The sequence below is a fragment of the Capsicum annuum genome, chromosome 1 (genome assembly GCF_002878395.1).
Source record: "Capsicum annuum cultivar UCD-10X-F1 chromosome 1, UCD10Xv1.1, whole genome shotgun sequence".
Classification (NCBI taxonomy): domain Eukaryota; kingdom Viridiplantae; phylum Streptophyta; class Magnoliopsida; order Solanales; family Solanaceae; genus Capsicum; species Capsicum annuum.
The window spans coordinates 5524084-5596172 of NC_061111.1; the positions used below are offsets into that span (position 1 = coordinate 5524084).

Sequence of the window (72089 nt, forward strand, 5' to 3'; positions counted from 1 at the left end):
TTTTATTTTTTTAAACTTCGTATCAAGTCAAATTACGTCATTCTTTTTAAAATGGAGAGGGTAATATGATGCACTATTATGAAATAAAAAAAATTAAAAAAGAGTAGCAATCCTCCGAGTAAAGGATTGTTAAATGAGTATGGTTCGATATTCTAATGTTCTTGGCATAAAGGAGCAACGCCAATCCATCTAACGTTCGTGGTTATAGCTAGTATTAATAAAATAAATAAAATCGTGGAAATCAGAGTTCAAAATTGAATACTAAGAAGAAAAAGAGATTTACTAACAAAATAACTGAGGACATGCAAACAGATGACCGTACAGGATTATATATTAAAACAAAAAAATTCAAACAAATTGTTCATGATTTGTTTCATAACTCTTTCGAGCGGTCAAACAATCTTTTTTGGAAGTATTTGGAGGCTATTACTGTGATGACAAAATTTTTTGAATCTACTATAAATATATAATATAATAATTGAGATACATACAAATTGATTCAAACATTATATATGATTAAAGAAAATTAGTAAAGAAGAACGTTATTAGTGCATGTACATAAGTTGTTAATTTTCATATATATAAATTCCTCTTGGGTAGTCAAACAGACAACTCTTTTTGGAAGCATATGGAGTCGACTTCAATAATATGACAATTAATTAATTGTGATGTGAAGTGATTTATAGTTTAATGTGTATTTTCAAGAAACAATAAGTTACTTCAATGAGAACTTAGTTGCCATGAGAGACACACAAATAATATAATATGATCATCATGTGTATGCAAAAGGACTTCTAAGAGCCTCTAAAATTAAAAGTCATATATATAGACATTGTTTACACAATTAATTTCGGAGATAATGCTTTCAAATATACCTAAATTTTCACCAAATTTATTGTAATATGTCTGAATTTTGCGAGAATCCTATGACCCCTCTAAAACTTTTCGGGAGTTTTATAACCCTCCTAAACTATTTATTAGTCTGTTTTATTGACATTTATTTGCACTAAATTCTTTTAAAAGAATTTCTTTTTAGCATTTTAAATTTTTTTTATAACTTATAAATGTCACTAAAATATATTGATAAATAGTTTGAGGGATATAGGACCCCCACAAAGTTCAAGTGTGTTACAACAAATTTCACTTAAGTTTAGGTATATATTGAGCATTTTCCCCTTCATTTAGTATTAATGGGTTATAATTAACAAATTATACGGCCTATAGTATAAAAAGTTATCTACCGATGCAAATCAATTTCACCCTATAGTATAAAAATTAAAATTATATTTTGTCACCGCACAAATCTTAAACTCCATAATAAACATCATACTAGTTTACTACAAGTAGATTTTTTTGGTCTGAAGTCTTATAGGTTAAGACTGTCTATATTACATAATTCTGAATTCGATTTTTTCTGAACTCTATTAATGGGAGTTATTTTATAAATCAAGCTGCCTTTTATTCCCGTATGAAGTCTTAGTCCTATTATAATTTTGATACAAATCAGCCTACCAAGATGCCAAAACAGTCCACAAAACGTGAGAAGAACAAGCAACACAAAGGAATACAAGATGACAAACACAAAAACACACGAATTTGCAAAATAATAATAGGATAAATAGTGAGACCAAGATTATTACAAGATTAAGAACTAAGTATATTTCAACATTAACCCCTAATGAATGTAATAATCAAAACCACACTCTTACGGTGACCATCAAGGTAATTGACTCACCTCAAGATCCACCGTTTCCAAGCAAAGAACAATATTGGTTTTTCTAAGCCCTATACTAAGGATGATTTTTCCAAGTCCTAACTAAGACTATACTAAGATGGTCTACTCTCAAGAGAGAGGATTTCAAGTGTTTCAATTTTTCATCTTTCATAAACTAACTAGCAAATGAACTAATAGAACCTATTTATAGTCTAACTTATTACATAACAAAATGACCATAATACGCTTAATGAAAAGGGGTGGTCATGGATTGTTACTTGGACAAGGCTAAGTGAACAAAATGCCCTTAATGAAGGCCCAAAACCGTGAGTCCTCAATTTTCAATTCTCCAAGCAATCTTCCACACGTGGGATTGCTCTTTGGTGTACTCAAATCAGCCCCTCCATGTAGGATCCTGTGTCCTCAATGCGACCAAAGTTTGATGCCCCACGTACTGACTTCGAATGATGCCATCGAAAGCTAAGATGGTCATTTGACTTGTATCATCCTCCCCTTCTTGAAAAGGATTCGACCTCGAATCCAAACCTTGCAAAACCAAAGAAAGGGCACACAAATACAAACTCCTCATAGCATGAGGGTTAGGGTTAGCACGACAAATCACCTTAACATGCCAAGGTTACACATATTTAGAATATAACCAAGGATCCTTTGAACTAAATATTAAATAATTAATGAAAAATGCACAAAGGATTTGGCTATGGAATTCACCAAAAGTGATACTTTGCTTGTAATGTAAACCAAGCAATAAGTTGGGTGCACCATCATCATCAAATCTATATTTGGCACCGGGCTCAAACGGGAAGAGTGGTCATAGACGCGGGTCTAGACAATACTCCCCTTTCCCATGGTTTCCACCCAAACTAAACTACATACTCTCTACAATAGCATACATATTATCCAAAGCAAGTAGAGAGTATAGAAATATATCACTCAAGTCGACTTCTACTAAGGTGCCCTCATGTGTGTACTCACTATTAGTTTCACAATCATCACCATGAGTACTCTCAAGAATAAAGTCACACAAAGTAAAAGGAGAATTAGTTTCCAAGACCACACATCCCTTATCCTTAAGAGTACTCTCATCTTCCAAGAAAAGATTTCCATCTTTAGGAGGAATGTTGTCATACCATAGTGGGTTAGCTTCTAAGGCAAGCTATACCATCATTTTCACCACTAGGTTCATTAGGAGTGGTTATATTATTTTCAAACAAGACATTATACCTAAAGAGAGCATGATCTATTTCACGGACAAATTCGGAATAAACACATTCATCACTCTCCAAAAGATCAATATCAAGTTTCAAAGAGATTTCAAGTGCAAGATTATCCCAAGAATATCTCTCGGGTTCACTCCTATTCCTTTGATCAACATTTTCAACATCATCACACACTTGAGGTTAATTAATCACATCATACACATCCTCAAGTGGTGGGTAATTTTTACACATAAGTTGAACAACACCAATTTCAGAAGATAATGTACTTTCATTCAACACCATGGTTTTAACTATGTAGACATAAATCGATCTTACAAAAAGAGTCGATTCGGTCATCAATAGGATCAACTAGTATATCCACACTCACAACACGTACATAATCATCAAGTGGCAAAGAAATAATAGACTCATATATAGGCAAGCTACAACTCACACTCAATGGGCTACTAGCCACACAATTATCATTCACAGGCATGAAAGTGTAAGAGTTAGCTATTTTAACTTGAAGTCCTTGAGTAGATTCTTCTTTGTCATGGTGTGAAGGTCCACCACAAGCTTGGGCAGCAACTACCTTTCGGCATTTTTTGCCTTCGTTGTCATGTTGGTACCTACACAAATGTCCTTAGAAATAAAAGAACAAACAAAGTTATTATGGTTTGGTGGTAATCCCCTCACTAACCTCTCCTTTTTCCACTCTCGGATTACTATCTTGCACTCCCTTACTCCTCTCAATATTTTGTCTCTCATAATAATTCGGATTGAAGTAGGTAGGCATTTCTCTTCGTGGCTTGGGCAACAAGTAAGTCATGAGGTGATTCCCCCATTGGTCTCTTACAATATTTGGCCAATTTTGCACGTTTGGAACTATATGTTGTGCAAACCAATCGGCACCTAAGCATACATGACCGTATGTCAATGGAAGAATATCGCACTACACCTCCTCATGGTATTCAAATTGGGAGAAGACAACCTTGACCCTCTCGGTAACCTTAAACCCGTCTAAGAAGTATGGAACAAGTAAAGGCTCACGAAACAACCCCAAGTAGTCAACCATGGATGGAACGATGTAGTTATTATAGTACCTATCATTTAATACAACGAGACAACCTGGTATCCCACAAATGGTTACCCTTCCAGAGTGTACACTCCTCGAATCAACATTATAAAGCACATGAGTACCCCTCGGTTTTGGAGATGCATACCTTCTTCTTCTCGTTGGACAACCTTCACTAGAGCTAGTATAACCATTTACACTCTATCGATCTTGATAAGAAGTACTAAGAGGTGGAGAATATGAATCTTCACACTCCTCACGTATACTCTCATCATAGCTCTCATAAGCTTTGCGAACGAAAGAGTTATACCTAACACTAAATCTAGGTTCGGAGTGAGAATTGTAAGACTCCTCATATGCCCCAACGTCATCATAAGATCCATCATGTGGTCCTACATCATCTCCAAGTTCCCCATAAGTACTAGGCACTTCATTCACCTCATTTTCTTCCTCAAAATCGTAACTCTCAAATCTGCCCAAGTTTTGATCATGGCTATTTTCATAGCCTCCGTAATCTCCCCCAACTTCATAGCTATAAAACCCTTCACTACAATCATAGTCTCCCATGTTGTAGTCATAATAATCCCCGTCTATCAAAGACATGTTTCCATTATATCACCTTTGTACCTACATAATGAACAAACAAGATTAGTAGTAAAAGCTCCTCACCAACACTCGTATACACCCACTTTTGTGATTCTCACAATTGGAGCGACGAATATTGAAAGTTGTTTGATCGACTCAAGAAACAGTGTTCGAACTTGGACCAAAGAAAATACTACGGCTTATAAAAGAGAAAGGCACACAATACAACGCTTAACACAAAAGAAAACGTACTAAAAAACTAATCTACAATCTAGTAGGTATTTACTAGTTTGCTAATTAGTATGAGAACCAACAAAATGGAAACCAATTGAATCAAAAAAAGTGAAACTAGGAATTCCAACGTTCTTGAGCTATTGATGATGTGGCACTCGACTATTAGGCGATGGACAAAAATATTGTTGAAGTTGAAAATTTTTGTTCCATAATTTTGGTTGTTCAAATTTCACAAAGATAGGGAGAATTTTGGTTTTGGCAGGTTAACAAACAAGATTTTAAATCCTTTTTTTTTTTTTAAAGAATTCAAACCTTGGCCAACTTTCACCTTTTTGACAAGACAACCTTTTAGAGGTCTTGTCCCTCTTTCCTCTTTGGCTTGTCTAGAAAAATGAACTTACTCCCTTTTGGTATGAAGACTTTTGGGAGGTCTTTTTGTTCTTTTTCCTCTTTGGTAATGTCTTGAAAGTTGTTTCAAAACTAACAAGAACCCACACTCTCTTCCCTTTGAATTTGGATCAAGCAACAACCTTTTACAAGACTTCTTCAACACAACACAAGAACTTCAACAACAACAACAACAAAACCATCCACTCTTCCCATAACAACTTGCAATTTTTTTTTAGCTCAAGAATTTGGGTTAGACTCAAGTAGTGTTAGAGAGAAAGAAAACCAACACAAGAAACAACAAAGACAATCAAAATAACACCTAAATCTAGACACAAATTTGGCCAAACAACAACAACACTTCGGCCAAGACACCAAACCCGTAGAATAACTTCTTTTTGTGAGATTTTCGACCTTGGGCACCTCTTCTAATGTTAGTAAACAAAGATCTAACACTAGAACACACAAAACACACAAAAATCACAAGAAAAATAGGCTTCAAATTTCGGCCTAAACACAAAAACGTGGACAGATTACTATTTTTGAATTTTTTTTCAGCTTTTCAACACTTTTTTTGTTGAGTGACCAAACCCAAGATTGATCTCGTGGGAACGAAATCAATAATGGCTCTGATACCAAATGATACAAATCAGTCCACCAAGATGCCAAAACAGTCCACAAAACGTGAGAAGGACAAGAAACACAAAGGAATACAAAATGACAAACACCAAAACACACGGACTTGCAAAATAATAAAAGGATAGATAGTGAGACCAAGATTATTACAAGATTAAGAACCAAGTATATTTCAACATTAACCCCTAATGAATGTAATAATCAAAACCACACTCTTACGGTGACCGTCAAGGTAATCGACTCACCTCAAGATCCACCGTTTCCAAGCAAAGAACAATATTGGCTTTTTCAAGTCCTATACTAAGGATGATTTTTCCAAGTCCTAACTAAGATTATACTAAGGTGGTCTACTCTCAAAAGAGAGGATTTCAAGTGTTTCAATTTTTCATCTTGCATAAACTAACTAGAAAATGAACTAATAGAACCTATTTATAGTCTAACTTATTACATAACAAAATGACCATAATACCCTTAATGAAAAGGGGTGGTCGTGGAGTGTTACTTGGACAAGGCTAAGTGAACAAAATGCCCTTAATGAAGGCCTAAAACCGTGAGTCCTCAATTTTCAATGCTCCAAGCAATCTTCCACACGTGGGATTGCTCGTTGGTGTACTAAAATCGGCCCTCCATGTAGGATCTTGTGTCCCCAATGCGACCAAAGCTTGATGCCCCACGTACTGACTTCGAATGATGTCATCGAAAGCTAAGGTGGCCATTTGACTCGTATTAAATTTGATAAAGAAGATTAGGTAGAATATGAGTATAGCATCAAGCAAGAAATTGAAGTTTGAAGTATAGAATTAAAGCTGAAAGTGTTATTGTTGACCAACATAAGTTGTGGTGCAGTAGATGGGGTTGCTTCACCCTTAACCAGGGGTCATTGTTGACCAACATGAGTTGTGGTGCAGTAAAGGGGGTCGTTCCACCTTTAACCAGAGGTCGAGGACTCTATTGGGAGCGCTGCCACCTTAATGGGCCCTGCAACGCGCGATCCGAATTAGTTGGAGCTCCAATGCAGACACCGGACACCAGATGAAAAAATCAAAAAAAAAAATATTATTGTTGACTTTATTCAACATACAGTGTCTTCAAAGATAGACCTAACACGTATTCAACTAAAAGTCATGTTTGCTGATCACTCAAGGTTGATGAAAAAACATGAAAGTACTGGAGATTAGATATGACTTTTATCGTGTCCGGTGTTTATATGAAGCGAAATAATTTAAATGTTAATCGCTGAAAATATTAAAAATGAGAATCACATCACAAACACTGAATGATAAACACTAATAAATTATATATGCTTTACGAAAGAAATATGTTTTGCATTCATTCATATAGTATAAACATTGAATGCAACACCTAACAATCCGCTGTAAGAAAGCCACTATCTGAACACCATTTTGAACGGTAAACAACATAAATCTCGATAGTTTGAAACTTAATAACAGAAAATTTTGATATTTTGTATAATTACTGAAAAATTTTGATTTTGGGATGCCGAGATACATAATTAGCTTTGGATACATCCAACTACGATTTTAGGTTTGTCGAGATACATAATACATCCAACAAAAATACATTTTTTTTCCTTGTAAGGATCTATAATAACTCTCGATTCATTTTTCTGGTTTTGGATCTGTCGAAATACATAATTAGCTTCCCGATACATCTAACGAAGATACCTAAATAGTTGGAATTTTTTGTAATTACTTTGTAAGGATGAGAATTTATGTAATTATGATAAGTTAAGGCATTTATTTGTGTTGTTTTTTCAAAAAAAAATTAACTCATAAAAATATAACTAAAAATTACATAAATACACAACTTATGTTTTCAATATTATAAAAAATCCCAACTCCCTAAACATATTACAAAAATCCCACATATACACAGAATGTTATGTATATGTTGGCTATGTTATGTATATTAAAAGGAAGAGAGAGTAAAATAATTAAAAGAGTGGAAGAGGGTGTAATTATTTTTACAAGGTTGATATTTATGTTATTTTTCCAAAATATAATCGGATTAACTAGTTTAGGTTTTGGATGGATTGGGCTAGACATATTTTTGCAACGGGTTAGTTTGAGCACATCCCAAGACAGGCTATCCAAATATTGTGCTTATTTGGGCTAAACATGCATGTAGCCCACAATTGGCCCATTAAAGTAAAAGAATGAGTTGTTTTGATTTCGAGTAAAAAATCAGTGTAGAACCAAAGAAACTTTCTGCTACATACAAGCTCTGGGAGCCCACTGCATCAACATAAATATGAACAGAGAGATCTTTTAAGACAACATAGTATTCTTGAGCTAAGCTGTTCGGACTCTTCAAAAATATCTACGGGTGCGTGTCGAATCCTTCAAAAATAGTGTATTTTTGAAGGATCCGACGCGGGTGCGACAACATTTTTAGAGAGTCCGAGGAACTTAGTTCTTGAGGATGCATGTGATATCTCTTGGTAATTTGGGCAGCCATACTAGTAACATGCATACTAAGAAAGATGACAAAACAATTACAGAACATTATGTTCTTTACATGTTAGTGCACACATGGCAATAAGGCATCAACTTCACCTTAGAGAAGTTGATTTTTATAGTTTAGTCCATATCTAGTGCTTCATAATCAAATATTTATGATATTTAGTGAATTTTTAATAATCATATGGGTTTTGTGCAAAAGTTACTGAATTCATGTGAACCTGCAATGACTTTCAGTTTGGATTGGCCACTTCCTGCACCGAACTTGGCCAATGTCATAGTAGAAATTGAAGTCATAAATTAGCATTATCTCCGCTACAATTTTGTTTTTTCATGATAACGATAATAACAATTACGCCTCAATTCCAAAAGAATAACTAGGTGATCGATTGTGCTGCTATGTCTTTAAATTATCGACATATTTTCTTCTGCTGAATTCTGTAAAAACATATAGAGGACTTGTAAGATAACTTTAAGTACATTAGATTATAAAATCATTATACATTTAGATAAAGAAGTATTCTCTTCTTTAAATTCATAATATTATATATTATATATAGTAGTAACATTTAATATAAAATCAAGAAATTAAAATGTATCATCTCTATTGCTTTATTTTGGCTAGAAACAATGGCTCTTGATATGGTTATCATTGAGGAAGCAAATAGCAAAAAGGGAAAACGATGAATTGAATGTGAATAATCTTCAATGCTTAACTTTGGGATCATTAGCTTTGTAGGAAGTTTGGTGATTTTTTTCTTATTTCAAATAATAAAGTTGGTGGATGGTACTTTAAAAGGACTTTGTATTTTAGTATTGTTATTGTATATGTTGTCATGCATAAAGTAATATAACTTAAAATCATGGACATTTTTAAAATTAAAAAGCAAGTTTTAGGCTTTTCTGAAAGATTTAACACGAATAGTTACTCACTCAACCATATATATACTTACATAATTCATGTATAATATGTGTATAATCATATATAGTTAGTACAATATGTATATCGACTAAAAAAAAATAAACAGTAAATTTACCGGACCATTTTGTGAAAAGTCTCAAATTGTTAATTCAACAAACATAAATCTACTAACAGAAAAACAGGAAGAAGAAAAAATAACATAAACATACACCTTGACTTACCATATTTACACAAATTTCTATTCTTACAAAGCAATTGCAAAACTTTTACTAAATATGTATTTCATTGGATATATCGAGAAGCTAATAATGCATATCGACATACCCAAAACTGAAAAAAATATATCAAAAGCTGATTATGTATCTTTACAAGGAAAAATATATCTTCATTAGATGTATTTAAAAATAAAAAAAAATGTATCTTCATTAGATATATTTAAAGCTACTCCCTCCGTCGCATTTTACTCGTCCCAATTGACACTACACATTGATTAATAAAAAAAATTAATAACATGCCTACTTTACCAGAGTACCTCTATTAAATGATGTTTACATTTTAATTTAGAGATAAAACTATGGAGTAATACTAATGGTAAATAGGGAAAAAAAAACTGTGTCTTGATTAATGAAAAATGACAAGTAAAATGAGAAATCAAATTAAAAAATTTGAGACAATTAAAATAAGATGAAGGGAGTAATTATGTATCTCGATAAACTTAAAATCAAAATTTCAATAATTATACAAAATATATTTAAAGTCATTTGTTATAAGCATATTTTTTCAAACAGAGCATATTAAATAAATTTTACTAAGAAAATAAATATATTGACACGTGTTTTTGCACTGAGAAATAGTGTGTCTAGTTGCCAAACATAACCTTTCCATATTATACTACACACTGTGTATTGACCCCGTCACTCCACAAATTCCGTTTACTCTCTCTCTCTCAACTACTTTTTCAGCTGAAATCGTCAGATTCCGGCGATATGCCCGTCGGAGATTCGTCGGATTGGCCTCCTCCGGGATGGACTGAGGATGTTAAAGTCACCAACGGAAGGAAAATCAAGGTAGAAAATCCACTTATTCACCTCAATTTTACTCATCATTTTACCTAATCACTCGATTTTGTGGTGGGTTTATTCAGTTATTCATCGTATTGTTGAGGTTATTCTGTGTTTTTTTGGGATATTGTGTGTAAATCCAAATGGGTTTAAGGTAATATTACTCATCATTTCTTCTAATTTGAATCTTTGCAGTAGGTAATTGTTCGAATTTTTGGTTAATTACATATGGGTTTATTGATATTTTCCATCATATTGTTGATGTTATTGTGTGTTTATTTGGGATATTGTGTGTAAATCCAAATGGGTTTAAGGTAATTTTACTCTTCATTTTACCTAATCAGTCGATTTTATGGTTAATTACTAATGGTTTTATTCAGTTATTCATCATATTGTTGATGTTACTGTCTTTTTTTGGGATATTGTGAGTAAATCCAAATGGGTTAAGGTAGTATTACTTATCATTTCTTCTAATTTGAATCTTTGTAGTAGGTGATTGTTCGAATTTTTGGTTAATTACAAATGGGTTTATTGAGATTTTCATGGGTTGATTGTAAAAATTAGCATTTTGTTGCTGTTATTGTGTTCAAATTGCGGGAATTTTACTCATCATTTTACCTAATAAGTCGATATTGTGGTGAGTTTATTCAGTTATTCATCATATTGTTGAGGTTATTGTGTGTTTATTTGGGATATTGTGTGTAAATCCTAATGGGTTTAAGGTAATATTACTCATCATTTCTTCTAATTTGAATCTTTGTAGTAGGTGATTGTTCGATTTTTTGGTTAATTACAAATGGGTTTATTGAGATTTTTATGGGTTGATTGTAAAAATTAGCATATTGTCGCTGTTATTGTTTTCAAATTGTGGGAATTTTACTCATCATTTTACATAATCAGTTGATTATGTGGGTTTATTCAGTTTTCCATCATATTGTTGATGTTATTGTGTGTTTATTTGGGATATTGTGTGTAAATCCAAATGGGTTTATGGTAAATTTACTCATCATTTCTTCTAATTTGAATCTTTGTAGTAGGTTATTAGTTGATTTTGTGGTTAATTACAAATGGGTTTTATTCAGTTATTCATCATATTGTTGATGTTATCGTGTTTTTTTTTTGGGGTATTGTGTGTAAATCCAAATGGGTTTAAGGTAATTTCTTCTAATTTGAATCTTTTAAGTAGGTAATTAGTCGAATTTTTGGTTAATCACAAATGGGTTTATTGAGATTTTCGTGGGATGATTGAAAATCAGGATATTGTTGCTGTTATTGTGTCTTTTTGGGGGATATTGTGTGTAAATCCAAATGGCTTTGCGGTAATTTTTATGGGTTTATCACAAAATTTGGATATTATTGTTTTTGGGCATCGACCGATATGCTGGGCCAGATTTTTAGCTCAATTTCACCGTCAATTCTTCAAATTCGATTTGAAGTTTCGATCTTTTCTAGGGAAATGTTAAGGAATCTCGATTTGAAGTTGATAGTAAGGCAATTTTGTAGTCGCACCCAAGGGTGTGGCCTAGTGGTTCAATGAAATGGGATGAGCACCATGAGGTCTCAAGCTCAATTCCCAACAGTGACAAACACTAGGTGATTTCTTCCCATCTATACTAGCCTTGATGGACAGAGTTGCTTGGTACCTTGCACCTGTTGCTGGTGGGAGGTGGCAGGCATCTCTCGGATTTAGTCGAGGTGCTTGCAAGCTGGACCGAACACCACGGTTATAGAAAAAATATAAGGCAATTCTGTAGTTAACTTTAGATGGGCCGATGATATTTTTTGATGGGTTATTCAAATTTGGGATATCAGTTTTGTAATTGTCGTTTTTGGGTGGGATCAATTTGGCAAACCACTTGCATGGAGATTGTAGAGTCTTGGTATTATCCTTTTTTATTGAATGGTTTATCAGTTGTGTAACTTGAGTATCGTTCCGCTTTGTATTGCAAATAATGTTTAAGTCATTTAATCAGCTGATTTTGCGGTTAACTACTAACGGGTCTATTGAGTTTTTCATGGGATGATTTAAAAGATTAGGGAATTATTGCTGTTATTGTGTTTCTTTTTTGGATGTTGTGTTCAAATCCACAAGGGTTTGGTGTGATTTTTCATGGGGTATCCAAACTTCGGATATTATTGGTTTTGTTTTGCACTTGTTTTGGGGGCATTGACCTATATGCTGGGACAGGCTCTGTAGCTCAATTTCCATGTCATTTCTTCAAATTCGATTTAAAAGTTCAATCTTTTTTGAGTCAATGTTAAGGAAGTTCGATTTAAAGTTGATAATAAGACAATTCCGTAGTTAAATCCTGATGGGTCGATGGTACTTCTTGATAGAGTTATTCAAATTTGGGATATCAGCTTTGTAATTGTTGTTTTTGGGTGGATCAATTGGCAAACCCACTTGCATGTAGATTGTAGAGTCTTGATATTACTCTTTTTTATGGAATGGTTTATCAGTTGTGTCACTTGAGTATCATTCTGCTTTGTGTTGCAAATACAGTGCTTAAGTCGATTTCCCCCTTTCTAGCTTTTCTTGTTGCTGTTTAGGCGGTGAAGTGGGATTGGAGTTTTTTTTTTCTTTTGTAAAATTAAGTTTATAAGGTGAGTACAACAATGGTATCTCAGAACCCGTGTGGAGCTAAAACGTGGAAGAAAAGGTTTCGTATATGAGTACCAACTAGTTGGTATTAAGGCAAGAATCTTTTTAGTTTGGTTAGAAATTTATACGTCAGAGTAGAGGTGTAGCAATAAGTGCAAGAGTTAGAGAACCTCTAGTTGTATAAAACCCCTACATTGCCTTAAAATACAAGAAAATAGTATTGGAATGTAGCAAACATGAATAGACGGGAATGGTTATAGATGAATCATATGTTTGACCCCAACTAATATGGGATGGGAATATAGTTGATTGACTGATTTAATTTGTCATTTTCCACGTGTTATAAGTTCTCATCTTTGATTTATTTGATAATTATCCGCGTAACATATATCTTATCAGCCCAACACGTGTATCTGGCTAAATGCTAAAAACAGGCATCAACTTGTTGACTCAATTTGTAAGAATGATTGATCTAACATAATGTTATTTCCTTTAGGAATTAAAACTTTCCTCGGTCTTTGAACTCTTTCAAGATGTGTTTCATAAGGAACTTCTCTTTGAAAGTGCTTCATGTAATTGTGTTCTTGTCTTGTCTAGGCTAATCTTGATTTATGCTGTGATTTTGCACCATTAGAATCTGCACTATAAAAGGTTGTTGCACGTGGAATGAGAATTGACCATTGTTAAATGATTCCATGTAAGAAAGCGCATAGTCTTCTGCTTATATGGCTTGGGTTACGTAATGTTGTCATTTCTCTTTTCAGTACTATACGAATGTGGAGACTGGGAAAAATTTCTATTCCAAGAAGGAAGTCACTAGGTACATGAACACAAAAGAGACTTGCCATGATGTTACTCAAGCAATGAATGATCAAGATAAGAGCTGCTCTGAGAACAATGTTAGTCAAATGAATAATCAAGATAAGAGTTGCTCTGAGAAAAATGCCAGACAAATGAATAATCAAGATAAGAGTTGTTCTGGGAAAAATATTGGCCAAATGAATAATCAAGATAAGAGTTGCTCCGAGAACAATGTTAGTCAGGTGAGTTTTGAAGGTGAAGTAACTCTTACGTTCTACTTCTTTGCTACGTGATTCTTATCTTCTAAGGTCTGTCTCGTGTTATTGTCAGACTGTTGGGGAACCAAATAATGCTCATGAATGGTTACCTCTAGGGTGGATAGTTGAGCTGAAGACTCGTAAGTCTGGCTCACATGCTGGTACAACTTACAAGGTATGAAAATGGAAATATACTGACCTTTGAAATGCTTGTGGTGATTATTTGTTGTAATATGCACCTCTTATTTTGACCTTTAGTGTGACTGTTGGAAATATCAGCATTGTCTCTAATTTGGTGATGTATCAGCATGTCTTTTTGCAAGATTTCATTCTTAGAGCAAACAGATAACCTGTTCACACGAATTCCATGTCGATGACAAAGTCTGTGGCATACAAATGATCATGTTGCTTTTGCTTCTGCTGGTAGTTTATCTGAAACCCAAAATGAGGGAGAGTAGTCACTATTCCGGCCAAGTAATTCCTACCCGTTCCTTAGCTGACATTACAACCTTTATTGATACTATTTGTTAGTTGAGGTAATGATGAGCATGAAGATTCTAGCCAACATCTACTGCTGCTGAATATTTTTTAAGGTCAAAAGTCTTCCATTAAGGGGTTGCGTGGTGCACGGACTAGCTAACGGACTAGCTAGCTATACAAGGTTTATATCATAGAGAAGAAGTCCAAATTTAGCCCTCTACTACACAAAATATCTTAATTTTACTCCCGGTTATACTTGTGGAATACACTGGGTATGTTGTTGTTGTTGTTGTACTCTCGGTTATACTTGGGGCAATTCATACCTTTACTGGTAACAAAATGTCTTGTTTTTATCCTTGATTTTAAGAACACTCCAGCATGGGCCGGGTGAAGTCCACATGTCAAAATACTATTGGAAAATGGTTAAATTTACTCTCTGCTTTAGACTAAGGGTTAAAATTACCCGTCTTTATACTTTAGATTGGAGCTCAATTAGGGTCAAGGGAAAGCATGAGGATTTGCTAAGGATGGGGGTAAGTGGCCCTAAAGTGTGATGATCTCAATTCTCAAAAGTTAAAAAGAAGTAATCGCAATATTTTTGGGACAATTTTCTGATATTATATTGACTGATATTGAATGATGATTACAACTAATGGAAACTAAAGGATAACTGAAATATGAAAAACTATCTACTCGACTCCATGGACAAGCTTGTAATCTGGAGAATAGAAGAGAAGAGAGCTAGGTTAGAGGATAGAAAGAGAGACGAGAGGATTCAGAAGAGGAGGGAATTTGGATTATATCAGTAATGCGATAATGCTCTGCCCCATGAGTTTGTTAGGCTTTATAACAGAACTCGTCCAGCTGGCTGCATCTGAGCCCTCGGAGCTCATTAACTGGATTCTCATTGTGGCCGTTGATTTTAGTGTCAGTTATTTCCCTTGTTGTCTTTCTAGTTTCGAACTCGAGTGGTTGCATTCATTTTATTGCCATTTCTCGGGTCATTACATAAAGCGTAAAGGAGGGTAAAGTACCCTGTGAGCTTTATAAAAAATGATACTCCCTCTATAAATGATGCTACTTTCAGATGAAGTGCTCTAGTAATACCTCATCTTTAGTTTATGTTCTTATTTCTTTTGCTATTCTTCCAGGTTTACATTGAACCATCAACTGGAAACAAATTTTATTCAAAGCCTGAAGTATCTAAATATCTCAAAACTATGGAGCAGAACAACATCGCGGAAGGACAGATAGTACACTCTCTCCCTTTTAACTTTCTCACCATGATAAAATCTTTTTGTTATTTTTACCTTCTTTTAAATGATTCATGCACATAGATTTGGACCTGAAGATATTTTTTCCCAAGACACTAAATTTCATTCTTCTCAAGTCAAAGTTATCTTAATGAAACTAATCTATAGAAGGTTTTAAGAAACTTCTTCAGCTTTGATTGTTAGGAGAAGTCATGTGAAGCCACATAATAAAGATGGTTCAGTCAAAACAAAACTAAAGAAGTACTTTGGATGAGATTTGATCTCCGTATTGGTATCCTGGTCTGCATAATTCTAATAATGAATACTCTGTTTCTATGGCTCCTTAAGAAAAAAGAAAGTTTCTTGTATTATTTTGGCAGTGGCCCACTGGAAATGATAAAAGTACTCTAAAGAATTGCACCATGCTTTAAAAACTGGTTTGATATGAAAACATCTGTCTTCGGGCAGCCTGACTTATATTTTGGACATTCTTATAGGAAAGAGTACTAGAGTAGGTAATAGTGTGATGGAGGAAGCAAGTTCGAGAAAAGTATTTGATGGTAGCTTTTGTATCCTTGGGTTATTACAACATCTTCATGTGTAATTATGTTTTTGTGTTAGCACGGAAATGGTGAAGTATCCTCTTCAAATCAGAAAATACCTGAGGATTCCAAAAGTATCAAGGGTGGGGGCCAGAGTCGCAAGTCCAAAAGACAGAAATCTGACACCGACCAGGCCGTGGTAAAGAATATTTGTTCTGTATATACTTATGATACCACTTACAGATTTGATTGTTAGCTGTGTAGTTCACAATGGGTTACCAATTTTCTCTAGTAATATATAGGTGGCAGTTGAAAGAAATTCACTGGGTTTAGCATTCAAGAACTGCAACTTATTCTCGTCAAATTATGTTTTTTTCTCAGCATGGCGTTGAGGAGGAGTCAGTTTCCAAGAAGAAAGCATCTCAGGATTCTGAAGATGTTGGGGAACAGAGACGCATATCCAACAGGAAGAAATCTGGCACTAACAGGCGCTCTACAAAGACTTCTTCTGTAATTCACTCAAGATACCTCTGAAAAGATTTGATTGTTAAATTCGCTATGGATTTACTGATTCTCTAGTACTATCTTGGTTGCTGTTGAAAGCAATTCAATGGGTGTAGCCTTGCGATATTGCAAGTATTCTCATGTAATTATGTTTTTGTTTCAGCATGGTGCTGGAGAGGACTTTCCTTTAAATGAGAAAACATCTCTGGGTTCCAAAGAAAACAGTGAACAGAGTCCCCTATCCAAAAGACAGAAACCTGGCAGCGACAGTCCGTCTGCTAAGAGTGTTTCTTCTGTAATACCTCAGATGCTTCTTATAGATATCTATAGCTGTTCTATTCAGCGTGAGTTGCTGATTTTTGTAGTGACATTTAGGTTGCAGGTGACTCTGATTCAGTGGATGAATTTCCCCCTGGCTGGAAAAAAGAATTCATAATTCAAGAAAATGATCGTGGAACAAGGAAAGACTTGGTATTTCTCTTTTTTCCTCAGCCCCCCTTTTCCAAAATACCCCTTTCATTTCTCTTATCTGTTACAGTGTTACTCCGTCCGCGTTATTTATGGAGGGCCGTTTGATTAGGCACGAAGTTTAAGAAAGGAGGTTTTTTGAAATTTTGTGATTTAAAACAAACCTAAGACATTTGTGTGGTTATAAATCATTTCATTAAGGGTAAAAAGGAAATTTTAAAATTAAGTTGTTTCTAATTATATTAAAGTGACATGAATCGGGACAGAGGGGGTAATAGATAGTTGACAATTATGTTTATCTTATTCTGAAGAGGCTAAAGGTTGTCTAGTTCACCATCACCGGAAGCTCATATTCCAATTTCCTGTGAATTGAGAAGCCAAATTGCTTGCCCTTTTCCCTACTGCATTGCACGTTAACAACAACCACATACCAGTGTGATCCCACAAGTGAGGTCTGGGAGGGTGGAATGTACATAGACCTTACTCTTAACTTGTTAGAGGTAGAAATGCAGTTTCCGGTAGGCATTTGGCTCAAGATAAGCTATTTCAAAAACAGGTTTGACAAATACAAGAGTAAAAGCTACAGTGAAAATACGGTAGAAAGGGAAGTACCGACAACACAAATAGTACATATAACCCACATAAAAGAAACGACAATAGTAATACAATGAAGAAAGAGATAGATCTAATAATAATGATACTGATAAGTAAAACCATGCTCTCCCTCAAGAGAGGAATCACTCGACTACCTACTAACCCTCTTCCCTGATCCTCAACCCCAATTGCATTGACGCGCAGACCCCAGTATTAATATATTGGTCTAGTTTGGGTCTTAAAGACCTTTGTTGAGTAGAAATTACGTAGAATGTGTTTGTGTAATTTTCATCTTTTTCATCGTTGGGAAAGAGGAAGTTAAAAAAAGATTTGCTGAAACCATACAAATTTAGAAGATGTGCATTTTTTTCATAATGAAGCTAAAGAAAATTGAAATATCGTCTGCCAAGGTATTTGTTGTTCATCTTCATCTCCAACAGACTTTTCCCATTCAAAAGAAAACCCATTTGTGAAACATTGCTTTCCCATTCACTCATTTTGTTTCCACCAAGACCACCTCAGTTGTGCTAACTGCTAAAGTGGGTTCATATCCCTTACCATGATCAATCTTGGATGTGCGGATTGAAAGGCTAGAAACTGATCGAAGCGATGACATTGCTGGGAAAAGATTTTTTCTTTGTTTTTGTATGTTTTTTTTTTTGTTGAGGGGAGGGGGGAGGGGGAGGGAGGACTGAGAGTTCAACTTCTTTTGGCTGAAAGACCGGAAAGTTCCCTTTTTAATGAGTTAGTATGGACATTTTGGGAGGTTTGCAAAACCCATATTGTATTTATTCGTATAATCTATTTAAGGTGGACATTCTATGTTGCGCCTTTATGCAGTATTTTTAGCATGCATGAGAAAGGGTGCTATGGAAACAGGGTTAGGTGATTCCCAGTGTGATAGACATGAAATGCCGTGACAGTACGATATATATTCAAAGTTAGGAATTTTGTGTCGACTTTGTCATTGCAGGTTTACACGGATCCAGTACATGGATATAAATTTCGCTCCAAAGAGGAAGTTCTCTGCTATCTACAAACTGGTGATGCTAGTAGGTGTGCTAGAAGACCTGCGAAAAGGAATGTAGCTTCAACTACGAAGGATGATTCTGTAAGTCTACATCTTTCTGGATCCCCTCTAGTCTACATCTTTCTGGATCCCCTCTCACTTCCCTCTATCCATCGCCACTGTTTATTTAGACTTGTTTTGTAACCTTTTTTCATGTTAGTGTTCAGCTTGCATACAGAACCTTTTTGGTAATTTTTGTAATGTTGCCTCCAGTGCGATGCACTAGTCTCAACCCTTTAGTAGGAAAACATATTACATCCTGTAAGAGTAGTGCATTTGGTGCCTTCTGTAACACATTGTTCGTGTATTGGAGGTATTGAAGAAGCTCTTATGAATCAGGGAAGGCTCATTGAATTTGTGAAATTTTAGTCGCTTGAAAATCCAAGTTTACTTGAGCCGAAGGTCTATCAGAAACAACTTCTCTACCTGGTAGAAGCAAGGTCTATGTACACACTACCCTCCGCAGATCCCACTTGTGGGATTACACTGGGTATGTTGTTGAAAAATCCAAGTTTAAATAACATAACTTTCCATCTTAATATGCAAATTGAAAGATGTGGAAATGAGGGTATTTGGCTTAGATTATAAGCTAGTCAAAGTGGCTTGTAAGCACCTTTTGGCTCATCTATGCGATTGATAACACTCGAAGTGCGTGTAAGCAATCCAAAATTAACCAAAAACTGTAAGTTGGTCATTCCCATATGGCTTTTCAACTTATAAGTACTTTTGGGTTGAATAAAATTTTTGCGATTTCTGCCGACTTTCTTTGTCAATTTTATTTTTCTTACGATTTTATCTGTGCTTTACTATGTGTTTGTATGATATCTTGTGCCTTGAGCCGGGGGTCTTTCGGAAACAGCCTTTCTACTTCATCAGAGGTAGAGGTATGGACTGCGTACATCTTACCCCCCCCAGACCCCACTAAGTGGGAATACACTGGGTTTGTTGTTGTTGTATATTTTCTAATTCTCAAAGTACCTTCTCCAAAACAAATCCATAACTTACTCTCCACTCTAAATTTGTCGTTCGTCCTTATCCTCACAGAAATATATGTTAATTTTTTACTTTTGGTAAAAATGTTATGGATATTTTAGTCATCGTAACAAAGAACATCTTATCAACACTTTTTTACCAAACACATTAGCTGCTTATTATCAGTTTCAGCACTTCAATCCAAACACATTTATTTGAAAATTTTCCTTCAGGACTTAAAAATTCTTTCCAACCCTTCTAGCTTATCAACTATTTACAATCCACGAATCCAAACAAGCTCATTAACTTACAAGAAATTTAGCTACTGACTGTTTCGTGGGACGGCAAAGGATGGCTCAGTACCTTACAATTCTAGATCTCAATGACCATTCAAATGCTATTTATGCCATTTTCCTTGCAAGTCCTTCAAATGAGGAGGAATCTTGTCTGATATTGCATGTCAAATATAGTCATTCAAGTGTGAAATCAAAGTTGAATGTCTTTTCACCATGTTAGCATTTAGCAGAATGGGTATATTCTTCTGCCCAACTGGTTGATCTTGACATTCTTCCTCCTTGTTCTTGGTTAGCCTTATTTTGGTTTCGTGGACTCTAATTGGGCATAATCCTGTGTAGACATGGTTTTTGAAAAAAAAAAAATTAATGAAGTTTGCCTGTCAATCTGATTATTATCAAGACCTTTCTCAAAAAAAAAAATGCTTATTATCAAGACTAATGGATGTTGATTTACCTGGAATGAGAAGGATCTCTGATGGGCAGAAATTTATTTCCTTTGATAGCCCCTGACAGATGATGCCAGCTTGAAGAAATCAGTGTGCTTTATGACAGGAAGACAACTTTTTGCCACTGACGAGTTGAAAGGTAATAATCTTTCGTTGGAGATATTGCTCCATAGTCCCAATCTTAGAGGATATGCATTGCTTATTCAGTATCTGGTCATCTGTTCTAGTCATTTCATTTCCCTTCATTAATTTGTTTATCTAGATTTAATTAATTTCTCAATTGTGAAACTGGAATTATTGATTTAGGGGCAAAAAGTTTTGGTACTTGCTCACCTGCTCAGCAAGTTGAGAGTTCGAAGAAACAGTTTGACTGCAGTGTGTCTGATCCTAACACCATCATCTCATCCATTTTAGCTGAGATAAATGAGAATCATTCCATTGAAAATGTAATTGAAGATGCTGACATAGAATCTGTGAAAGTTGGTGTTATGCATCCATCAGCTGTTTCCACAAAGTCAGATCTCCTCCCAGAGAAGCAACTACTGGAAAATGAGCAGGAAAAGCTTAGGCATAAAGCAGCAAAGAAGCAGTCAAGAAAATCCAAAACTAAAGAGTCACTTAACCTTGGTCGTCGGGCCTCCAAAAGACTTGCAGGTCAAAATCCAGAGGCGGAGGCGGCCAATTTGGATCTTGGTGAACGTGCTCTTCCATTGATCGTTGAGAAATCTTCCTCTCCTAGCCTCTCCATGAATGTCTGTCGTCAGGAATTGCTCCAGGACTCGGATCCTATACCGGAAACTGGCAACTCTGATCAGGTTTCCTTGAATGGAGAAGCTTCATTGGACGAATTACCTCCAGGCTGGAAAAAAGAAATCAAAATTACAAAAAAAGCTAATGGGATAAGAAAGGACCCGGTACTCTCTCTCTCTCTCTCTCTCTCTCTCTCTCTCTCTCTCTCTCCCCCTCTCTCCTCACATGCAGATCATCCTATTCAAACAGTATGTGTCGCATCATTATGACCGTGACAGTTTATACATGAGAAGGGCTGTCTTATGTTAGGATTAGTAGGAGCTGCTTATGTGCAGAATGCTGCATAAGTAGATTTATATTCGGCCTTTTTAGTGCGGATCTTAAGTTGACTTGGTTATTGCATAAGTAGATTTATATTCGTCCTTTTTAGTGCGAATCTTAAGTTGACTTGGTTATTGCAGGGCTGTCTTATGTTAGAAGAGTAGGAGCTGCTTATGTGCAGAATGCTGCATAAGTAGATTTATATTTGTCCTTTTTAGTGCGGATCTTAAGTGACTTGGTTATTGCAGTTATACATCGATCCAGTGCATGGCTATGTTTTGCGTTCCAAGAAGGATGTTTTCCGCTATCTACAAACTGGAGACATCAATAGTTGTGCTATAAGACCTGTCAAAAGAGATAAAGATGCTACAATGAAGGAGAGTTCTGTAAGTCACCACATTTCTGATCCCCCTCTCTTGTCACCTCTGTTATTGCTGTTTGTCGGATAACTTCTAGTTTTCGATGTTACTGCTAAACCTTGTTGGTCATATTAGTATGATAGTGCTTCCACTGAGATGTAGTTGTTTCCTCCCTTTACTAACTAAGCATATTAGATCCCTAAGAACTTTGATGCCTTCTGTTAAGCTCTGTTTCATGTACTGGAAAGCAGGAAGAACATTCTCCTTAGATAGTATGCTTTATTCCGAGACACAGTGGCTGCATCAATGGAATACGTAGTTGGAGGAATCCAATAGAAAGACTTCAATCACACTACATCTTGTCAAGAGAGGTGATAGCATAGTTGTAAAGCCTCTCCACCTTCAACTAGATTGGGTTTGAGTCATGAAGGGAGCAAAGTGGAGAAACTAAGTTGGACACCGAGTGTAGAGAGATTTGGGCAGTGTTGTTAAAGGCTCGCTTATAGTATGCTTAAGCTTTGAAGCTCGAGGAGGTCCAGACTGTACACTCTGCTTCACCTAACTGGTGCTTTAGTGTTGGTGTCAAGATGATGGGTTTTGTCTTTAAGGGAAAACGAACATATGTATAGCCAAACCCAAGGGTGTGGCCTAGTGGTCAATAAAGTAGGTTTGAAAACATGAGGTCTCAAGTTCAAATCCCAGTAGAGATTAAAAAACACTACAACAACAACAACAAACCCAGTGTATTCCCACCTAGTGGGGTCTGGGGGGTAAGATGTACGCAGTCCATACCTCTACCTCTGATGAAGTAGAAAGGCTGTTTCCGAAAGACCCCCGGCTCAAGGCACGAGATACCACACAAACACATAGTAAAGCACAGAAGCAGATTACATAACATAACTACGTCACCCATAAGGAATATAAAACAGAGAAAAGCAGAGGAAAGCACACAGATTCGTAATAAAACATGGAACACGGAATACGGAATCATAACAGGAATAAAACCCCCACCAAGTAATTCCCTACACTAGCGACCCAAACTGGCCCTAATCCTCTGCCGTAATTCGCGTCTTCCAGACCTTCCTATCTAGGGTCATGTCCTCGGTGAGCTGTAGGGAATGTAGAGCTAAATTATAGTTTTTACCATTCTTTTGTCCAAAGAGTTATTGTTTCTATAATTACATCTTCTTTCTTTACATTTCTATTTTTCTTCATTGAGCTTTTCTCCACTAAAACCCAAGCTTGAATTGCATTTTGCTGTTAAAGATCCAACAGACTTTGGTGCTTTTTCTGCTCTTCACTTTTGACTAATATTTTTTTTGGTGGTGGAATTACCCTACACTCTCCCTCCCTTTCTGTAGATGCATAATATTTCCTAAGTTTGAAGAGAATAGTTCCAGGTCATATACTCTCTGAAGGCAGTAGTTTTACATGATACCATAGCCAACTATGTAGAAGGTTAAAAGGATTAACTCTGACCTTCTCGTTCCAGTTTGAACCATGACCTTTATCAGTAACTTTTTCTTTTAAGTGCATATAGATGTGGAAAATAATCATTATAAACTCTAGTTCATGATATAGAAGGTTAAAAAGGGACGGCTCGGTACCTCATGGTTCCCAAATCTGAACCACTATCCATGGGCATTACCATTGTCATTTCTCTTGAGAGTCTTTAAAATTGGGAAGTTTTCATATCTAGTATCTTGCATAGATAATATAACCGTTCCAAGTGTAGAATTTAAGTTGAATGTTTTAATCCCAGGGTCTATCGGAAATCTCCTCTCTATCTCTCGAGGTAGCTGTAAGGTCTACATACATTCTTCCCTCCCCAGACCTCGCTTGTGGGATTACCTCCCCTGTCCCACTTGTGGGGTTACACTGGGTATGTTATTGTGTTTTCATTATACTAACATTTCACTGCATGTCTTAACACTGTATATACAATAGAATTATAGAATAATCTTGATTTGTTTTTGATGAAGTAGTTTCATTGATGGCATCGAGAAGATGTGAAGAGTGCAAAGACAGTGATTACAAACTAGGGATAAGGTGCTAACGAAGTCTAAAGTTAGATGTCCAAAAATAGATTGCACCAGCTATTAAAATAAAAATAAGACTTGTAGCTTTAAGGAAGTGGTTTGGAGTTTTTATTCCATCAACACATCCGTGGCTTCTTTCTGTGCAAACACTGTGAGAAATACTTGCAAGGATCATTTTTCAGATTTTCCTGATTGATTTACCAACTTTCCAAGTTTTCCAGCATTCATAGGCATAGTTAATATTCTCTGGAATAACCATCTTGTTTTTTGACTAGTTTTATTGCCGCGTACTGTAATAACGAACTATGTATTTCACTTTTTGTGATTAGCTTCAACTTTGGCAAGCTCAATTGTAGTATGGGTATTTACTTTTGAATGTGAGAACTCTCTAACGGTTGAAAATCCTCTCTTTTGGCAGCCCACAGCAGCTAACGCCGATTCGAAGAAATTAGAGTGCTCTGTGACCGAAAGGCAACCTTTTGCTGCTAAGGAATCCAGAGGTGATACTTCTTTAGTTAACATTCATTTGGATTCCAACTTTTACAAGTGACATATACTTAACCAAGTGTTGGGCCATCAACAGCAGTCATTATTCTTTTATTCTAATGTTTCCCCTTGATTATGTCTTACCAACTCTTTAAATATACATTTGTTTCTCAATTCTGGAACTGCGATTGCTGATGTAGGTCGAAAACGTTCAGATACTTGTTCACCGGAAATACAAGCCAAGAATTCCAAGAAACAACCTGAAAGCAGGGAGTCCAATGCAAACCTTATTGTTACATCATCTGCAGCTGATATATATGCAAAGCATTCAGATGAAAATGTAATTGAAAATGCTGGAATAAGAGACTCAAGTGCAGACAGAAAAGTCATAGCTGCTCAAAGTGACGCTATTAAAAAGTCATCAGCTGTCTCAACTCCTCCATCAGATCTAACCCCAGAACAGCAATTACCAGAAAATGAGCACGAAAAACATATTAATAAAGAAAAACTGGAGCAATCAAGAAGATCCAGAACTAAGAAACCAATTACACCTGGTCGGCGGATCTCAAAAAGACTTGTGGGCCACAGCCCCGAACCGGTGGCTGATTTGAATCTAGGTGAACGTGCTTTTCGAGCTGTGGTTAAGAAATCTGCTTCTTTGGACATCCCCCTGAATGTCTCTGCTCAGGAATTTTCCCAGAACATAGATCCTGCATTAGGAACTGGTAGTTTTGATCAGGCTTCTCTAAACAGAGAAGCTTCGGGCAATGAATTTCCACCAGACCGGGAAAGGGAAATACCTATCCAGAACATAGATCCAACAGTAGGATCTGGCAATTCTGATCAGGCTTCTCTGAGCAGAGATGCTTCAGGGGATGAATTATCCCCAGGCTTGGAAAAGGAAATGCTTGCCCAGAACAAAGATCCGACAGTAGGAACTGGAAATTCTGATCGGGCTTCTCTGAGCAGAAAAGCTTCCGGGAATGAATTATCACCAGGCTTGGAAAAGGAAATGCTTGCCCGGAGCAAAGATCGGACAGTAGGAACTGGAAATTCTGATCAGGCTTCTCTAAGCAGAAAAGCTTCAGGGAATGAATTATCACCAGGATTGGAAAAGGAAATGCTTACCCAGAACAAAAATTGGACAGTAGGAACTGGCAATTCTGATTTGGCTTCTCTGAGCACAAAAGCTTCACTAGAGGAAATACCACCAGGGTGGGAGAATGAAATACTTGGACAGAAAAAATATCCTACAGTAGGAACTGGCATTTCTGGTCGGGTTTCACTGAGCAGAAAACTTTCACCAGATGAAATACCCCCAGGCTGGGAGAACGTAATACCCCCAGGCTGGAAGAATGAAATACCTGCCCATGCTTCTTCTCTGGGTGAAATACCGCCAGGTTGGGAAAAGGAAATACTTGCCTACAACAAAGTTCCTACAATAAGAACTGGCAATTCTGATCAGGCTTCTCTGAGCAGAAAATTAGCGTCAGCAGATGACTTACCACCCGGATGGGAAAAGGAAATGATTACTCGGAACAAAGTTCCTGCAGTAGGAACTGGCAATTCTCTGGATGATATACCTCCAGGCTGGGAAAAGGAACTACTTTTCCAGACCAAAAATCCTAAGGTAGGAACTGGCAATTCTAATCAGTCTTATCTGAGCAGAGAAGCTTCAATGGATGAATTGCCACCAGGCTGGACAATGGAATTCAGAATGAGAAAAAATGCTCGTGGGAAAGACCCGGTATTCTCTTTCTTCCTCGGAATTTCTCTCTTCCCTCTCCTTGTGCACTGTCTCTTCCTCTCCTTCTCATGCACATCATCCTATTCAAGCAAAGTCTGTTTCCCACCTACTAATTCATACAAAAAGTCTGTTTTACATGTACTAATTCATACAAAAAAAGTCTGTTTTACATCATTATTCTGTTTTACATCATTATGCTGATATGGGATATATGCATGAGAAAGGATGCTTTTGGAGAAGGGTTATCTTAGCTGCTTTAGTATTTTGCAGTGAAAATCTTAATTCTTAAGTTAACTTGGTCATTGCAGTACTATATGAATCCAATGCATGAATATGTATTTCGCTCGAAAAAGGATGTTATGCGCTATCTGCAAACTGGAGACATAAGAAGTTGTGCTGTGAGACCAACCAAAAGGGATCCGTATTCAACAATGAAGGATGATTCTGTAAGTCTGCACCTTCTAGATCTCCGACCTGTGTTCCCCGTCAAATCTATTCTCGCTACATGTTTGATACCTCCAGTTCTCCATGTTACTGCTTTTTAGTGTGTGTATCAATCTTATTGGTCGTATTTGTATGAACTCTTTACTAGGAAGATAAATTCAATCCTGTACGAACAGTGGTAAAGTTGGTGTCTCCTGTGAAACTTTGTTTCATGTATTAACAAACAGGCTTGCTTAGTCTGAGACTGAGCAACTGACAGAATACTCGCAGGTAAGATAAATTGGAAAGGGATGACCTTATCCAAGTTCAAAGAGAATGGTTTCACATCATTCTATTCGATTGGAATATGTGGAGAGAATAGCTTAATACGAAATTACAGGTGAATATGATGTCATAGAAGGTTAACGGAAATGATGCAGTAGTCAGGACTTATACTTCCCAGATCTGGACCACCGTCCTGAGCATTATTCCTGTTCTCATAAGTTTGTTAAATGCGGAATACCTTTATAGCTGCAAAATGATGCTTTAGAAAGTTAGAAGAATGAATCGATACCGTTATGATTTTTGAGATTTCAACCACCATTTCAAGCATTGTACAAGCTATTTTTTCCTTGCAAATCCTTAAACTGAGGAGGAAAATCTTTATGTCTAGCATTTTGCAGGTACAAATATTATCATTCATGTGGAAAATTAAGTAGAGTGTCCATTCATTAAATTAACATTTCACAGCCTGTCTTTACTTTCTGTTTCTGTCTGAAAAAATAATGTTCTCAATTGAGGACTGTCGTCACAAAACCTTTATGCATTTCACTTTTCCAGTTCGACAGGCTCATTTTAATTTCTCAATACAAGTGTGTTGATTTATCTTGAAAGGTAGGAATTTCTGATGGTTGAAAGCTTCTTCTTTTGATAGCCTTCAAATCATGACACCAGTTCGAAGATATTAGGGTGCTCTTTGACCGGAAGCCAACTTTCTGCCACTGAGGAATCAAAAGGTGACAAATTTTAGTTGCGGATTTTGCTCAAACTCCAATTCTGAGAGGAGATAAAAAATTATTCAGTATCGACAGTCATTTCAAGTCCCTCCAATTTAGTCTTGTCATTGATATATGTCCTACTGTATTCTCTACATGTTGATAGTTATTTTCAGTTCTGAAATGGGAGTTGATGATGCAGGTAGAAAGTGTTCTGCCACCCGTTCACTGGCACTACATGCTGAGAGTTCCAATGAACATCATGAAAGCACTGTGTTCAACCTCAACACCAGTATTTCATCTACAGTAGCTGATATAACAGATAAGCATTCATGTGAAAATGTAAATGAAGATGCTAATATAGGAGTGTCAATGCGGTCGAGAAAAATGAAAAATAGTAAGTCATCTACTCCAGTTCGTCGGGTATCGAAGAGACTTTCGCGCCAGAACCAAGAAATGGTGGCTGATATAGATCCAGGTGAACGTGCTGTGGTTAACAATTCAGCCTCTTCAGGTCTTCCCCTGGATGCCTCTGGTGGGGAATTGGCCCAACAACCTGATCTAGCAACGGGTGATTCTGATCAGCCCTCTCTAAGAAGAAAAGCTTCATCACGAGATGATCCATTAAAAGCTGTGAAGTATCTCTCAGAGGGCCAACCTTTCAAAGAGCAAAAAGTTGTGAATGGATTGACAAGTGAGAAGCAAAATGATGAGATAATATTGCGAGGTTCTCAGCCAGCTAGAATATCATTTGAAAGCAGAAAGTTTCACTCTGAACACCAAGCTGTTAAAGAAAGCCCTACAGCAAAGCCGGGAAACGAAGTACAAGACAGTCAATATAGATTATTGAACAATTCTCGACCAGTTGAATTAGCATCAGGAAGAATGGTATTCCCTGTGGAGGACCAGTATGTTTCTGAAAGGTCTACCATAGAACAGGTAAGTGAGAAACGAGACTATGAGAACAGGCAGTGGCAAGATTCACAACTAGCTGAGCCATCGTGGAGAAGTGTGGATCTTAATGTGGAAAACCAGCAATGGCAATATTCACAACTAACTCCATCACAGAGAAGTGTGGATCTTAATGTGGAAAACCAGCAATGGCAATATGCACAACTAGCTCCATCACGGAAAAGTGTGGATCTTAATGTGGAAAACCAGCAATGGCAATATTCACAACTAGCTCCATATTCACAACCAGCTCCATCACGGGGAAGTGTGGATCTGAATGTGGAAAACCGGCAACGGCAATATTCACAACCAGCTCCATCACAGGGAAGTGTGGATCTTAATGTGGAAAAGCAACATTCACAACCAGCTCCATCACAGAGAAGTGTGGATCTTAATGTGGAAAATCAGCAATGGCAAGAATCACAGCTAGCTCCATCACAGAGAAGTGTGGATCTTAATGTGGTAAACCAGCAATGGCAAGATTCACACCTAGCTCCATCACAGAGAAGTGTGGATCTTAATGTGGTAAACCAGCAATGGCAAGATTCACAATTAGCTCCATCGCAGAGAAGTGTGGATCTTAATGTGGCAAACCAGCAATGGCAAGATACACAGCTAGCTGAACCATCACAGAGAAGTGTGGATCTTAATGTGGCAAACCAACCTATTAGAGAAAAGCAAACAGGAGAGCTGGTTACTGAGAATCAAGATGAACAGAACAGAAGGTTGCACGCGCAACTAGCTTCTTATACATTTGGGGACTATTGGTCAGACCCATGCTTGGAATTTGCATTCAAGACCCTTACAGGCACACTACCAGTAGAGGAGAACACACCCTTTCAGGGATCTGCTCATCAAGAATACAATACTTCCTACAGTCATGCCGATGATGGGTGCTTTGAACTGCCATTATTCAATACTTCCAGCTTTTACATGAATGATGTTCCACACCATTGTGCTCCATCGGAGGAGCACATCGTGAAGGAGCAACCGCCAATAAATCATACCTTTTTGCCCAATGGAAATAATAGCGTGCCAGGTTGCAGTAATGTTGTTACTCAAAACCCAGGTTTGGCCTTTTTCCCCAATGGAAATAATAGCTTACCAGGTTACAGTAATGTTTCTCAAAATTCAGGTTTGGATCCCCATGCTAAGGACTATCAATCTAAATTTAAATCTCAGAGGTGAATGAGAGCACATAAAGATTGGGAAGTGGTAGGTGTATTGATGGATCAACTAAATAACACGGTGCTGCTCCTGTGAATGCATTTTTGTGCAGCTGTATCCTCTAGTTGTAACATTTTCAAATGCGGTTTCTGGACTTGAGGTGTCTATAATTTGGCTGAAGATTGGCCGCAGGTGATGCTTCATCAGTTGTGTTCGATGTGATGGATAAATTAGGTTTGTTCGAACCAGATAGCTGGTCGAAATGTAGCTTTTAATATTTTGAATGCTTAGTTCCCACGATCCATTGCCGTTTAGACAAATCTATTAAGGCATTCTAGACAGTTGTTTGCTAAATGTGTTCTGTATGAGGTTGGATCTTTAAGCTTTTGTAACACGTAAATTCGTCTCTCCTCTCTCCGCATCCACAACTGGATTGTTAAGACATTACATCTATAGATGCATCAAAAATGCCTCTTCAAACACGCTACATTTTTATGGAAAAAAAAAAAAATCGAAAATGCACTCAATAGAGTTGTGGGATCTGAAACTATAGAGACCAAGGTTCATATTCCAGTAGGTACAGAAAACTCATTTTATCTAATCCTTCTGATGCTTGTTTTGGTGTAACATGGTAAGTACTCAGTGTGAAATAATCGAGGTGAGTTGGTTCGAATGCCATGGTTTTATTTGAAGAAGAAAGTGGAAAATGGGCAAACAATAATTTCTTCACCAAGAATTTCTAGATATTTGACATGGTTATCTCACAACTTTAACATTTTGGAGGCAATGGTAAAGTCATTCTGCATAATAAACCTCAAATTGCAGTGCATGGTCACTAAATAGAAAATCATGTCAAGAAGAATCATCAAATTTATCTTAAAAAAAATGAAAAGAAAATCCCAACTTTTTCATTCCACTAAATGCTGGAACCACATTTAGATAACACCTTCCGTTTTTACCATATGAAATCCACACTGCGACACTTGAAATATCATAACGAGTTGATCGATCGAGTGATGCTTCACATCAATAAGAAGACTCTTTCCATCCACCAAAGCTTTCTTCTTCATATTCCCTCTCAGAATATTCCTACAAAACATAGCAAAATATATCATGCACCTAGCATTACAACTATACTTAATACTTACATGTCTAAAATTGGATTGACGCGAATACTGATGATTCATATAGTCGATCGATCCCAACTTGTTCGCGAGTGAGACATACTCTTTTTTTCTGTGTGCGCGTGTGTGAATCAATAAAATCTTAGAAAGTAACTTGCCTCAGGAGTAAAGGTCAGACCAACTCTAATTTCTCCACAGTATTGCTCATCTTTAACAACATTATAACATGTTGTTGGGATGCTCCCATCTGTTAAAACAGGCTCAATTGTTATCCTGCAATCATCATACCATTGAATATCTCAAAAACAATACTATCAACCATTCAACTTCTTTAAACAACACTAATAATCTCTGAGCAATTTAGACCACCCTTTGTGTAAAATGACTATAAACTAGACATATGGTGATCTCAACATATTAGACGTGAGTGCACCACACAATCAAATTCAGATTATATAACTCCACAAGTGTGGTCCGGGGAGGGTGGTGTGTACGCAACTCTGACCATACAGTATGAATGTAGGGAGCCTGTTTCTAATAGACCCTTAGCTCGATTAAAGCATATCAACATCAAGCATATCAGCGCTGAGTGCACGTGTAACCACACTATCAAACTCAGACTATGTTTACGTATCTAAACAAGACGTATAAATCTTAGATTCGCCTCTGACTAAATAAATATACTTACTTAGCTTCCCCAACAAAGTCGTCCTCACCGATAGAATCACTGTCCATAATCTTCAAGAAGAGTTCTTCAACACCCTCAGAAATGGAGAAAATAAATGTTTCATTCCATTCTGGATCAGATCCCTTCCCTATGGAAATTGACAACATCAAGATCATAATCATAAAATCATAATTGATTAAACTAAATTTTATTTTCTTAATAACTGTATGTAACTTTAATTAAGACTAAATTAACCAAAGATTATGATAAATGTACCTGATGCAACACTGCTCTTTTGCTCCTGAGTTCTACAAGTTAAGACCACATATGGATCCATATTATCTGTATCAACCAACATAACATTTTGTTAATCGAAAAAATACGAAGTATGAATCGAATTAAGTTACAAAAACAACATGTCCAGTGAAGTCTCACAAAGTGAGGTCTAGGAGGGTACAGCGTACACGACTTACCCCTATACCTCATGGTATGAATTGACTTAAGTTATTACTCCCTCCGTCCCATTTTACCCGTTCCAAATTTCCTAATTTGGTGTCCCATTTTACTTATCAAGACAAGACAATTTATTTTTCCATATTTTACCCTTTGCATTAATTACTTTTTCTTTAAATTAAAATGTAAACATCATTTTAATAGGGGTACTATAATAAATTAGCTATGCTATTTATTATTTTTCTTAATAGCTGTGTCATCCCAATTTGGGACGAGTAAAATGGGACGGAGGGAGTATTTGAGAACTTGTTGTGCATTTCAAAAGATTAACCTTTTTATCAATCAGGATACTCAAGTAAACCTAAAAATCAGCCTAGAAGTAAAATGGCCAACATGAATGTTGATGTTTTTATTGATTATTCCCCCGATTCTATTTTATTTGACATCGTTTGACTAGGCAGAAAACTAAATCTTAATGTCACTAGTATATCACATACACTAGTAGATTCAAAATTTGAAGTATATTCGTTACTACAACAAACTCAAATTATTCAGACACAAATAAATATCGATATTTAATGGATTTCTTAATAGAAATACACGATCTGGGCAGAAGCTCTTGATTCGATCTGGAACCCATAAATTACATGTAGATCAGCTTCTGCCCTCTGATCAAAATAAGTAACAATAAAAATCAAACTTTATACAGTACTAATTATATTATTCAATCAATCATAAAAATTTTAAATTTTAGCAGACAAGGAACCAGATCCAAGATACAAATTCATATGGATCATGATCAATTCCCTTTTTTACTTTCATCTGGTGAATTCAACTTCTCCATTACTCAATTTTTTCTCCTATTCCTCTTCCATAGTTAGATTTCTCAAATGATCACGCAACTAATGTCTGATATAACTATTAGTTGCGAGATCATACGAGAAAATCATTTCTTTCCAACCAAATTCTAATGGAAAGAAAAGAGATCCATACATTAAAATGAGAGATCCATACATTAAAATGATCAGATCAAGAAAAACTTACTGAGAAAATCAGTATTTTCAAGGCCTTTAGCACTAACAAGAAGTACTTCAAGTTTTCCTCGTACCATTTTCAATCAAAGTCTTGCACAGATCCCGAGGGAAAAAAAAAACCTTTTTTAGATTCTACGCAGGTATTTTCGGACAGGGATTGGTTCCTTTTATCGATATAAGAATTATGTTAAGGTGGCCTTTTTATATGGGAGGTGAACCGGTTTAGGTTGGATTAGACCGGACTGGACCGGAAGGGTGGGCTGAACCGCTAAAGTATGGGATCTGTTATGGTGTGCAGGTAAGTAATCCTCATGTGAGTTGTTGATCTGTCGTATTGAAATTTGAAAATCACATTGTATCTCTTTATTAGGGGTGTGAAAAAATCGAACCGATCGATAATGATTTTTTATTGGTTTTATAAAAAATTTTATTGGGTAAACGGTTCGGTTTTGGTTTTAGCTTATTGGGTTATCGGTATAAGGATACACCAAGTTATTGTTTTATCCCTATTTATGTTATATATATTATATGCACTACTTATTCACAATCAGTGATTCACAAAGTATTAACCTATTCAGGAAAACAAAGGCAAAATATAAAGCTCGAGTATTATCGTATTGGAAAGCTTGAAGCATTTAGTAGTTTCCAACAATTAGGATTCAGTTTTTTTCTGAACTAACATTCAGTTCAAGTTTGAAGATTCTTGTAAACTAAAATGCATTGCGTAGGATTTTGGCGGTGTCACACCCCTTTTTTTAACTCCAAAAAAAGAAAGATTTTAAAGTTTCGAAAGGGTTTTTATTGTTAAGTGACAAAAAAATAAAAATTTGTTTTGAAAAGGATTATTTACTTTAAAACTTAGAGTCGCCACTTGGCATAATTGGATGTGCCAAGTCACCTTTGGGAATCCTTTTTCAAAACTGTTTTTGACTCTTTTAAACTGATCCGCGAACAGAGATTCCGGTTAAGGAATTCTGTTGACCGAGGGGAAGGTGTTAGGCACCCCTCGATCCCGTGGTTCGACCACGGTCTCTTGATAGAGTATATCGGCTAATTCGACACTAAGAGTGTATAAACCACACAAAAACATACAAACCAATCAATCAAACAAACCAACAAACAAATCCAAAATTATAGTGTCCAGTTCAATTATTACAATCCGAAAATAGAAAAATGCGAAAAAATATAAATCCTATTCTAAACTAATCCTAAACTATGCTCCGACTTTTTACCCGATGCCTTGGGCCTTCATCACGGACGTCCTTCGAGTGCAAAATACTTCGGGGCATTCCCCGAATAAATAATGCAAATACCTCGGGGCATTCCCCGACCAAATGAGTACAATTTTCAATGTGAGAAAACCAAACCATTCACCCAAATTTCAAACATTTAACAAGATGTCCAACATTCAACAACCACAAATTCTAAACTTTGCCTACCCAACCTACGTTTGCCTATCCAATTCGATGACATTTATATTCAACATCATCATAAATCAAAATTTATCCGAATCTAACCTTTTCATCAATTTTTCAATTCCAACCCCCAACTTCCTTTTTATGATCAATCCATTAAAACATGATCAAGTTCTTTCCTCAAAAGTCAAACCTCCGAAGCCGAATCACCAAACAGTCATGATCATAACATCAACATCAACAAAAATCCAACAAAGCATAATCACATCATACATAATCACAACCAATTAAACAAGCCAAAATAAATAAAAAAAGGAGTGTGTTAAAGAGTTTGACCTCCCGAAATAGACTTTCGTCGATAATGATGAGTTAAATAAGACCCGAATCTGAAAGCCCGAATAGGAAACCTCAACATCGACTAAATCCCCACTTAGTATCGATAAATTTGACACTTGAACTTGACAGAGATGGACCGATTGATATTATCAGAACTCGAAATCAAAAAATACTGACCCCTTAACTACGAAGGACAATGAACCCAACACCGAAATTTATGAGAGAACCCGCGAAAATATATACCTAGAATTCCAATGAACTCAGGCAGCGGCGATGACCAACGGAGCAAGAATAGATTCAAGTGAAGCTTAGCTGAAATAGACGAATCAGAGCGGATTCCGATGATCTTCACCCGTCTACCATTTTTGTCTCCTTACTGAGTGTGGGTGTGTGTTTTTGTGTGTGAAATTGTGTAGAAGAAGATCAATTCTCTCGAGAAAAATGGCGTGTGTATTGTATATACCGTGGAGAAAAAGTAAAAAAAAAATGGAATTCTCCTCTCTGATGTGTGCTCTCCCCTCTTTTTTTTGGGTCCAACCTGGGAAATATATTTTATGTTTTTTTGTTCCTATAAAATCCAAAAGAGAGCAAAATGGCATCCACTTTGTACAACCGTCCATTTTTCTTTTCCTTCGTGGTCAAGAAACGTGAGGAGGGGGTGAGGGGGTAGGGTAGGTGAGGGGGTAGTGGTGAGGGTGAAGTGTTCGCTTTTAATTGGAAAGGTGGTTAGGATAGGATCAAAATAAGGTAAAATTTGTTAGGAATTTTGTTAAAGGTTGTTATTTTTGTATTTTTGTGGGGAATAATTAAACGGGGTAGGGTACATGGTAGGACGAGAGTAAAAAAAAGGATAAAATTAGACTTCGGGAGGGACGAAATTACGTGTCTACATCATGCCCCCTTTGAATATAAACACGAAGTGTTTTTAGACAAAGAAGTAGACAACGGGATAGAATTTTGTCCCGACCATTATTCAAAAGAAGAAACAGAAGGAAGAAGGGCAACCGAGTCTTGACTTAGGACATCCTACCTACCCAAGTTATGAGGGAGTCAAGTCACAGGTATCTTAAAGGATTGGAAGGAGGTGGCCAATATCGAATTGGAGAGTCGAGTGAGGTCCCGTCGAGGTTCCGGTCCGCGGCTCTGTTATTATATCAAAATGAAAATTACGAGTTAAAGACATAAATGAAATTATAAAATCCTATCTATACAGCTTCTCTGGACTCTTGACTTGAGTTTCATCACCCTGTTCTTCAGGCGGGCTCCTGACTTGCAATTTCTTTAACTTGTTGCTTGGTTTTATGCATTCACCGTGTTCTTCAGGCGGGCTCCTGACAAATGAAAATTGACAAGGAAGTGCGTTTCCCAACAAATGCCACTTGAATTACCTAAGAAAATGCACCTCCTTACAAATGCTTGAATTACCCAAACAAGGAAGTGCATCTCCCCACAAATGTTTCTTGAATTTCCCACACAAGGAAGTGTATCTCCTTACAAATACCACTTGAATTACCAAACAAGAAAGTGCATATCCTTACCAATGTTGCTTGAATTAACCAACAAGAAAGTGGGTCTCCTTACAATGTTTCATGAATTAACCAAATAAGGAAGTGCGTCTCCTTACAAATGTTGCTGGAATTACCCAAACAAGGAAATGTGTCTCCTTGCCAACGTTGCTTGAATTTCCCCAAACAAGGAAGTTCATCTCCTTACAAATGCCACTTGAATTACCCAATAAGAAAGTGCGCCTTCTTACAAATGTTTCATGAATTAACCAAACAAGGAAGTGCGCCTCCTTACAAATATTGCTAGAATTGCCCGAACAAGGAAGTGCATCTCCTTACCAATGTTACTTGAATTACCAAAACAAGGAAGTGAGTCTCCTTACCAATGCCGCTTAAATTACCAAAACAATAAAGTGTGTCTCCTTACCAATTCTGCTTGAATTACCCAAACAAGGAAGCTCGTCTCCTTACAAATGTTGCTAAAAATACCCAAACAGGAAAGTGTGTCTCCTTACCAATGCCTCTTAAATTACCAAAACAAGAAAGTGCGTATCCTTACCAATGCCGCTTAAATTACCAAAACAAGGAAGTGCGTCTCCTTACAAATGTTGCTTAAATTGTTCAAATAAGGAAGTGCGTCTCCTTACAAATGTTGCTTGAATTATCCAAATAAGGAAATGCGTCTCCTTACAAATGTTTCTTGAATTACCTAAATAAAGAAGTGCATCTCCTTACAAATGTCGGTTGAATTATTCAAACAAGGAAGTGTGTCTCCTAACAAATGTTGCTTGAATTGTCCAAAAAAAAAAAGAAGTGCGTCTCCTTACAAATGTTGCTTGAATTACCAAAATGTGTCTCCTTAACAATGCCGCTTGAATTACCAAAACAAGGAAGTGCGTCTCCTTACAAATATTGCTTGAATTGTTCAAACAATAAAGTGTGTCTCCTCACAAATGTTTCTTGAATTACCCAAACAAGGAAGTGCGTCTCCTTACAAATGTTGCTTGAATTACCCAATCCTTACAAATGTTGCTTGAATTGACCAAACAAGGAAGTGCATCTCCTTACAAATGTCTCTTGAATTATCCAAATAAGAAAGTGTATCTCCTAGAGATATTGGATGATGAGTTTTACCATAGTTTTGATTACCAAACCTATGCAACAATACTATCTCCTGCATTTGTGGAAGTGAGGTATTGCAACTTTTGATGTTTAGGCTTTGAAATTCTTGATTCGAAGGTAACATGCGTTCCTGTTTCATACAAGGAAAACTTGTTAGTTTAAAAACATGGTGACTGGTTTGTGGCTTTAGCTTTCGTGGCAATCGCTCTTGCCCCTATCACATTAATCTTGCTTTCAACCATTAGCATATGTCATTGACTCGCTGCATCATTGATCCGAACTCAGATTATTAAGAGTGACTCTGAAACAAACAAACTATTTCTGCTTTGCCATGCTTCTCAAATAAACCCTTTGAATCATGATATTTCCATAAGTTTCTAGACTTGTCTGTTGACAAAACTTTTTGCATGCCTTATTTCGGCTCACAATCATATCTCTTTCATGTGTTAGCCTTTTGTATTGCTTTGTCCAATTGAGGAAGCTGATAGCCAGTTTTGAATTCTTTTCTCACTCATTTTGACATGGACTTGACTCAACGACAAGAAAAAAAATGACAATGATTTTCTATTTGAATAACTGACTCAAGAAAACAAAGTAAAGATAAAGAAAAGAAAGAAAAAACAATGAATGTCCCCATTTGAAACAAAGAAATAAAAAATTTATCTAGAAATGACAGTCAACTCTAATGTTTATGTCATGCATTTTGGATTAAGCTGCCTGATCTTTCCATCCAAACTTTCTACCAATTAATGTTGAGTTAATGGCCTTGAAACTGAGTTGTTTCCTTAGGTCAATTGCATTTAAGACCTCATCGGCTAGTGACACCTTGAAGGTTTTTCGCTTACAAGCCTCTCTCATTTTTCTCTTGGCTCACCATCGCCTTATGGTGCCTGTGAGGGGTTTTCACCATTGAGAATCTTTCATTTTGATCTCTCAGCTCACCATTTTCCTATGGTGTCCGTGAGGATTTTCACCAATGAGACTCTTATTTTCATTTTTCTCAACTCACAGTTGTCTTACAGTGCCCGTGAGAGTTTTCACCGATAAGACTCTCTCATTTTTATCTCTCTCGACTTACCATCGACTTATGGTGCTCGTGAGGGTTTTCACCAATAAGACTCTCTCATTTTTATTTCTCTCCCGATTCTTTATGTCGAGGAAGACAAGTAGTTCCTAAAATGCGTCATCATATCCCTTGCATGCTTAGCCTTAGCATTCTCAGAGATTGATCTGAAGGTCTTTATTTTGTTATAACTTGGCTTTTGGATAAGGTTAGAAAAAAAGGATGACATGAGGCCCAAACAATACTTGAAGTGGGGTAGGACTTACAACTTTTGGAATCAAATCCAACAATGAGAATTAACTCATTCCCCAGTTTCTTTTGATTGAGTGATTATAAATTATTTATTTGGTTAGATCGATCCTAGAGCAGGGCAACCTACGTATCTCACCCCCGAGAGAGGAGAATCAGGTCACGCGTAGTTCTGACAGCTTGTTCTTTTGCTTGATTCTGACTTCTTTTCTTTTTTTTTTCTTTTATTGACTTTTTTTTGGACATATTTTCTTTCCTTTTTTCTTCTCTCCCTTTTTTGAAATTTTTTCGACTCTATTGCTTTGCTCGATACTTTTATTTTGAGTTTTTCTGACTCTATCTTGATTCCAAAAGTGGGGTATGAAAGAAAATAAGACTAAGGCTCAAATGGGGTAAACAAAGGATGACACAATGTTTGGATAGAAAAATGAAATGCCTTTATCATATCAATCCTTGAGAATGCAAGTACATAACACTCAATTGGAAAATGGGAGATAAAGATCATGTATGACACTTTAACAACACTAACTTAAACTGAACATGTGTGCCACTTCTTCTTCTTCTATACTTGTCTAGCATACAACTCCACCTTTGTTATGCATCCCTCACATCGAATGATTCATGCTTTTGTGGAGCTGATTTTCTTTCTGTTCACGCAGCCACTATTTGACCTAATGAGGCATGTCGTTCAATTGATGACCAGGTTATTCTTGCAATTCTCAAAATAATTGCTTTAATTTTCAAAGAAGGCTTGAACTTGTCAGCAAATGTCTCAGCATTATTCTTATTTTCTCAGATGCTCTCTTTTCTAACTTTAACCCTCTGATTCAATGTTTATTCTTAAACTGGATTTTAAGATCTGGCTGAAAATTTCACTAGCATGTCATATCACTAGAGTCAACAAAAAATATACTATGTAAAGAAAACAAACAAACAACACATATTTAAACACAAAGAAAATGGGACACTTCATTTAGTTGAAACAAAAGATAGAACGGTTTGAACATAAACGACAAAAGGACAAAATAAGATAGATCCCGAACTATAACCCTGAAATAATTTGGACAACAGAAAGTAACACAAAATAAGCTACTAGACCTCTTCCTAGTAGGGAGATGGGTGGCTTATCAATTGCTCAGCCTGACATCTTAGCCACTGATTTGTATATCAACACGACTAGAGCTTTCCTCGTTGTCAATGTTCTACACCATAATCGATTTATCTTGAATCATCTTTTCTATTTCTCTTTTCAAGGCACGACAATCTTCAATACTATGACCCTGAACATTAGAATGATATATATGCACATCGTACATTAGGATCAAAATTTCTCGAATGGGGGTCAGGAGTATCCCAAGGAGAGGAATGATCATGCACCGCTGTACCAATCTCTGAAATAGAATGGTATATGACTCTCTGATTGGTGTGAAACTATCCCTCGACTTTTGTCTTATTTCATTATTTGGCTTAAATTAAAAACCAAGCCTAGAAGGGATTTGATATGTATGTGGAGTTGGAGGATGACTCAGCAATGTTGGCGCGCGCCAATGTGGGTAAGATGGGGGTTGAACATATGGTTGCGCATTATACACTTGATATGGAGGTGAGGGAATGGAATATAATGGATTATGGGAAAGATTTTTTGGAGCTTGGGCATAAACTCGGGTTTGAGCCTATGCGTAATGATGGTGCGGTCCTGTTGCCCGTGCCTGTTGTCCAACTACAATAGCAGATGCATCTTCCTTATTCTTCTTTCCTCCAACACTTCTCGAACCTTTTGGAATTTCTTGAGTAGTCGTTTTAAATGTTACAAAACTCAAAATGCGACCGGTCTTAATTCCATCCTCTATCATCTCCCCCATTTTGAGGAACTCAATAAATGGCTTACCTAATGCAGGTAACAAGTGTTGATAATATGTTTCATCCTGCGCTTGAATAAACTCCTCCACTATCTTACTTTCTTTCATTGGCGGTTTCACCCTAGCAGCTTGTTCACGCCCTCAGTACTCTTTTTCTTCATATTAGTTCGGGATTTATCGTCAGGAATCAACTCCATAAACACACCTGCACTTGAATAAACTCCTCCACTATCTTACTTTCTTTCATTGGCGATTTCACCCTAGCAACTTGTTCACGCCATCTAATCGAATACTCTCAGAAAGTTTCAGTACTCTTTTTCTTCATATTAGTTAGGGATTTCTCATCAGGAATCAACTCCATATTGTACTGAAATTGTTGCACGAATTCATTAGCTAGGTCATCCCAGCTATTCCACTTGTCGATGTCTTGGTCAACAAACCATTCTGAAGCTAGACCTGAAAGACTCTCACCAAAATATGCCATAAGTAATTCTTCCTTCCCTCCAGCGCCCCTTAGCTGGTTGCAATAGCATCTAAAATGTACTATAGGATCGCCATGTCCATCATACTTCTCAAACTTCGACATTTTAAAACCAAGAGGAAGATGTACACCTGGAAAATGCATAGATCTTTATATGAGACACTTTTGTACCCCCCAAGTCCTTGTAAGTTTTTCATAGTCAGTTCCAAACTTCTCAATTTTCTAGCCATTTTATCTTGTTCTTCTATCATAACAGGCTTCTCTGTGTTAGTAGGAAATTCAGGCGGTTGAGTGTAGCCATAAGGATTAGTCGACTTAAATATGGGCTTAATAGCATTATGTTGATCAACAAAAATATTTAATACAGGCTCTCTCGCAGCGTGGGGAGGCACAACTTGTGGATAAACCTCAGAAGCAGGAGCTTCGAGTGGGGGTGGTGCTGTAAAAACATGAACAATGGGTAGAGCCAAGCATGTGGTAGCTTTGTGTTGAGGAGTGAGAAAATGAATATTAGAAGTGTTTGTACAGTGTTTCCCCCGAGCAGGTCCTGATGCATGTTGTGGTGTGTCAACAAAAATAGGAAACTGTGTATGTGACACTCGAGGCAAGCTAGAAAAATATTTCAGATTATCAGCGAGAAATGGAGAAGGTGGCAACCCATTAGCCCAAGCTCAATGCATTTCTATCATTTGTTGCCTTAATTTTCGAATCTCTTCATTAGCTCCTAAATTATTATTGCCCGAACTCCCTATCTGATCAGTGACAACAAACTCGATATCCTTGTTGGACATAACTTTCTTTGTGACTTGGTGCAATATGGAGGACCAGCCAAAATGCCACAAACCAACCACCTTAAACTAACTGGACAAGAGATAGCAAACGCGTTAGAGTTCAACAATTTTTCAAAACCTCTTTTTTTATTAAAGAGATCACCGAACCCGAGAAGGGTGCCTACGTATCTCACTCCCGAAAGAGGAGAATCGGGTGTGCGTAGTTCGTGAAGTTTTGCCAAAATGGCCAATTATTTTTTTTCTTCTCTTTCTTTTTTGAAAACTTTGAGAAGAGAAAATAACAAATTGTCAAAAGAATTGACGAAAATCTTTTTGAATTTTTCAACTTTATCATCTCTATACAAAATGAAACCTACGATTACCAAAGAAAAATCTTTTTGGGTTTTCGATTTTGAATTTCATATGAAAGTGAATCTTGAAACTACCAAAGGAAAATCTTTTTGTGGTTTTCTTTTAAAGATGTATATGAAACACTTACTCTAAATGAAGAGTAAAAAGAAAAAATCTTTTTCGAATTGTTTTTCATATTCCTATACAAAATGGAACCTATGATTATTGGATTTTTTTTTCACATTTCTATACAAAATGAAGCCTATGATTACCAAAGAAAATCTTTTTTGATTTTCAATTTTGAATTTCATATGAAAATAAAAATTAAAACTATTAAAGAAAAATCTTTTTTTAAAATATTTTGAAATAAGATCAACGAAAAATGAAACCTACGACTATTAATTTTTTTTTTGTAGTGTTCTTTTTGAGGCATATGTGAAACACCTAATCTAAATAAAGAGTAAAGAATTTTTTTTTTTTGAATTTTTTAAATAAGATCCCCGAACCAATAATAGGCTGCCTACGTATCTCACTCCCGAGAGAGGAGAATCAGGAGTGTGTAGTTTGTCCAGATTGGACAATTAAGGATTAAATAACCAACACCCTGACTTGAGAGACACGAGCACAAACAGAAGATGCAAAACGTCAATAAAATCTTTTTGAGTTTTCAATTTGACATTTCACATAAAAATGACATCAACAACCATGAAAGAGAAATATTTTTGGTATTTTCGTGAAATGTACAAAACTTCTACAATTTTTTTTTTTTGGCATTTTTCTTGTATAAAAACTACTATGAATGAAAATCTTTTTGAAGTTTTTGAATTGAGAATGCATGCTAAACGAGACAAAGGAAAAATCTTTTTGATGTTTTGGATTGTGAAGAACAAAAGCCATGAAAAATTATAAAAAAAACTACGAGACTTTTTTCTTCGACTCACCTCTTTCTTTTTCTCCTTTTTTTCTTTCCATATTTTTTGTCAACGCACTTTATTTCTAACACATACTTTGCCCCAAATCAGTCCGACAAATGACCTCGTTACCCTTCAAAAATGCAACAGTTAGCACGTAGAGACGCTTTATGGGCGAGTCTCTTACGAAGGACCAAGTGGGTGCCGCTAGGTCTCAACATGATGCAGATAAGCATGACCTAAAGGCTGACCTACACTGGGGTTTACTAACAAGGCTGTTCGGGGGATCGTATGGTCGATAGTGGCTGCTTTAGCTTTCCGCCCACTCCATACCAGCCAACGGCTCCCCCTCCTAAGATAAGGGTGACTCAACTAGAGGTCGTGTACACAACATGCACTACAAACTTGTTGTAGAAAAAATGACTCGAACAGATATAAAACTGTAACACATAAAAGAAAAAAAACTGTAAACATGTAGCAAGTATGCAATCAACAATGATAAAAATAACACAAATAATAACACAAACAAAATGTTTATACACTCATAATGTCAAACTAAGCCGATACAACTCCAAAATAAGCTCAAATTCTGAAAAGTCCCCAACAGAGTCACCAGAGCTGTCACACCCTTTTTTTTAACTCCAAAAAAAGAAAGATTTTAAAGTTTCGAAAGGGTTTTTATTGTTAAGTGACAAAAAAATAAAAATTTGTTTCAAAAAGGATTATTTACTTTAAAACTCAGAGTCGCCACTTGGCATAATTGGATGTGCCAAGTCACCTTTGGGAATCCTTTTTCAAAACTGTTTTTGACTCTTTTAAACTGATCCGCGAACAGAGATTCCGGTTAAGAAATTCTGTTGACCGAGGGGAAGGTGTTAGGCACCCCTCGATCCCGTGGTTCGACCACGGTTGCTTGGTAGAGCATATCGGCTAATTCGACACTAACAGTGTATAAACCACACAAAAACATACAAACCAATCAATCAAACAAACCAACAAACAAATCCAAAACTATAGTGTCCAGTCCAATTATTACAATCCGAAAATAGAAAAATGCAAAAAAATATAAATCCTATTATAAACTAATCCTAAACTATGCTTCGACGTTTTACCTGATACCTTGGGCCTTCATCACGGTCGTCCTCCGAGTATAAAATACTTCGGGGCATTCCCCGGATAAATCAATACAAATACCTCGGGGCATTCCCCGACCAAATGAGTACAATTTTTCAATGTGAAAAAACCAAACCATTCACTCAAATTTCAAACATTTAACAAAATGTCAAACATTCAACAAAACCACAAATTCTAAACTTTGCCTACCCAACCTACGTTTGCCTATCCAATTCGATGAAATTTACATTCAACATCACAATAAATCAAAATTTATCAGAATCTAACATTTTCATCAATTTTTTGATTCCAACCCCCAACTTTCCTTTTATCAATTCATTAAAACATGATCAAGTTCTTTCCTCAAAAGTCAAACCTCTGAAGCCGAATCACCAAACAGTCATGATCATAACATCAACATCAACAAAAATCCAACAAATCATAATCATATCACACATAATCACAACCAATTAAACAAGCCAAAATAAATTAAAAAAAAGGAGCGTGTTAAAGAGATTGACCTTCCGAAATCGACTTTCGTTGATAATGATGAGTTAAATAAGAGCCGAATCTGAAAGCCCGAATAGGAAACCTCAACAGCGACTAAATCCCCACTTAGTATCGATAAATTTGACACTTGAACTTGACAGAGATGGACCGATTAAGATTACCAGAACTTGAAATCAACAAATACTGACCCCTTAACTACGAAGGACAATGAACCTAACACCGAAATTTATGAGAGAACCCACAAAAATATATACCTAGAATTTCAATGAACTCAGGCAGCGGCGATGACCAACGGAGAAATAATAGATTCAAGTGAAGCTTAGCTGAAATAGATGAATCGGAGCGGATTCCAATGATCGTCACCCGTCTACCATTTTCGTCTCCTTACTGAGTGTGTGTGTGTGTTTTTGTGTGTGGAATTGTGTAGAAGAAGATCAATTCTCTCGAGAAAAATGGCGTGTGTATTGTATATACCGTTCAAAAAAAAGTAAAAAAAATGGAATTCTCCTCTCTGATGTGTGCTCCCCCCCCCCCCCCCCCTTTTTTTTTTGGGTCCCACCTGAGAAATATATTGTATGTTTTTTGTTCCTATAAAATCCAAAAGAGAGAAAAATGGCATCCACTTTGTACAGCTGTCCGTTTTTCTTTTCCTTCGTGGTCAAGAAACGTGAGGAGGGGGTGAGGGGGTAGGGTAGGTGATGGGGTAGTGGTGAGGGTGATGTGTCTCTTTTAATTGGATAGGTGGTTAGGATAGGATTGAAACAAGGTAAAATTTGTTAGAGATTTTGTTAAGAGTTGTTATTTTTGTATTTTTGTGGGGAATAATTAAATGGGGTAGGGTACGTGGTAGGACGAGAGTAAAAGAAATGGATAAAATTAAACTTCAGGAGGGACGAAATTACGTGTCTACAGGCGGTAACTAAAAATTTATTTTTGTATGTTAGTTGTTACTATTTCTATTTATGAGTATTTTCTTATTAGTTAAACCGAAAAACAAACCGTTAAGCACGAAAAATCGATAAACCGAAACCGATAAGAAAATATTTTCTTGGTTGATTATTGGTTTTACATATTTAAAAACTGAAAACTGATAAACCGAACCAATAACACATAAAACTGAACCGAACCGACCAATGCACACTCCTACTCTTTATTTAAGAATTTAAATTTTGTGAACTATCAGTGTAAAGAATATTTTACTCTATTAGTTAAATTTGACTTGCTATTATATTGTAGATTACCTAATTTTTTCTTTAAATTTTTATGTAAATAATTGAGTGACCTGCAACAGCAGGTCAAATTTACCTAATAGTGTAGAATATTTAGACATTGACGATGCACAAAACTTAAATTCTTATTTAATCACGAGATACGACACAAGTAACTCCAAATTATACTCGAAGCTGCTATGGTATACCTAAATTTTATGGAGATCTGTCACTCTCTTAAATATATTTTTCTGTATTTTATGCTTTTTTTGGTTGGCGTGACTGCTAAGTAGCAGAATATTGTTGTACTCATTTTGTGGACATGACAGTCATGTCAGCACAAAACTAACAGCAACAACAATATACCCAGTGTATTCGTACAAAGTGGGGTCTAGGGAGAATAGAGTGCACGTAGTCCATATCACTACCTCAAATGAAGTAGCGAGGCTGTTTCCAATAGACCCCCGACTCATGATAGATAACAGTATAACAAAAGAAAATATAAAAACACACAACAAAAGCTAAGGTAATACTACAAATTCATAATACATCACCGGAACACCACTAACAAGAAACTTCAGGCGCAGATACAAACCATGCATCCCTACTATCACGGCCGAACTCCTATCCTTTAACTCTCTATCCTAATATGAGCCTTCCACATCTTCTTATTAAGGGTTATGTCAGCACAAAAAGAATACAAAAATAAAGAAAAAATGAGTTTAGAGGAGTAAATAGGACATCTGTAGATTTTAAATGTGTCACAATAATTTCGGATATAGATTAGGAGTGTACTCATGCCTTATCTCTTTAATTACTACAATCTTTTTGTTTATGAATTTAAATTTGATGGTATAAAACTCGAATATATATAACATAATTATAGGTAAAATATTTGTAATAAATATTGATATAGTGTGATAAAGATGGTTGATTCACCCAGGTGCAGACCTACGTTGAGAGTAGGGGGTGCACGTGCACCCGCTAGTCTCGAGAAAAACTCTGTATATATATTTTGTATATATATCAGAGAATAAGGGTAAGTTCATATCGTGCACCCTCACTAACAAGTTGTGTGGGGCTGGCCAGATGGTCTAGTAGTCTCTTTAAATGTTTTCCTTTTACCCCAATGACTCGAGTTCGAAACTCAATAACAACATATCTTTATTGCTCCTCCTTTTTCCAATTACATGTTATGCACAGCATATTGTTGTTTTCTGTACAAATATATATATATATATATAGTAGTCATTTATTTCACTTTTTTTCTTTTAATTATGTTTTGTAGACGTTATTTACGTATTTTTATTTTATTTTAAAATACAAGCTTCCCTTCAATTTCAAAAGGTAGATATTTTCTATCTTATACTGTATAATGTTTAGTTTACTTTTATCTTGTGACCATTAACTTATTTTTTATTTAAAATATTAGCAATTTAAAATTTGACATAGGCTTAAATCAAATGTTTTCCGTAGCAATCATCTTGCAAAATAAATTTCTCGAATTTCATATTTTTCGAAAACTTTCTATTATTGGTCAAAATATAAAAATGCATTAAATTTAAGTACGATGGATAACACACTTATGTCATGTTAAATTTAATTAATGATATTCAATAATATTAAAAATTTTCTTATAAAATACTATAATTAGTAAGTTTTCAAAGGACTGTATGTAGAACTTTGACACTATTAATTTTTATATTTAAATATAGAAGTGCACTCGTCAAGCTCAAATCCTGGGTTCTCCTCTGGATTCACCAATAGGTTAAATTAATTAAAAAGTTTGTACTTGTAACCCCAAACAATTTTGTACTACTTTTGCCACGATAAGGAGATTCAAGCGTTATCGCATGGGGATGAATGGAGGCCCGATCGATCCGGGTTTTTACAAGCGTTGGTAGGTTTTGAAGTGTCTGTCAAAGACGCTAGCACATATTCTGGGGTAATCCTATTACGTATGATTGATCAAAGTCTGATATATAGAAATTACTTATGAAGAATTAATAAAAAAATTGTGAAACTTACCAAAAAGACAATATAAGTGTGGTTGTCTCGTTAAGCAGTTTCCAACTCTTTGGACTAGCAAGTTGGGCATAGTTGAATATGGGCTGCTTTGTGTCCTCCTAGTTTACTTGCACTATTTGTCCTTCAAATTGGTTGATCTTTAATTTTTTATTTTAAAAATTATACTTATGAACTTATACAAATCGGAATATAGCTAGGTTCTGTAAGTGTACGAAGTATAACTTATAGGACGATTTTATGATGCAAAATATAAACTTATACACTTATTTTGTGTTGATCGATCTTTAACTTTTGTTCCTCGAGGTAAAGAAAATCTCACAAAAGATACTTATATTTATGCATCATAATATTCCACAAGTTACGCCTTGCGCTCTTGAAGAATTACTAATGTTCTATTAAGATTATTGGACAAACCGTGCAATTAAATGATTATAGTATTGTCCCATCTTCATACAAGTAATTCGTCTAATTTACGAGTTCAGTAATACAGAACTTTATACAAACATGTAATGTAGCTCAATTATAAGTCATCAAGATTTGTGAATAATTTTGTTTCAAAATATTGATGACAAGTTAGGATCAGAGGTGGAGTCAGAATTTCAATAAAGGGGGTTTTAATATTTAAAGAAAAACTAAACGAAGGAGTTCAACACCTTCTATCTATACATAAATAATAATTTTAATCATGTAAAATAATATTTTTTTTTTTCGTTGAAGGGGTTCATCCAAACTTCCTAGTCAAAGGCTGACTCCACCCTCGTCAGGACTTGTCAAATTCATCCATTAGAAATTCTTGATGATTCGTTGGGACTTGTGGCAAGCCCATTTATTAAAATTGTTTGTATTAAATCCAACAAGAACTTTTTTGTATTAAATCGTAATGATCCATTATGAGTTATGCAAGATTGGTTTTCTTGTGATCCGCTAGGAATTGAACACAAGCTAATTATTGAGTGGAGTTGGTTTTTGCATAACTTCTTATATGTGGCTAAAAGTTAAATAGCAGCGCGAATATTACTTTTCTCCAAAATGAAAATGAGAAATGTAACTTGTTTTGAGTCAAAATTAGACTAACTATTGTATGAACATGATCTAAATAAGGTCAATGATATGAGGGATTTCAAATTGCACTTATTTTTTAATTTGATAAAACATCCAAATTAAGAAAGCTCCAAAGCAATTTCATTTGCTCTCTAGCTCTATTTCCTTAATTGAATAAATATGAGCAACTTTTTTGACTGTAGATGGATGCACGTTGTTTAAAATTAATAATCATCCACTTGATATATGCTTTTCTAATGGTGGGACTTGGGAGATAATTATTTCTTCCTCATGAGATGATATCATATTCAACAAAAATACTAGATATAAGTCACAAAAAGAAAATCGCAATATCATGCATTCCATATAGATGAAAACTTGATAAATAAAAAATGAAGAGCGGATAATTAGTTCAAAATTCAAATACTTATTTATATTCGATATTGATGTCAAATTAAATAATTAAAATTTAAAACTTTCATAACCAAAAATTAAAAGTATATATTAAATAATAAATAAATGTATGAAAGTAAATTATGAATATCACTCATTCCTTATTTCATAATGGATATATTATCAGAAAACAATTATTAGGTTCCAACCTCTCTATATGTTCAATGTACACAATAATTGTTAAAAGTTTAGCCGCCTAGCTAGCTCTACCTTTATTAAAGCATATTTCAAGATTATTTTTTGTGTTAATATATCAAGTGACAATATTTATATGATCAATGTCCATAGTATAAAAAGCCGCCATACCCCTATATAAACCCATAACTCAAATGTGTCAATACATCCAACAACAAAAATATTCTTCTTACTAAAATGAGTCACTTGACAACTTGTTTAGTGTTCTTCCTCCTTGCCTTTGTGACTTACACTTATGCATCTGGTGTATTTGAGGTCCACAACAACTGCCCTTACACCGTATGGGCCGCAGCAACCCCGGTGGGTGGTGGCAAACGTCTCGAGAGAGGTCAGAGTTGGTGGTTCTGGGCCCCGCCGGGCACTAAAATGGCACGTATATGGGGTCGTACTAATTGCAACTTTGATGGTGCTGGTAGAGGTTGGTGCCAGACTGGTGATTGTGGTGGGGTCTTAGAATGCAAAGGTTGGGGTAAACCACCAAACACCTTAGCTGAATACGCCTTGAACCAATTCAGCAACCTAGATTTCTGGGACATTTCAGTAATCGATGGATTCAACATCCCTATGTCTTTTGGACCAACTAAGCCTGGGCCTGGAAAATGTCATCCAATTCAATGTGTTGCTAATATAAATGGTGAATGCCCTGGTTCACTTAGGGTACCTGGTGGATGTAACAACCCATGTACCACATTTGGAGGACAACAATATTGTTGCACCCAAGGTCCATGTGGTCCAACAGACTTGTCAAGATTTTTCAAACAAAGATGTCCTGATGCATATAGTTACCCTCAAGATGATCCAACAAGTACATTTACTTGCCAAAGTTGGACTACTGATTACAAAGTTATGTTCTGTCCTTATGGTTCTACTCACAATGAAACATCAAGTTTCCCATTGGAGTTGACTACAAGTACTCATGAAGTTGGCTTAATTAAGTAGATTCATGAATGGAACTAGCCATCTCTTTCTTGTTAATTTGCTTGAAGTTGAACATTGTCATCTATTTGTCTACATACACATTTCTTTTACATTTGTTTTGCTTGAGGGTTGCTAATATCTGAATAACGATCTATCGATCGATCGATCACATATTGTATTTTATCTTACAACATTATATTTTATTTTTAAATCAAGATTGCATTTGGAGTATCATTTACTTTTTTTATTATTTCTAATTCTATTTATATATTGAAGTCTTAAGCCTTGACCAAAAAAAAAAATGTAAAAACTAGTCTTGATGACATTCCAAAGTACCGACATCTGAAAATAGTAGGGACAGGACAGAGTATTAGGAAAGCTCGTTACATGGGTCATAACATGTCAACAAAAATCTTGTCTATTAGCGGCCGTTGGAACATTTTATTGGCAGCGCTTTAAAAATGGGTTTATCTGAATCCAACAATTTCGACATGAAATATAATAGAGTTAATACATAAAAATGATCTTAAACTTGATACCAAATTATAACTTTCACCTTAAACTTTGATAGTGCATAAATAGGACCTTTAACTATTCAAAACCTGAACAAATATGACCTCCGATTTTGCAACCCCATGCGTGAGTCTCACTCGTGCCTATGTGGAAAGGTAATCCAATCACACGGTGCCACATCATTAAAAGGGCTGACTTGGAGAGAGGTCATATTTGTGCAGTTTTGAATAGTTAAAGGTCATATTTGTGCACTGTCAAAGTTTTGCTTTTTGTGTTAAAACGACGTTGTTTTTTTTATTATTATTATTAATATTATTATTATTATTATTATAATAATAATAATTTTTTTATTTATTTTTATAGTAGCAGCACCTAACTTTTTTTTAATTTAAAAAAATTATTATTTTATTTATTTCTATAGCAGCAGCACCTAACTTTTTTTTAATTAAAAAAAAAAAATCACTAGCAGGGATCGAACCCGCACAGTAGGCTGAAGGAAGCGCCCAAGAAGAGCAAATAACACCACTGGGCTATCTAAGTGCCTTGTTTCATGTGGTTCAACATTAACATACGTACATAAATATACATTTTCCATCTTATATATATACAACATAATTTTTTTACCGAGGGGGTTCGGGTGAACCCCATGGCAATCACGTAGGTCCGCCCCTCGTTAATTTCATAACGTTTTAATAAAGTTAATTTAATAACATTTTAATTACGTTAATTTGATAACGTTAATGTAATATACTACTACTACTATCCTTAATAACATTAATTTAATAACGTTTTATTAAAACTATAATTTTTTTTATTATTAGTATAGTTTCATCTTTAATTTAATATTTAAATAAATAATATTTAGATATATTATATAACTTAAATCCATCCTCTACTTTATAATATATATGTCACACCCCTTTTTCAACTCCAAAAAGATATAATTTTAAGTTTCGAAAGGGTTTTTATTATTAAAGTGACAAAATGAAGGTTTTTTCGAAAAAGGATTATTTACAATTTTTTATTCAGAGTCGCCACTTGGCATAATCCGGTGTGCCAAGTCACCTTTGGAAAATCCTTTTCAAAACTGTTTGACTCTTTGAAACTGGTGTGCGAACAGAGATTCCAGCTAAGGAATTCTGTTGACCGAGGGAAAGGTGTTAGGCACCCCCCGATCCCGTGGTTCAACCATGGTCGCTTTGTGTAACGTATCGGCTAATTTGACATTATAAAATATATAAACCCCATAAAAACACGAAACAAACAAACAAACAAATCAAACAAAATTCAAAACAGAAATAATTTCCAATCCGAATTATACAGTCCCAAATATAAGAAAATACGAAAATATAAATCCTATTCTAGACTAATCCTAAACTATGCTCCAATGCTTACCCGATGCCTCGGGCCTTCATCACGAATATTTTCCGCCAACAAATACGTCGGGGCATTCCCCAGTTAAATGAATACAATTTGAAGTGTTGTGCAATAAAGTAGAAAATATCCGATACATTCAACATTTCACACATTCAACCACATATCATTGCTAAACTTGCCTACCCAAGCCTATCGTTTGCCTACCCCGTTCGACCTATCATGATACTATCGATTTCAATGACGTCAAAATTATTCAACTAACAAATTAAATATTCCAAATAAGATTACGAATTAGCCAATCTTTCACATCATCCTCACAATTAAGATTTACCCTCCAAATTAAACCCAACTTCTTTGATTATCCAACTCACACCATCAATCAATATCAACAATCAACCTCGATGATATAAATCATATCAAAATCAATGAAAACGAAATTCAAACACCAACAAATTTACCACATAAAGTGTCAAATAATTAATTAATGGAAAAGGGATGAAGAGTGGACCTTAATGCCACTTTTATTCGAATATTACTCAATTAGTTGAGACAAAATCCGCTCACAAAACCTCGAAGAATGCCACAACCGACTAATTCAGACGAGAATCGAACGATGACTCAAAGAGCATTTGAACGACCTTAATAGAGAAAACCGTGCAATTGCTTAACCCAGCTGAATTTCGTTGGAGTTTGGACTGAGACGATCATTTTATCTCTCTATCGATATCTCTCTCCCAAACTCGATCTCCCTCTCTCTCCGACCTGTTCAACCCAACCTTGATCTCTCTCTCTCCGATCATCTCAATCTCTCTCAGTTTTCACTATTTTTCTCTCACTCTTTTCCCCTCTACACTCTTTTCCCCTCTATTTTTTCTCTCAGTTCATGGTGGGAATTGTGTATGACGGTCAGGATTGAGAGTGTCTATCAGCGAGTTTTGTATGTGAATTGTGAAGAAGAAAAAGAGAACCCCCTTTTCAGTGAATCCTCCCTAATCTCTTCCTCCCTCTCTATATCTCATCACTGTGCATGTATATCCCCCAGCCCGTGTACTGTGGGTGTATATATTTCCCCGAAATGGAAAAGAAATGTGATGGGGGTCATATGGGGTAGGTAGGGTAGGGGTAGGGTGTGATGGGCTGTAAAAATTAGTTAGAATAAGGGAATATTTTGGGATTGAGGATTTAATTTGTTAGGATTTGTTGTATTTGTTTTCTAGTGGGGAAAGTATAGAATAGGTGAGGGTACATGGTAAAATTAGCTAAAAATGAACAAAATTCAACTTCGTGAGAGACAAAATTAGGTGTCTACAGCATGCCCCATTTGAATGTAAACACAAAGTGTTTTCAGACAAACAAGTAGACAGCGAGACCAAATTTTGACCCGACCAACATTCAAGGAAAGAAACAAAAGGAAGGAGGGACACCAAGTCTTGACTTAGGACATCCTAACAACCCAAGTTATGAGAGAATCAAGCGACAGGTATCTCAAAGGATTGGAAGGAGATGGACTATACCGAGTTGGAAGGTCGAATGAGGTCCCATCGAGGTTCTGGTCGCAGTTCTGTTATTAAACCAAAAAATGAAAAATTACAAGAGTTAAGAAGATAAATAAAATTGCAAAAGTCCTATCTATGCAGCTTCTTTTGAACTCTTAACTTGAGTTTCATCACCCTATTCTTTAAGCGGGCTCCCGACTTGTAATTTTTTAATTTGTTGCTTGGCTTTCAATTGTTTCACCTTGTTGCTTGACTTTCCATTTATTCGCCTTGTGCTTCGGGCGGGCTCCCATGTTGCTTGAGTTATCAAAATAAGGAAGTACGTCTCCTTATAAATGTCGCTTGAATTACCCAAATAAGGAAGTACGTCTCCTTACAGATGTTGCTTGAATTACCAAAACAAGGAAGTGCATCTCCTTACAAATGCCGGTTGAATTACCCAAATAAGGAAGTACGTCTCCTTACAAAATGCCGCTTGAATTACCCAAACAAAGAAATGCGTCTCCTTACAAATATTGCTAGAAATACCCAAACAAGGAAGTGCATTTCCTTACAAATGTTGCTTGAATTGCCCAAATAAAAAAGTGCATCTCTTTACAAATGTTGCTTGAATTGTCCGAACAAGGAAGTGCGTCTCCTTACAAATACCACTTGAATTACCAAACAAGGAAGTGCGTCTCCTTACAAATATTGCTTGAATTGTCCAAACAAGGAAGTGCATCTCCTTACAACTGTCGGTTGAATTACCCAAACAAGAAAGTGCGTCTCCTTACAAATGCCACTTGAATTACCAAAACAAGGAAGTGCGTCTTCTTACAAATATTTCTTGAAATATCCAAACAAGGAAGTGCGTCTCCTTACAAATACCACTTGAATTACCAAACAAAAAAAGTGTTTCCTTACAAATATTGCTTGAATTATCCAAACAAGGAAGTGCGTCTCCTCACAAATGTTTGCTTGAATTCACCAAACAGAGAAGTACATCTCCTTACAAATGCCGGTTGAATTACCAAATAAGGACATGCGTCTCCTTACAAATGCCTCTTGAATTACCGAAATAAGAAAGTGCGACTTCTTACCAATGCAGCTTGAATTACCCAAATAAGGAAGTGTGTCTCCTTACAAATGTTGCTTGAATTGTTCAAACAAGAAAGTGCATCCCCTTACAAATGTTGCTTGAATCACCCAAACAAGAAAGTGCGTCTCCTTAAAAATGTTGCTTGAATTACCCAAATAAGGAAGTGTGTCCCTAGAGATATTGAATTATGAGTTTTATCATGGTTTTGAATACCAAATCTGTGCAACAACATTTCCTCTTGCATTTGTAGAAGTGAGAATATTATGTCCTTTGATGTTTAGGCTTTGAAATCCTTGATTCGAAGGTAGCATGTGTTCCTGTTTCATGCAAAGAAAACTTGTTAGTTTAAAAAAATGGTGGCTGGTTTGTGGCTTTGGCTTTCATCGAAATCGCTCTTGCCCCTGTCACATTTAATCTTGCTTTCAACTATTAGCATATGTCACTGGCTTGTTGCATCATTGACCCGAACTCAAACTATTAAGAGTGACTCTGAAATAGAACAATATCTCTGCTTTGTCATGCTTCTTAGATAAACCCTTTGAACCTTGGTATTTCCATGAGTCCCAGACTTGTCGGTTGACAAAACTTTTTTCATGCCTTATTTTAGCTCACAATCATGTCTCTTGCATGTGTTGACTTTTTGTCTTGCTTTGCACAATTGAAGAAGCTGGTAGCCAATTTTGAAATCTTTTCTTACTTGTTTTGACATAGATTTGACTCAACGATAAGAGAAAAATGACAATAATTTTTATTTGAATAACTGACTCAAGAAAGATAAAACCAAAAATAAAGAGAAGAAAGAATAGACAATGAATGTCCCCATTTGAAAAAAAACAAAAATTTATCTAAAAATAACAGTCCACTCTAATGATTATGTCATGCATTTTGGATCAGGCTGCTTGATTTTTCCATCCAAACTTCCTACCAATTGTTGTTACATTAATGTCTTGAAACTGGGTTGTTTACTTAGGTCAATTGTATTTAAGACATCATTCGGCTAGTGACATCTTGAAGGGTTTTTACCAACAAACCTTTCTCATTTTTCTCTCAGCTCACTATCGCCTTATGGTGCCCGTGAGGGTTTTCACCAATAATACTCTCTCATTTTTATTTCTCTCAACTTACCATTGCCTTATGGTGCACGTGAGAGTTTTCACCAATAAGACTCTCTCATTTTTATTTCTCTCTTGATTCCTTATGCTGAGGAAGACAAGCAGTTTCCAAAATGCGTCATCATATGCATTGCATATGTAGCCTTAATATTTTCAAAGATTGATATGGAGGTATTTCTTTGGTTGTAACTTGGCTTTGGATAAGGTTAGAAAGAAAGGATGACATGAGGCCCAAACAACACTTGAAGTGGGGTAGGACTTACAACTTTTAGAATCGACTCAAACAATGAGGATTAACTCATGCCCCAGTTTCTTTTGACTGGGTGACTCTAAATTATTTATTTGGTTGGACCGAGCTTGGAGTAGGGCGCAGCCTACTTATCTCACCCCCGAGAGAGGAGAATCAGGTCATGCGTAGTTCTGGCAGCTTGTTCTTTTGATTGATTTTGATTTTTGTTTCTTTCTTTTATCGACTCTTTTTCCCTTTTTTTAGACTCTATTTTTCTTGACATTCTTCTCTTTTCTTTCTTTTTGGACACATTTTTCTCTTTTTTTTTTCTGACACTATTTTTTGCTCGACACTTTTCTTTTGAGCTTTGCTGATTCTATCTTGATTCCAAAAGAGGGGTATAAAATAAAATAACACTAAGGCTCAAACGGGGTAAACAAAGGATGACACAATGTTTGGGTAACAGAATAAAATGTCTTCATTATATCAATCATTAAAAATACTAGTACATAGCAAGCAATGTGAAAGTGCACGATCAACATCACTTGTGACGTGTTTTACAACACTAACTCGCCCCAAGCATATGTGCCACCTCTTCTTCTACACTTGCCGAACATACAACTCCACCTTTATTGTACATCCCTCACATTGAATGACTTATGCTTTCGCGGAGTTTATTTTTGTTTTGTTCCTCGGGAGCACACATCCTCTATTTAACCTAATTGAGCTAGGTTTTTCAATTGTTGACCAAGTTATTCTTGCGATTCTCAAAATAATTGCCTTAATTTTTAAAGAAGGCTTCAACTTGTTGCCAAATGTCTCAGCACTCCACCTATTTTCTCAGATGCTTTTCCTAACTTTAGCCCTCAGATTCAATGTTCATGCTTAAACTGAATTTTAAGATCTGGATGAAAATTTCACTAGCATGTCATATCTCTAGAGTCAACATAAAATGTACTATGTAAAGAAAACAAACAAATAACACATATTTAAAACACAAAGAAAAATGGGACAATTCATTTAGTTGAAACAAAAGATAGAAAGGTTTGAACATAAACGACAAAAGGACAAAACAAGATAGATCCCGAACTACAACCTTGAAATAATTCGAACAATAGAAAATAAAACAAAACACACTACCAGACCTCTTCCTAGTAGGGAGAGGGATGACTTCTCAATTGCTCAGCCTGACATCTTAGCCACTGGTTTGCATATCAGCATGACTAGAGCTTTCCTCAATGTCAATGGTCTGCACCATAATTGATTTATCTTGAATCATCTTTTCTATTTCTCTTTTCAAAGAACGACAATCTTCAATATTGTGACCCTGAACATCAAAATGATATGCACATCGTACATTAGCATCAAAACTTCTTGAATGCGGGTCAGGAGTATACCCAAGGAGAGGAGTGATCATGCCCTGCTGTACCAATCTCTGAAATAAACTGGCGTATGACTTTCCAATTGGTGTGAAGCTATCTCTTGACTTCTGCCTCATTTTATTATTTGTCTTGGATAGAAAATCGGGCCTAGAAGGGCTTTGGTATGTCTGTGGAGTTTGAGGATGACTCTGAAGAGTTGGTGCACGCCATTGTGGGTAAGAAGGGAATTGACTATAGGGTTGTGCATTGTATATTAGATATGTAGGTGGGGGGATACAATATAATGGATTTTGGGAAAGATTTTGTGGAGCTTGGGCATAAGCTTAGGTTTGAGCCTGTTGGTAATGATGGTGTAGTCCTCTTTCCCGTGCATGTTGTCCAACTACAATGGCAGATACATCTTCCTCATACTTTTTCCCTCTGACACTTTTCGAACCTTTTTAAATTGCTTGAGTAGTCGCTTTCAATGTTGCAAAACTCACAATGCGGTCGGTCTTAATTCCATCCTCTATCATCTCCTCCATTTTGAGGACCTTAATAAATGGCTTGCCCAATACAGGTAATAAGTGTTGATAATATGTTTCATCTTGTATTTGAATAAATACCTCCACTATGTTACTTTCTTTCATTGATGGTTTCACCCTAGCAGCTTGTTCACGCCATCTAATCGCATACTCTCTGAAAGTCTCAGTACTCTTTTTCTTCATGTTAGTTAGGGATTTGTCATCAGGAATCAACTCCACATTATATTGGAATTGTGGCACAAAGTCATTATCTAGGTCATTCCAACTAATCCACTTGTCGATGTCTTGGTCAACAAACCATTCCGAAGCTCGGCCTGAAAGACTCTCGTCGAAATATGCCATGAGTAATTCTTCCTTTCCCCCAACACCCCTTAGTTGGTTAAAATAACGTCTCAAATATGCTACAGGATCGCCATGTCCATCATACTTCTCAAACTTTAGCATTTTAAAACCAAAAGGAAGATGAACCCCTGGAAACATGCACAGATCTTTATATGAGATACTTTTGTACCTCCCCCCCCCCAAGTCTATGGAGGTCTTTCATAGCCAGTTCCAAACTTCTCAATTTTCCGTTCATTTCCTCTTGTTCTTCTGTTATAACGGGTTTCTCAGTGTTCAGAGGAAATTCAGGCGGGTGAGTATAGCCATAAGGATTAATCGACTTAAATGTGGGCTCAATAGCATGATGTTGATCAGCAAAAATATTCAATACTGGCTCTCTCATAGCGTGAGGAGGCACAACTTATGGATAAACCTCAAAAGTAGGAGCTTTGGGTGGGGGTGGTGCTGAAAAAACATGAACAGTGGGTGGAGCCGAGCATGTGATAGCTTTGTGTTGACGAGTGAGGAAATGAATATTGGAAGTGTTTGGATGGTGTTGCCCCAGAGTAGGTCATGATATATGTTGTGGTGTGTCAACAAAAATAGAAATTTGTATATGTGACACTGGAGACAAGCTAGAAAGATATTCCAGATTATCAGCGGGAAATAGAGGAGGTGGCAACCGATTAGCCCAAGCTCGATGCATTTCTATCATCTGTTACCTTAATTTTTGAATCTCTTCATTTGCTCCTACATTCTCATTTCCCGAATTCCCTATCTGATCAGTGACAATAAACTCAGTATTCCTGTTGGCCATAACTTTCTCTTCGACTTGGTGCAATAGGAAGGACTAGTCAAAATGACACAAACCAACCACCTTAAACTAACTGTACAAGAGAGATCAAATGCATTAGAGTTCAACACTTTCTCAAAACCTTTTTCTCTTTCCTTTTTTTTTGAAAGGATCATCGAACCCAAGAAGGGCGCCTACGTATCTCACTCCCGAGAGAGGAGAATCAGGTGTGCGTAGTTCGTGAAGTCTTGCTAAAATGACCAATCAAACTCTTTTCTTTTTCTTTTTCTTTTTCTTGAAACTATATGAGAAAAAGAAAATAACAAATTGTCAAAAGAATTAACGAAAATCTTTTTGCATTTTTCAGGTTAAACATCCCTATACAAAGTGAAACCTATGATTACCAAAGAAAATCTTTTGGGGTTTTCAATTTGAATTTCCTACCAAGAAGAAACTTGAACCTATTAAAGAAAAATCTTTGTTTAGTTATCTTTTAAAACATGTATACGACACCTACTCTAAATGAAGAGTGAAGAAAATCTTTTTAGATTTTTCAAATAAGATCCCCAAACCGACAATAGGCTGCCTACGTATCTCACTCCCGCAAGAGAAGAATCAGGGGCGCGTAGTTCATCCAGATTGGACAATTAAGGATTAAAACAAACTAACACTTGACTTGAAAGACACGATTATAGACAGACGATGAAAGTAAAATCTTTTTGGATTTTTAATTAGAAACTAACACCAACAACTATGAAAGAAAAAATCTTTTTGATATTTTCACTATATAAAAATGTACAAAGCTCCTATTGAAAGGAAAATATATTTTTTTGGATTTTTCGAATTGTGAATATTTACTAAAGAAATAAAAGGAAAATCTTTTTAATGTTTTTAATTTTTGGGGAAATGAGTGCAAAAAGTAAAAAATATTTTATTTTTGAATTGTGAAAAACAAAAGCCATAAAGAACCCTAAAAACTACCAAATCTCTTTTTTTCACTCTTTTTTTCTTCCTTTTTTTCAACAATTTCTTGTCTACACATTTTGCTTCTAACTCATGCTTTTGCCCAAATCAGTCTGTCAAATGACCTCGTTTAAAGATGCAACATTTAGCACGTAGGAATGCCTTAGAGGTGAGTTTCCTACAAAGGACCAAGTGGGTCCCACTAGGTCTCAATATGATGCAGATAAGCATGACCTAAAGGCTGACCTACGCTGGGGTTCACTAACAAGGCTGTTCGAGGGAGCTTATGGTCGATTGTGGCTGCTTTAGCTTTCCACCCACTTCATACCAGCTGACGGATCCCCCTCCTAAGATAAGGGTGACTCAACTAGAGGTCGTGTACACAGCGTATACTACGGACTTGTTGCAGAAAGAATGACTCGGGTTATGCACATGATGCCAGATATAAAGCGGTAACATATAAAAGAAAAAAAAAACATAAACAAAGAGCATGTAGGCACTCAACAATGATCAAACAATAACACAAAACAACACGAACAAAATATCTATACACCTATAGTGTCAAACTAAGCCGATACCGCTCCAAAATAAGCTAGATTTCTAAAAAATCATCCCCAGCAGAGTCGCCAGAGCTGTCACACCCCCTTTTCAACTCCAAAAAGACATAATTTTAAGTTTTTAAAGGGTTTTTATTATTAAAGTGACAAAATAAAGGTTGTTTCAAAAAAGGATTATTTACAATTTTTTATTCAGAGTCGCCACTTGGCATAATACGGAGTGCCAAGTCACCTTTGGAAAATCCTTTTCAAAACCGTTTGACTCTTTGAAACTGGTGTGCGAAAAGAGATTCCGGCTAAGGAATTCTGTTGACCGAGGAGAAGGTGTTAGGCACCCCCCCGATCCCGTGGTTCAACCATGGTCGCTTGGTGGAACGTATCGGCTAATTTGACATTATAAAATATATAAACCCCATAAACACACAAAACAAACAAACAAATCAAATCAAACAAAATTCAAAACGGAAATAATGTCCAATCCGAATTATACAGTCCCAAAGACAAGAAAATACGAAAATATAAATCCTATTCTAGACTAATCCTAAACTATGCTCCAATGCTTAGCCGATGCCTCGGGCCTTCATCACGAATGATTTTTGCCAACATAATACGTCGGGCCATTCCCCGGTGAATAAATACAATGTGTCTCGGGGCATTCCCCGGCTAAATGAATACAATTTCAAGTGTTCTGCAATAAAGTAGAAAATATCGAACACATTCAACATTCCACGAATTCAACCACACATCATTCCTAAACTTGCCTACCCAAGACTATCATTTGCCTATCCCGTTCGACCTATCATGATACTATCGATTTCAACGACGTCAAAATTATTCAACTAACAAATTAAATATTCCAAATAAGATTACGAATTAGCCAATCTTTCACATCATCCTCACAATTAAGATTTACCCTCCAAATTAAATCCAACTTCTTTGATTATCCAACTTATACCATCAATCAATATCAACAATCAACAGCGATGATATAAATCATATCAAAATCAATGAAACAAAATTCAAACACCAAAAAATTTACCACATAAAGTGTCAAATAATTGATTAATGGAAAAGGGATGAAGAGTGGACCTTAATGCCTCTTTTATTCGAATATTACTCAATTATACGAGACTAAATTCTCGCCCAAAACCTCGAAGAATGCCATAACCGACTAACTCGGACAAGAATTCAACAATGACTGAAAGAGCATTTGAACGACCTTAACAGAGAAAACCCCACAATTACTTAAACCAGCTGAATTTCATTGGAGTTTGGACTGAGACGATCATTTTATCTTTCTATCGATATCTCTCTCCCAAACTCGATCTCCTTCTCTCGCTGACCTGTTCTATCCGAACTTGATCTCTCTCTCTGATCAGCTCAATCTCTCTCAGTTCTCACTATTTTTCTCTCATTTTCCCCCTCCATTCTTTCTCTCAGTTCATGGTGGGAATTGTGTGTGACGGTCAGGATTGAGAGTGTCTATCAATGAGTTATGTGTGTGAATCGTGAAGAAGATAAAGAGAACCCCTTTTCAGTGAATTCTCCCTAATCTCTTCCTCCCTCTCTATATCTCATCACTGTGTGTGTATATCCCCCAACTCGTGTACTGTGGGTGTATATATTTCCCCGAAATGGAAAAGAAACGTGATGGGGGGTCATGTGGGGGTAGGTAGGGTATGTGTAGGATGTGGATGATGTGTAAAAATTAGTTAGGATAAGGAAATATTTTAGGATTGGGGATTTAATTTGTTAGGATTTGTTGTATTTGTTTTCTTGTGGGAAAAGTATAGAATGGGTGAGGGTACAAGGTAAGATTAGCTAAAAATGAACAAAATTCAACTTCGGGAGGGACAAAATTAGGTGTCTACAATATATACATACTCGCTCGATTTTTTATATGAGGCTGACCTGCCTAATTAATAAATCTTCAATATTACTCTTTTTCCGCAATGACTAAAGAAATTAGATGTCATTTTCATCTTTGAGCCGAAAATAATGAAAAAGTAATAGTGAAAAGTCATTTAAAGGTCATATTTGTGCAGTTTTGAATAGTTAAAGGTCATAGTTCTGCACTATCAAAGTTTAAGATCATATTTATGTATTATGCCCTTAGATTTTAAGCTGGACGCGCCCAGTTTTGCGTGTTGAACACGCGTTTTGCCACGTAGGATTGGAGGTCTTATTTGTGCAGTTTTGAATAGTTAAAGGTCATATTTGTGCACTGTCAAAGTTTAAGGTCAAAGTTTTAATTTGGTGTCAAGTTTAGAGTCATTTTTATGTATTAACTCAATATAATATGTATGCAACTTTTACTCAATAAGATTTTCCTTAACGTTAGATCTAATCAATAAATTCAAAAATATAATGAATTTAATATTGAAAAGCTTAATGATCAAAATCATCAAATTAAAATTTTAAATAAACCTATGAATCAAACGATGATAATAGGGACGTGACTTCTATGTAAATACTCCCGAAAATAAGCAAAGACCTTGATAACAGGGGATAAACAGGATCCGACTCCTCTCCATTTTCACTTTCTTCATTTTCCTTAAGTTTCTATCTTGATTGGTGACATATGGTATAGTTCAAATTGAATGAGTAATATTTAATTATTCTAAAGTAAATCTCTAATCATGGTTTAGATAATAAATACATTATATATTTAGTTTAAAAAATTATCATAATTCCACAATCTTAGCAACATATTATCTTGTCCATAAATATAGCAACAAAAAGTCTTTTCTTCCTAATTTTTTTTTCATACGCATGGTCCATCATTTAATTTCTATTTAAATAAACCTTTTTATTGCATTTTGGGAACTTTCTGTTTAATAATTACTAACTATTTTAATTTTTTTTTAAAAAATAGGAGAGTCTACAAGTTCTCCTATTTTATCTCGCCTATTTTAAAGAAAATAAAATAGATAATTATTAAAGAAAATGTTAAAAATAATAATAATAATTTAGAATCACTACTAAAAAAAATGGAAAATCGACCACAAGTGGTCGGTTTTCCCCATTTTCCGACCATAAAATCGACCAAAATTTTTAGTCGGAAAAGTAGCGTAGCTTTTTAAAATCCGACCACGAGTGGTCAATTTTTTTAAAAATATATATTCATTTTTAAAATTCATTATTATTTTATTTAAATTGAACAAATAATTTTAGGGGAAAAAAAATGACCTGGTCGGTTTTTGATAAAATTAATTTTATTAATTTTAATAAAAACCGACCACGTGTATTCGATTTTTTATTAAATTAATTTATTAATTTTTTAAAAAACCGACCACTTGTGGTCAGTTATTTAATAAATTAATTAATATGAATATTAACAAGAAGATAACAACAATGCTAGTGAATCGAACAAGGCCACACACGCTTCACTAGACTTTAATATGAAAAATAACAAGATTTCATTATAACAAATTAGAGAGAAGTCAACTTACCGTAGCTTGGCCTAAATTAAGGTGAAAAAGATAAGCGGTCACTGAGAAAATAGCAAAGTAATCATTTTCCTGAATTCGGATTCTGTCAAACGGTAACATCAAATTCCAAGCAACCCATTAGGCTAGAAGAATTAAAAAAACTTGATCATTACGCAAAATAACAAAAATCTTGGCATCCTTATTTTCTCGTATTTTAGCTTAAAATCACCATACACAAACCACCAACATACTAAAACTACAATGGAGTATACATCAATAAAAATAAACCCTAAATTACTTGCTAGAATTGAAAGGAAATTACCAACTAAAATTATGTAATGAATCATAAAAACTAAAATTGAATCTTCAACTAACTAAAAGGAAATTTCTTCAACTAAAATTGAATCTTGAACTAACTATAAGAAAATTTCTTGTACTAGAATTGAATGTTGAACTAACTAGAGAAAATTGAAGAATAGGTGTCTTTTAATTCTTGAATGAAGGATTGGTGACATTGACCAATAGATAGGGTCAAACATTATTAGGAAACTTGATCAAGTTAATTGTGGACTTGATTAATATTTTCAAAACTTTTTAATCTTTTCAAAAATACAAATCAACCCAACCCACACTCTCTTCAATCCAAATCAACCACTCTCTCCTCTCTCTCAACAACTTCTCTCAACTCTCTCCCAACTAACAGTTCTGTAAAATTTCTCCCTTCAAACTCTGATGATAAATAGTTGGGCTTCGAGTTTCCCTCTTTAATTCAATCAACCTGTCTCTCATCCCTCTCTCGACAGATTCTCTCAACTCTCTCCCAACCAACTGTTCTACAAATTTCTTATTTCAATCCTTGGCGACTTCAACATCCGACTACAAATAGTTGGGATTCCAGTTTCTTTTCGACTTCAATCGACGTGACAGCCTTGCTCTCCGGCCACAACAGCTTCAAATTCTTCATCGGTCCTTTTCTTCTTTCACAGGTAAAAATTTATGGCCTTTTTAGTTTTGAAGAAAACGAGGAACTTGAGCAAACTTCTCTTATAGTATTGATTAATAATTTCAGTATTTGTTGCACTAATTTGAAATGCGGTCTGAATAAAATCCTAATTTCTGGTATATCTTTTCTTCTCTTTTCTTTTCGAAGTGAATAATGATATTTTGTTGTTTGTTGCATTTTTTTGAAGTTAGATTTTTGTTGTTTGTGTTTATAAAAACAAAAGAACAATTTGGTTTAATTTGTTTTGTTCTTGTTCTTGGTAAAAATGGTGAAATTACTGTTTTTTGTTTAACACAATTGTGCTACTATTTTCTCTGACAGATTACCCATCTCGTGCAACATATCAACCATCTGATGCAAGAAATTCGTCATATGATACAACAGATAAACCATCTGATGCACCAGAGGAACCATCAAATTATAATTCTGATGCAACAGATTAATAATCTGATGCAACAACTTTACCATATGTTGCAATAGATTAAGCTTTAGATTAAAAATCTTATGCAACTAATTAACCATCTGGTGTAATGGAAGAACCATCATATTAATGATCTGATGCAACAGATGAACCTCCTGTTGGATCAAGTCCTACCAACTCTTCCTACAGGAAAAGTCCAAGACTTGATTTTTCCAACTAATCATTCATCTTCTGCGATAGATGACCCTATGTTGGAAGAAATCTAAACAATATTGACCATTAATAACTATTCCAACAGATCACTCATGTGTTGCAACAGATGTGTGTCCTGTTGCACAGACTATTCATCTTTCTCAACAAATGAGTGATATCATTCATATATTGCAACAGATGATGTCACAACAGTTGTGTGATCTGTTGAACAGACCATTCATCTATCTTAAAAAATGAGTGGTATGTTTTGTATTGTTGCAACAGATTACTCATCCGCTGCAACAGTTTGGTTATATGCTGCAACAGATACACTACCTAGTGTAACAAATCGGTGATCTGTTGCAACTGTTATTTTACTGTTTTGCTTGTTTGATTTACTGTTATCCTTTTTTAACGATGCATTAATCAACAATAATATATTATTTTATGTTTTTATTAATTTTAGATAATATGGTTCCCAAAAGAACAAAAATCGAATCAAGTCCAAGTAAAGGAACAAGTGAAGCAGCTAGGCTACATCCACCACTCTGTGAGCTTGCTTTACAATCATTATCTCAATCGAGAGCAGAATATGATGAACACGAGGAGGAGGAATGTTTTAAAAGAGATGATGCAGATGCTAATAGCCCTTCCACCAAAGAGTTGGTCAAAGCCTTCAGCATTGATCATTATCCTATGAGAATGCAGTGCGACGGTGCCGCAGATTTAATGGCTGATTTCGTGGTTAAATCAGCCATGGAAAAATCCTTCGACGCCTTCAGAAAAATACTTTGAGAACAAAAATTGGATGCTTATCTCAGGGACAGCTACTTTGGGAAATATCTTGATTTGCTGGAGGACAACAATGCTCGTTTCCAAATGAAAATGGTATATGAACTTCTCAAACGTAGGTTTATGTATGAAAACAAAGATAAGATGGATGAGGTGTGGATAAATTACTGTGGCATGCCTGTTTGTTTTGGTTGGAAGAAGTTTTCCATAGTTACTGGACTAAAATGTTATCCTCCTTCTCAAGTTATACCTATTCTAACCCAAAAAAAATACCCCGCACACCCAAAAAAGGCAAGTCGTGTGATCGTGATGACCTGGTGTCCATTATTGGTCCAAGCTTCAAAAATAAAAATTTGATAGATTCATTGCAAGGTAAAGGTTTATGGATGAAGTAATCGGAATGACAAGTGGTTACGGTTGCGGAAAGCGGAGAAAGTCCTCATGACTCGCTTTTCTGCTCTCTCTATTGACATCTCAAAAGGAATTTCAAAGAAGCACAAACAGTCATTGTGCATGGTTTGGTTTGTACATAATATTCTTTGGGCAAGAGACGTTAACAACAACATAAGCTTCGGTTTAATAAAGCTCTCCGAGGATCTTGAGGTATTTAACAGCTATCCATGGGGGTATGAAAGCTTCAAAATGACTATCAAATATTTGTTGACTCCGTTAGTGCCAAAGACAGTCAATTTATATGGCTTCCCATGGGCTTTCATGGTAAATGTTTCTTTCTTCTATTATGATATCATTTATTTTTTTCGCTCAATAATGGTTTTGATTTATTGGCGTTATTTTATAGGCTTGGGCGTTTGAAGCCATTCCTTATTTGAGACAAAAAGTGAACTACCAGGAAGGAGTTTCCTGTCCAAGAATCTTGAGATGGTTGTCGGCCAAAACTCATAAAATACAAAATTTCTTGATCTCTTCAACCCCCCCGAAGGATGTAGTAAGTATAATTATAATTAATATTTTCTTTTAATTAATGTTTCTTTTAATGATCTAATCATCATTCTAATATATGTAATGGTTTATGTTAGAATGTGCATCCGTCACTAGTTCCAACCAATCGAGAGTTGAAGATGCCATTTTTTCTTACTTTACGGTCTGTTCAAACTTTATCGGACTCTAAGGTCATAGACAGAATAAAAATGAAATTGTTTGGAGCAACAACCATTACAAAAAAAATAATTTTGGAGGGTGGGATTATTGTTGTTGATGGAGCTGTTGGTGGTGGTAGTGGTGCTGCTGTTGGTGCTAATGATACTCCTCTTATAGTATTTAAAGCAAACCATTATGAGTATGATTATACTGGTTATATAGATTTTGCCTCTTCCAGCGAATGTTCTGCATGCAAATGTCAAGACTGCAGGGCAAAATATAATGTAGTGATTAATGCTATTAATGCATTAACTGCTTCTGTAAAGGAATTGACATCTAAGAGGGGTCTCATTCCATCAATGAGGATTTTATTTCCATCCGCTCCATTAGAGATTAGGGCTAAGAGAAGAAGGAGAGCGATTTCTAAGGCATTATCAGGCATCCAAAAAGCAAAATTGCAACTCCTCTGTCTGCGTGTTGCACTGAGCAACGTACAATGTCCAAAGAAGAGTAGCACGAGCTGAAGAAGGTGAATATATTATATGTCTTCCAACTGACAAAATAAATAGACACATATCTATTTCAACAGATGACACATCTGCTGAAAATTATCAAATATATATATACATCTGTTGCAACAGTTGACTGACTTGTTGCACCAGATACTTTATCTGGTGCAACATATGTCTCGTCTATTTTAGAAAATCAAATAGCTCTTCGTACAACTTTTATTTGTACCAACAGCTGACCTATCTGATGCAACTGATGATTCATATGTTGCAACAGATGGTTCATCCATTGGAAATTATCACACAGGGTCTTCCTCATGTAGAAATTTGTCCCAACAGTTGATTCATTGTTGCAATAGAAATATAATATGTATGGGATAATTTAAAATAGGAGGAAGACCTATTTGATTTGCTAGAAAAGATGAGTTATCCTTTTCTTTTTTGTTGTATCTCCGTGATTAGCATTGACCAATTCTGGCTTTCCAGGTGAATGTAGAAGAAGCTACTGCTAAACAACATTGACAATATGCCACTCTTTTTATGGAAATACGGAGAACAGAAAGCGCAGAAACCATATGCAAACGACAATGAAGATCCACGACGAGCAAAGCCGAATTTCATAGCATCGGATGAAGAACAACTTGTTCATACTGAATAGATATTTATAGCTTGAGCCTGTCAAAGCAATCCTTGGCAGTATACTTAAATTGTTTTTGATATATTTGTTGAGATCTGTACCCATAATAATTTTTTTACATTTCATTTATTCATTGACTTATTTCAGCTAATTTCTGAAGGCTTCGATTTATTTTATTTTGTCTATGAATTTTATTTATTTATTAGATTTGAACTTATTAATTGAAAAGGAATACTAGATTCAAATATTGCATAGATAATGTATCTGTTGCAACAAACGATACATCTATTGGAAAATTCGAACAGATTTAGACATATGTTGCAACAGGTAAGTGATCTATTAGAATTTATCAAACAGGTCTTCCCACTATTGCAACAGATCGACTTTAGATAAAAAAAATCAAGATAATACAACAGATGACACATCTATTAGAAAAAAAAAGATTTAGACATATGTTGCAACAGATAGACTTTATTTGTTGCAACAGACGACATATTTATTGGACTAATCGAATAGATTTATACATATGTTGCAACAGGGAGGTTATCTATTGAAATTTATCAAACAAGTCTTCCCACTATTGCAATAGATGGACTTTAGATAAAAACATCGAGATAATACAACAGATGACAACCTATTGCAACAGATAAACTATATGTCAGAACGGGTAGGATAACTATTACAACAGATGGAGAATCTGTTGGATTATAAAAATTCAACTTTTGTTGGACATAAAAAATTACCACTACGTTTAAAAAGGTTAAAGTGAATTGAAATAAAAAAGGCGCAATCCATCGACAGTGTTCAGTTCAAACATCTAAAATAAAATAGGCATCAAGTAGACATGTTCATTTTAATGACGTAAAATAAAATAGGCATCAAATGTGTTAGTGTCAGTCCTGGCATATTTCGCTGACTTGCCGTCACTTGGCCCCCAACGATCATTTTCCCCCCATTGTCTTATATATTCATCTTCCTCCTAAAATTTAACCCTAAATTCCCAAATCTTCTTCTTCATCATCATCTTCTTTTATCTATCCAAATTCTTCAAATTATTTCTTTCAATTTTTCCAACTGACCTTGACAATGTCGAGCTCATCTTCCACTGTTTTTGTGATAAAGATTTTTGATATTGTAAGTGCGGTCATGAAGCTCTGTTAAAGACTTCTTGGACTCAAAAAAATCCGGATCATAGGTTTTTTACTTGTAAGATTTCAAAGGTAATATTTTTATTTAATTAATTGATTAATTATTGACTTGTAATTATTTTGTAATTGTGTTCTCTTTTTTATAGAAATTGGGTGGATGCGATTACTTTGATTGGTATGAAGAACGGCACCCTTCACAACCAAATCGTGTAATCTGGGGTTTGTTGAACAAAGTCAAGGCTTCTGAAAAGAAATAAAATTGAGCAAGAAGATACTACATTGTTGCCGTTATTGCTACTGGTTTGGTGTTGTTGAGCACATTGATATTAAAGCCTAATTGCTGAAATTTTCATGGTGGTGTGTGTATTTGCTACTGGTTTGTTATCGACGAGCACATGGATATTCAAGCATAATTGTTGAAAAATATCAAAAAGATTTATGCATATGTTGTAAAATTTAGGTCATCTGTGGAAATTATCAAACAGGTTTTCCCACTGTTGCAACAGATTAGATTTAGATTATTAGATTATTCATAGAAATTATCAAACAGGTCTTCCCACTATTGCAATAGATTAGACTCAGATTATTAGATTATTAGATTATTCAAACAGGTCTTCCCACTGTTGCAACAGATTGACAATCTAATCTGTTACATTATAAAAAACTCAACTTTCATCAGAAAAAAATTATTGTCACTACATGTACATGTAATAAAGTGAAGGGTGACTTGAAATTAAAATTTTCTATTTCACAGGCTCTTCTATATACACAGGCTTCAAGCGTCCAGTTAGTACCCTATAAGCCCAGCCTCTTGCAAGTTTACCACAACGTTGTCGCACAAAAAAATTGTTGGCTCGGCCATTTCTGTGCCGGTCATCAAACATTCGATGTGTGCAAAAGCGTGTGAGCCGTTTGCTTTAGAGGCATCATCTTTTGAAGGATCATTCCCCTATTTTGACCTTCAAAATTCTATGATTTCTTCATCAACACTTTCTTTGACAAATGATTCATCAGTTTACTCTCCCTCAACAAGATGGGCAACAACACCATCAGTGGCTCCATGAGGAGAAAAGGATCAAAATCATCAACGAGAGGTACATTGGAGTCGTAAACATTGATCTTTCCCTCCTCGAGTAGTATCTCAATAGCTTGATAATGCATGTCGTTCACGCTAATGACTGCAAGAATCCTTTTTGCCTCGATCCAGCTCTTGCCGTGTGGATTTGGCCTGTCCCCTCTAACATATCTTAACGTTTCTTCTTCATCCAAGACCAATGTAGGAACTAGGAAATCAAGTCCCACACCAAGGTATGATGCCTCTCCATTGAGTTGATCGTACGTATCCTTGAGCTTCTTACAGATGTCGAGGTCCATTATCCTATCGGCAGCGTCATAAACTTCCCGGTACGTTAATTGCCTTTTTCTCATGAGGTAGAGAATTAAGTCGACATGCTGTGAGATAAGAAGTCAATTTGTAAAGAAGTCAATTTTTAAATAGGTTAGTAATTGTAAAGATGCAACGGATGGTCCATCTGTTGCATAGGGTTCTCTGAACCACAACCAGTTGCACCAGTATACCCAGCTGTTGCAATAGATGTGAAATCTATTACGTATCTTCTTCTTCATGGGGTACATTAGAAGAGCTAGGTTAGGAAAAGTAAACTTGTCTTGTCCTCATACGGCATACGCATATCAGTCATAGTCTGGAAGTCTTGGGGGGGGGGGGGGGGGAAAGGGAGTCCTGGGGTAATCTGGTATGCTTGGCTTGGCATTCTTGTCCTGTCGCAGATCCCACTTCTCTTCGGTGCCAAGTTCCGCGTATATTTCCACCTTCTGGACTAGCCCCTAAACTTCAACAGCTTTTAAAGAGGGAG

General features: G+C 35.8%; 3 protein-coding genes across 3 annotated transcripts; 2 read left to right on the forward strand and 1 right to left on the reverse strand.

Annotated features, from left to right (window-relative positions):
- The first annotated feature begins 10097 nt into the window (after nt 1-10097).
- On the forward strand, nt 10098-30246 carry LOC107865699. Its single transcript, XM_016711902.2, has 17 exons — nt 10098-10317; nt 13678-13956; nt 14045-14146; nt 15603-15704; nt 16326-16445; nt 16628-16756; nt 16914-17045; nt 17126-17221; nt 18786-18923; nt 20653-20734; nt 20902-21509; nt 21915-22052; nt 24483-24564; nt 24751-26297; nt 26606-26743; nt 27655-27736; nt 27918-30246. Exons 1-17 carry the CDS (start codon nt 10237-10239, stop codon nt 29852-29854), a joined length of 5793 nt encoding a protein of 1930 aa, XP_016567388.2. The 5' UTR covers nt 10098-10236; the 3' UTR covers nt 29855-30246.
- A 362-nt stretch (nt 30247-30608) lies between these two features.
- Nucleotides 30609-33439, reverse strand: LOC107865713 (elicitor-responsive protein 3). Its single transcript, XM_016711916.2, has 5 exons — nt 33122-33439; nt 31901-31966; nt 31646-31772; nt 31116-31230; nt 30609-30922 (listed from the first exon to the last, which is right to left on the reverse strand). The coding sequence occupies exons 1-5, from the start codon at nt 33186-33188 to the stop codon at nt 30860-30862; spliced, it is 438 nt and encodes a 145-aa protein (XP_016567402.1). The 5' UTR covers nt 33189-33439; the 3' UTR covers nt 30609-30859.
- A 16403-nt stretch (nt 33440-49842) lies between these two features.
- LOC107865691 (osmotin-like protein OSML15) lies at nt 49843-50870 on the forward strand. Its single transcript, XM_016711896.2, has one exon. It carries the CDS (start codon nt 49899-49901, stop codon nt 50658-50660), a length of 762 nt encoding a protein of 253 aa, XP_016567382.1. The 5' UTR covers nt 49843-49898; the 3' UTR covers nt 50661-50870.
- The last annotated feature ends 21219 nt before the right edge of the window (nt 50871-72089 follow it).

Bases quoted from the DNA above. Each gene is read 5' to 3' on its own strand.
- LOC107865699 (XM_016711902.2), top strand. From the start codon at position 10,237: ATGCCCGTCGGAGATTCGTCGGATTGGCCTCCTCCGGGATGGACTGAG. The intron at 14,147-15,602 runs GTATGAAAATGG...CTATTCTTCCAG, and splicing joins ATGCTGGTACAACTTACAAG to GTTTACATTGAACCATCAAC. The intron at 26,298-26,605 runs GTATTCTCTTTC...TGGTCATTGCAG, and splicing joins ATGCTCGTGGGAAAGACCCG to TACTATATGAATCCAATGCA.
- LOC107865713 (XM_016711916.2), bottom strand. From the start codon at position 33,188: ATGGTACGAGGAAAACTTGAAGTACTTCTTGTTAGTGCTAAAGGCCTT. The intron at 31,773-31,900 runs GTACATTTATCA...CAATTTCCATAG, and splicing joins AAAGAGCAGTGTTGCATCAG to GGAAGGGATCTGATCCAGAA. The intron at 30,923-31,115 runs GCAAGTTACTTT...TATGTTTTGTAG, and splicing joins GTCTGACCTTTACTCCTGAG to GAATATTCTGAGAGGGAATA.
- LOC107865691 (XM_016711896.2), top strand. From the start codon at position 49,899: ATGAGTCACTTGACAACTTGTTTAGTGTTCTTCCTCCTTGCCTTTGTG.